Source organism: Castor canadensis, chromosome 12 (assembly GCF_047511655.1).
Source record: "Castor canadensis chromosome 12, mCasCan1.hap1v2, whole genome shotgun sequence".
NCBI lineage: Eukaryota > Metazoa > Chordata > Mammalia > Rodentia > Castoridae > Castor > Castor canadensis.
Genome location: NC_133397.1, coordinates 37864932 through 37918525, shown reverse-complemented (window position 1 = coordinate 37918525; position 53594 = coordinate 37864932). Strand labels below are relative to the sequence as shown.

The 53594-nt window shown below is 40.6% G+C and overlaps 1 long non-coding RNA gene and 1 other non-coding gene across 2 annotated transcripts; both read right to left on the bottom strand.

Annotated features, from left to right (window-relative positions):
* Window positions 1–26415: 26415 nt before the first annotated feature.
* On the bottom strand, window positions 26416–49789 carry LOC141415029 (uncharacterized). The gene is made up of 4 exons (XR_012440050.1): window positions 49667–49789; window positions 49158–49280; window positions 28666–28750; window positions 26416–26535 (listed from the first exon to the last, which is right to left on the bottom strand). It is a non-coding gene; the product is annotated as an uncharacterized lncRNA (long non-coding RNA).
* On the bottom strand, window positions 26978–27184 carry LOC141415143 (small nucleolar RNA U3). The gene has a single exon (XR_012440158.1). It is a non-coding gene; the product is annotated as a small nucleolar RNA U3 (small nucleolar RNA).
* Window positions 49790–53594: the final 3805 nt, after the last annotated feature.

Genomic DNA, 53594 nt, shown 5'->3' with positions numbered 1-53594 from the left:
CTCCCCACCAGGTTGGCCTAAACTTTGATCCTCTTACTTAGCCTCCCTCATAGCTGGGAAGATAGGCAAGGGGTCACCATGCCCAGTTTTTTGTTGTTGTTGAGATGGGCTCTCCCTAACTTTTGCCTGGGCTGGCTTGGAAGGGAGATCCTTGAACTCTCCCCCTCCCAAGTGGCTGGGATGTCAGGCATGAGGCACTGTTCCCAGCTGTTTGTGTGTTTTCCTAACCAGGGTCCAGGAGTTTAATGTACTGCTTTTGGTTATTATGTCTCATTACATATTTTTAATCTAAAATAATCTCCCTCCTTTTAAAGAAACTGGCAGAGCTGGGGGTATAGCTCAGTCGCAGAGCACTCACCTAGAATGTATGAGGACCTAAATTTGATCCCCAGCACCAAAATAAAAATGATGATGATAGAAACAGTTTTAATAATAGTAAATAACTCTATAGGAAGGACATTTTTCAGTTTCTTTTTCACAAAAAGTGAACTTCCCATTCTGAAGTTCTATGAGACTTTGAAATTCAACCTAATTATCAGTTGATATGGTGCCAAATAAAATCATCACTTGAGGGTAAAGAGAAAAGTTGGTATTTACAGGATAATAAATGGATTTCAGCAATCACTGGGTACAGCTCCTTGGGTAAGCTTTTTAGCTACCATCAGGCTATTTTCTGCTACAGAAGAACTAGGCCATACCTACTTTGTAGATCAAGTAAGCAGGGATTATTTTTTGAGACAGTTTTGTGAATATCTACCATAAAGTAGAAACTTCATAAATACTAGTTTCTTTCCCCTAAGTCTTTACTTATTTATGTATTTTTGTCTAATAATGGGGTACTTTCCAGATTGGTAAGCTTCCCAGGTTTAACCCATGTTTAACTCTGAATATTTGCTCCCAAGTCACTTGTGAAACATTGCTGGATGCAGTGGTTATCGCCTGTAACCCCAGCCACTCGAGAGGCAGCAATCAGGAAGATTATGGTTCAAGGACATCCCTGGCAAAATGTTTGCAAGGCCCCATCTCAACTAATAAGCCTGACACGGTGACATGAATCTGTCATCCCAGTTATGTGGGAAGCATAAATAGGAGAATTTCCATCCAGGCTGGCTGGTCTAGGCAAAAATGTGAGACCCTATTGGAAAAATAATTAAAGCAAAAAGGGCTGGGGGCATGGCTCAGGTGGTAGAGGGCCTGCCTAACAAGCATGAGGCCCTGAGTTCAAAACCTCAGTACTGCCAAAAAAAAAAAAGGATTGTGAAACATAGTATAGTGCCCAAACTTCAGTTTTACATTACTTTTTGCCTTACTTTGCTTTGTGTTTTGAAAGTTTCTGTGCACTTCCATTTTGAGTTTATTACATTAAAATAATTTCCAAAAAGCAATTCAAACACAATTTAAGGGTTGGGGGTATAGCTCATTGTGTGCCTAGCATGTGTAAGGCCCTGGGTTCAATATCCAGCAATGGCTTCCTCCCCTCCCCCCACACCAAAAAAGAGAAAACCATTAATGTTTTAAATTAACATTTTAATTTAAATATTTCAGTTTTCCTGAGATTCTGTTTCTGCTAGTATTATATCATTTGGGGGTGGTTAGTTGTTTTATGCTGGGAATTGAGCCCAGGACCTTGAACCTGCTGTTAGACTGAAAGAGGTGCAGAGTACATAGGGAGGAGACCTCTCAAATCCCAGCACAGGGTTTATTCTGGAAGAAATCCTGTGGACAGGGTCCCCAGCAAGAGAGCTGGAGCCCACTGCCACTTACAGACTGCGGGTAGACTTAGAAGGTTGGTGGAGAAGTTCCAGGAAGGTCACTGGTAGGAATAGTCTCATGACCCTCTGACTCCTGAGATAATGACTTACAGGTGGATCATTTCTTCTTGGCCAGGTGGGGAGTTTCTAGTAAATGGCTACAAGTGGATGTTTATTTTTCCTTATGGCCGAGTGGAGAGTTTCCAGTAAGCCACCTTCAAGTGGGAGGGGGTCCAGTTCTAACATGGCTACTCTTTTGTTCACCCTAACACTAACATCTATAGTATCAGTTCTTCAAACTATGACTTTTCTCTTTTTCCAGTACTGGGGTTTGAACTCAGGGCCTCGTGCTTGCTAGGCAGGCCCTCTACCACTTGAGTTATGCCACTAGTCTGCAAACTATGACATTTTAAAAATAATAAAAATACAATTTCAAATCACTTGCATGTAGGTATGGACACAATTTTAATAGAACTTTCTTGTTTATTTACTTTTGCTGCTCTGGGGATTAAACCCAAGGCTTCACATATGCTAGGAAAGGGCTCTACCACTGAGTTACATCCCCACCTTAATAGAACTACTTTTAAAATTGAAAAAGAGCAGGGTGCCAGTGGCTCACACCTATAATCCTAGCTACTCAGGAGGCAGAGATCAGGAGGATTTTGGTTCCAAGTCAGCCCAGGCAAATAGTTCGTTGAGACCCTATCTCAAAAATACCCAATACAAAGCAAGGCTGGTGGAGTGGTTCAAGTGGTAGAGTGCCCACCTAGAAAGTGTGAGGCCTTGAGTTCAAATCCCAGTATTGCCAAAAAAAAAAAAAAATTGAAGAGATACACTTTGGATGAGCTTTACTATCTTGTTGGTTCTCTCATTAATGAGTAAGTATTCACTAATATTTGGTATATGTTAATTCCCAGAAGAAATTAGAGATGCATAATAAATAACATTTTAATTTTCTGAAAAAATAATTAAAAGCTAATTATCTTTGAAGTGAAGTGAACTGAAAAGATCAAATAAGACACAAAGATTAAAAGAAAATGATCTTTTTCGGAGCACCATTTTAAAAGACATGCAAAATGAATAGGATGAGTTGTGAAAACTCTTAGATTTCAATTTTATTCATTGGATCACTTTAAGGTTACATTTGACACAATAAATAATTATGGAGTGGGGGAGGAGGTACTTCTATCTTTTAAAGTATGATTTGCATTGTATGATTTTGGAACACAATTGGTTTTCAGCAATAAAATAATTTTCAAACTATATTGTGGCAATCATCTATCCACAAAGGACAACCACTTGGTGATATTTTTTGCAGTCCTGGTGCTTGAACTCAGGGCTTTCACCTTGAGCCTCTCCACCAGCCTTATTTTTGTGAAGGGTTTTTTGAGATAGGGTCTTGTGAACTATTTGCTCAGGCTGGCTTCGAACCTCAATCCTCCTAATCTCTGCCTCCTGAATAGCTAGGATTAAGACGTGAGCCACTGGCGCCCAGCTCTACTTGGTGATTTTGTTAGCACATAGTTCACACAGTTTATGACAACATAAAGCTAAATAAAGATCATTATTCATAATTAGAGTGAATTCTAGAATTATAATAATTTCTTAATAATAAGTCATAAAAGAATACGTACTTTTATTTCTTTCTCCTGGCTACATTTTTGTGTGTTTTAAAATATTATGCACAACTACTGTAATAATTTTCTCGAGAACTATTTGCCTGAGGAAGGCCTCAAACTGTGACCCTCCTGATCTCTGCCTCCTGAGTAGCTAGGATTACAGGCATGGGCCACCGGGCACCTGGCTCTTGAATTTCAATTTCTTCATGAACAGCATTTGTTCATATTTAGATGATTACATTACGGTTTGCTTGCTATTAATCACCATTATGCAGGGTAACATAGAAGAGCCAACGTGAGATATTGGACATGACTGTTAAGATTTGTTTCAAAATACTTCACCATGTAGGACAAATAGCTGATTGGCCCCAGGGAACTCTAATCTCCCAACACCAAGCTGATACTAGTGAAAGCAGAAACTTCTATAAAATTATAGAGAAGAACAACTGCAGTGTGTTTTTTTGTTATTCCCCAGCATTACAACAGGACTCAAAACTAACTAGAACAGTAATCGGAACAAGAGAACCGTTTTTGTTTTTTGCACTGCTGGGGGCAAGGGCCTTGGGTATGCTAAGTAAGTGCTCTAGCACTGACCAGGAGCTATTTCTTTTTTTTAATCGAATTTCCTCCCTATTGGCAACTTGAGCCTTCTCCAGTCTCCTAGTTTTACTCACTGTGGAATCCTCTCTCTCTCTCTCTCTCTCTCTCTTTCTCTCTCTCTCATGTCTGCCTGTTGCAGCCTTAAGGATTTCACTCTCTCTGTCCCAAACTACAGTAGGAAAGTAGGAATGTTTCTGTGCATGCAATTTGATACTTAATTATACACTGGTTAGCTGGGCACCTGTTGCTCATACCTGTAATCCTAGCTACTCAGAAGGCAAAGATCAAGAGGATTACAGTTTGAAGCCAGACTGGTCAAATTGTTCTCAAGACCCTATCTCAAAAAAAACCCATCACCAAAAAGGGCTGGTGGAATGGCTCAAAGTGTCAGCCCTGAGTTCACTGTTATACACTGTTTTATGCTAGTCTTTTTTTTTTCCCCCTCCAGTCCTGGGGTTTGAACTCAAGGCTTCACACTTGCCAGGAAGGAGCTCTACACTTGAGCCATGCCTCCAGTCCCATGGGCTAGTCTTTCATTGTTTTAGGGACACTCTGTATTCTCTTCTCAACTTACTGCAGTCCCAGACCTAGGATCATGTGTAATATTTCTGGCTTTGTCTTTATGTTAAACATGGCAGGCACTGTCATATCTTTTTGATTATTTATAGGAAAATTCAAAAAGAGCACTTGGTTTTATTCAACTGTGGCCAGAACTCAAGACAAATGACTTCTTGTCTGAGTGGAGTAGAAAGGACTCTCACTGGACAGTTCTTTTGGTTACAGTGAACACAAATCCACATGTTGGTTTAGCTAGATGGGCATCTATAATCAGCATACAGGAGGATTTCACAGAACCCAACTGCAGATTGGTGATTAAGACCGAATGGGACCACAACCGGGAATCCGAGAGTCAGAGTGCAGTCACTATCTCTTTTCTTGGTCACTCTGCCCAGGAGCTTCTATCTCACTATGTGGATATAGGTGAGGTTCCCTTGTCTCTGCTCCAGCATCAGCCTCCCATGACCTAGGATCCATGGGGAACCCATCCTGCCTTCATGTCCCATTTCCAAACTGGCTGATAAAAGGTTAGATCTTAATCTCTGACTCCATGCGCTGGATCCTGAATTGCAAGGATCACGTGGTTGGACATCCATCCTGAGCAGGGTGTGGAAACAACTCTCAGAAAAAAAAAAAAAAAAAAAAGACACAGCCTTCTTTACCTCAGTTATTTTTCAGATAGGGTTTGGCATTTTTGGCCAGGCAGACCTCTGGCCAAGATCCTCTTATCTTTGCCTCTCACATAGCTATGATTACAGATACCCTTGACCATGTCTGGCTGGTTAGTTGAAGTGGGGTCTCACTAAGGCTTTTATATATTAACTAATTTTTTTGCAGTCCTGGGGTTTGAACTCAGGGCCTTACACTTGTTAGAAAGGTGCTCTGCACTTGAGCCACTACACTAGCCTTTCTTCCTCCCTTCCTCTTTCCCTCTTTCTTTCTCTTTCTTTCTTTTCTTCCTTCCTTCCTTTCTTGTGATGCTGGGGATTGAACCCATCATAACCCACTTTCTCTAAAAAACAGTACTTGCCTGGTGGGCAGTACCTCCAATGGATAGCTTATTATAAATGACACTTTACTTCTGGTCATTTGACCAGGCCAGGATGGGCACTCTTCTTAAGCCAGGTGAAACTGGTTTTCTCCTGGAATATTTGATTTGAGGCCAAGAACATGCCTATCAGGCTGGACCATTCTTTTGAGAGGAAAGACTGTCCACACAGGACTGTTTTAGGGACACAGTTCCCCATGCTGTGCCCAGGGAAGGAGAGAGAGTCAATCTGTTGTAAGAGAAGAATGAAGCAGATGAGAGTGAAAAAAGGAAGCAAGCTCTAGATCCTTCAGGCTAGGTCCTTTCTGTTTCATAAAGCCCTCTACTCTCCTGCCTTGAGATCTATTAGACATCCTCACAGTCTTTTTTGCTTAAATTAGCTTGTGTTGGTTTCTACTTGCAACCAAAATAGTGGCAACTGAGTAACTGAGACATCCAGATTAAAAGTATGACAGAGCCTTCTTATACTTGCCCATTGAGACAAGTCACTTGTAAGATGCCAATAGTTCATTGCCATGAGAAGCTTCGAAATTTATCTCGTGGATGTGCATATCTGTGGCTATACAGGACATCTGCTGGGGACTCATGCAGATTAAATGGGATGGGAGGCCTCCATTTTCTGAATCTCACTTGGAAGTTAGATGGTTTCTTAAGAGAGAACAATTTATGAAGGAAAATTGGCCTCGAAATATGTTACAATTTTCAAAGCACACTTATATTCTTTTGTTGGACCTTCGTAATAATTCTACTTCCTAAATGAAGAAACAGGCTCAGAAAGATCACATGATTTATTCAGTGTCATTCCCCACCTCTTTCTCAAAGGAAATCACCTTCTTATTACTTTATTTTTTTTCAGTGTTGCAGCTTGAACTGAGGGCCTCATGCTTGCTAGACAGGCACTCTACCACTTGAGCCATGACTCCAGCCCCCTATTTTCTTAACTTTTGATACCACAATTTGCCATAAATTTGCCTATTTTCAAACTTTATGTAAATGGAATAATAGGCATGTCTGTGTTCAACTTCTTTTACTCATGTGAGTCTTCCATGTTTTTGTAGCAGTGGTATATTCATTTCTCTTTCTGTATACTATTCCCTTTATGAGTATATCACAATTTATGCATCCATTCTGTTATCTATAGACATTTGGATTGTTTTCAGCTTGGGGCTACAGTGAATGGTATTTCTATGAGCATTCATAGAGCACCACAGATGTGCTCTACTGTGTAAATACCTAGGAATGAAATTACTGGTGGGGGGATCAAAGCAGGAGAATCAGGATCTCAGAGCTGCATAACAAACCCTGTCTCAAACAAACAAAAATTCAGGGTTTTTTTGTTTTGTTTTGTTTTGTTGTTGCAGTGTTGGGAATAAAATCTAGGGCTCACACATACTTGGCAAGTGCTCTACCACTGAGCTACACTCCCAGCCTGAAAGTTCAGATTTAATAACTACTGCTAGGCAGTTTTCTTTCACAATTTTATCAATTTACACTTTTACCCACTGATACAGAATTCCAGCTGCTCAATAATCTTATCAATATTTGCTGCTTTCTGTTCTTAACTTTATCTGTTCTAATGAGTGTGTCGTGGGTATTTCATCATGGTTTTGTGTTTCCCTGGTAACTAATGCATTTGAACACATTTTTATTTTTATTGGTCATTTGGATGTCATAGTTTATGAGGGACTTGATCAAGACTTTACCCATTTTTGATTAAGAAAATGTGGTATCTATACACAATGGAATTTTATGCAGCCATGAAGAAGAATGAAATGTTATCATTCGCTGGTAAATGGATGGAATTGGAGAACATCATTCTGAGTGAGGTTAGCCTGGCCCAAAAGACCAAAAATCGTATGTTATCCCTCATATGTGGACATTAGATCAAGGGCAAACACAACAATGGGATTGGACTATGAGCACATGATAAAAGCAAGAGCACACAAGGGAGGGGTGAGGATAGGTAAGACACCTAAAAAATTAGCTAGCATTTGTTGCCCTTAACGCAGAGAAACTAAAGCAGATACCTTAAAAGCAACTGAGGCCAATAGGAAAAGGGGACCAGGAACTACAGAAAAGGTTAGATCACAAAGAATTAACCTAGAAGGTAACACACACGCACAGGAAATCAATGTGAGTCAACTCCCTGTATAGCTATCCTTATCTCAACCAGCAAAAACCCTTGTTCCTTCCTATTATTGCTTATACTCTCTCTACAACAAAATTAGAAATAAGGGCAAAATAGTTTCTGCTGGGTATTGAGTGGGGGGAGAGGGAGGGGGAGGAGTGGGTGGTAAGGGAGGGGGTGGGGGCAGGGGGGAGAAATGACCCAAGCCTTATATGCACATATGAATAATAAAAGAAAAAAAAAAAGATGTCCTATGTTACTATTATAGATAAGGCATTGTACAAACACTAGAGTGGAAGACAGACTATAAGTCATGAAAGAAATGTATAAAATGCAATCAAAATATAATTGGTTTCCAAGGAGGAATCACTAATATTTTATCAAGGGATTTTAAAGAGTTGATTTATGTGGTATTAAAATTATTAAGGGAGGGTATTTTGTCAGGTAATGAAGGGGAGAAGGGGTGGTCTGATTAAGTGAACTGCCTGGAAGCGAGGGGGTTGGGGGGAAGAGGGAGGGGATGGGGGCAGGGGGGGAGAAATGGCCCAAACAATGTATGCACATATGAATAAATGAATAAAAAAATTTTTTTAATTAAAAAAAAAAGACTTTACCCATTTTTTTAATTGATTTGAGGGAATTTCTGTATGTATTCTAAATATAATCTTGAGGCAGGAGAATAGGGAAGCAGAGTTTGGTCGGACTGGTCAGACTGACCAGATAAAATGTCATAAAAGTCCCACCTAGGACATGCCCCCTTCAGGAGACATCTGGTTGGGAATGTCCTTGGAACCTGTTTTTGTGGTTAACTCAGTAGCCACTGCATCATGATAAAAGAGGATGTTTGTGCAGAAGGGAAAGTCCCGGAGCTAGCACATGCACTGAGGGCTGGGGAACTTGTTCTCAGATGACCTTTTGAGACACCCCCCTACTTAAAGCTTCATACATATGGACTGCATCTCATGCATGTAATTATGACAGAATGCATTATGGGTAGAAACATGCAGTCAAGAATAAGTCTGTAACATCCTTCTGACAATCAAAGCTGTCAATCATAAGAAAGATGCCCCTCTCAGTACCCTTTCAGCCCCTGCTTTTGCCTTAAATTACAACACTGACAGAGAATTGGGACCTTCAGCTTCTTCACTCAGGTCTACTCCCATCTATGGGAGTATATTCCACTTTCAATAAATCTGTGCTTTGCTTGCTACTTCTGTGCTTTTTGTCCAAATATTTGTCCAATTTGCCAAGACCTGAAATATTCACAGCTGAGAAGTGCCCAGCCATCTCCCAAGAAGGTATCAATCCCTTTGTAACATACATTATATCTTATCCCCCTCTGTAGTTAACATTTTCAGTCTTCTTCTTCTTCTTCTTCTTCTTCTTCTTCTTCTTCTGCAGTAGTGGGGTTTGAACTCAGGGCCTACACCTTGAGCCACTCCACCAGCCCTTTTTTGTGAGGGGTTTTCTTGAGATAGGGTCTTACAAACTATTGGCCTGGGTTGGCTTCGAGTCACAATCTTCCTGATCTCTGCCTCCTGAGTTGCTAGGATTACAGGTGTGAGCCACCGTGCCCACCTATTTTTTAAATGCATAATGATTTCCATTATTTGGGATAAAATCCAGTGAAACAAGATTCTCAAATGACACTACTCTGTCTCTGTTTTGACTGGGCCCCAAAAGCTGAAATCAATTCAATGGATAACCAATACTTCCAGTCTCTCGGAGCTTGCTAAGAGCACACCAACCCTTCTGGCTTTTATGAAGCCAAAATTGACCATGAAATATAAGGAGGTGGAGGTAGAAAAGACTGAGAGAGTTAGGATTTCTTTGGAAAGTGCTTTCTCCTCTCCCTTCTTATACAGAGGGCAAGGAGGAGGGTGCTTACTCTCCTCTCTTCAAACCAAATGGGAGGTGCCTCAAGGAGACCTTCCAGAATTTCCCCCCTGGAGTTTCTAGAAGGACTTGTGTCTGATTCTTGCCAAGTATGAACACTGGGACTATGACTGAAGGTTCACCTGCTCAGTCCTGGACAAAAGAGACTGTGTCCCAGGGAACAAAGTGGAATCTACACAAAGTGTTGGCCATCTGGAGAGGAATCTTGTGGTAAAGAACCACCCAATACCCAGGATGAGAGAGCCATCAAAGTGGACAGCCAGAGAAGTACTGATTTATAGAGAGCTACTGTCAGGTTAGATGGAAGGAGAAGGGTACCTTCTGAGAAAACGTCTTGGGAGTCAAAGTCAGCTTTAAACATTCTCCACACCCAGAAGCCAATGATGCTAGATGGCACAGTACCAGACATACAACAAGACTGCTTCCCATTTCCTCTGATTCTCTTTTCTTTTGACACACACAGGCAAGCTCAGAATCAGCATTCAACAGTGGGAGAAGATGGGGTTGTTGAGCCTGAGGCCACTTCAGGCTTCTAGGCCTAGAGACCCAAGCTGGGAAGTGAAACTGCTTGGCTCAGAACACATTTGGAATTTTGAAACTGCCCTCAACAAGACTGCAGTTGTGTGAGTAGAAGCTGAACTGGACTGTTCTACAAATTCTTTCCTCAGCTATTTCTGTTCTGATGCTTGATCCATCTACTGAATCTTCTATTTCAGTGATTAAATTTTTTATTTCTAGAAATTCTGTTTGGCTCTTTATCATATTTTGAAATCAATTTATAGTCTTGTTCCTTGTTCATATTTTAAGCCTGTTTCCATTTATTTAACTATATTAAATCTAGTATTTTTTTATTTTTTCTGGAGATCAAGTCCAGAGTCTTCCACATGGTAGGCAAGTGCTCTACCACTGAGCTACATCCCCACCCATAAACATAGTAATTTTATGTAGGGTCTAATATTTACAGTATCTTAGGTCTTTGCAGATCTGATTCTGTTTTGTTCCTGTTAGTTCTTGCTCTGAGTCCTTTTATTTCCTTATGTTGTTATATTTATTATTATTGTTATTAGTTGAATTGTTGGCCTTGGCCATATATCAGTGGGATTTCTTTGAGGTCCTTGTTGAAACTGTGGTCTTCCTAGGGGTGTGGCTCAAGTGGTAGAGCACTTGCCTAGTAAGTGCAAGACCCTGAGTTCAATTCCCAATACAACACATACACATAAAAATAGACACACACACAAAAACCTGTGGTCCTCTTGCCTGTTGCCAAAGGAACTACCAACCCAGCATTACTTCAAGATATATGATCATTTGAGGTTTCAGACCCCACAGGCAGCATGCTTTTGAACTGAATATCAACTTGGAGGCCAGCTTTGTGATAACAAATGTTCAGAGGAGATTTTTCTATCTTACTCTCTTTACTCAGGGTCAAGTTCAAGACAGGCAAGAGTTCTTGCTGTTTACTTCTGAGTGATAAGTTTACTTCTCTTTGGGGTCTTTGGCAGTTCCAACTTTATGGGGATCCTCTAGTAGGCTCTCTACTTTGGTGGGCCCTAGATGTTGTTTCCTATCCCCCAAACTCTGTGTAGTCATCAAAGCAAAAGGTCACTATAGTTCTTCAAAAACCTCTTAGGATTCCTGTTTTCACTTCATTTTAATCCTCAGTAGGTTTCCTTGAAATATGGCATCGCAAGACATTAACAAATGTTTTTTCAATAACTTATTCCAAGTAAAACCCCAAGTGGGAGTTCACCAGACTTCTTATGGTCTTCTGGCTGCTCATTAAACTTACAGCACTTTTCTCCCCGGTGTGACTGCTTCTAGAAATCTGGGCTCCACCCCTTCTTGTTTGGAGAGTCCAGAGGACTTTTGGCTATCTGGGAAAAAGTGGATAGAATGTGTGAGTTTTCACACACACAGAGATGTTGAACTGAAGCTGGTGATGACCAGTAAGCTTACTTTTATACTTACACATCACTGAGCTCAGCCTCTTACAGCTGCTTGCACACTCGTCACAATTAGGTGACTAGACATAGGTGTTGGAAGCTTTTCTAAAGGAGTGTTACAAAAGTAGTGGAAAAACTTTGTGTGTGTATGTGTGTGTGAGTGTGTGTGTGTGTGTTTTACTGGGATGGAACCCAAGACTTGCACAGATTAGGTAAGCACTCTACTACTGAGCTTACCTAGTATACACAAGGCCCTGGGTTCAATCCCCAACCCCACAAGAAACTTTAGGAAAATTTAAAAAATCTGCAACACTTCTGAATCATGCTGGGAATTTACAATAAACAATGAACATATGGGGAGTAATTACATTGCAATGAGTCTACGGGAATCTCCTTGCTTGTGTTAGTTTCTAACAAACTTATGTTAGAAACGTTTGTTTTGTTTTTAGTAAGTGTGATACAATTCAATACTTTTGTGTGTGTGTATGTGTGTGTGTGTGTGTGTGTGAGTGGTAGCGCTAGGGGTTGAACCCAAGGCTTTGCACATATTAGGAAAGCACTCTTTCATTGGGTTACACTCCTCAGCCCAAATTCAATAAAAATTTAAAAAAAAAGTCACCAAAATTTACTTATTAGTGATGGATTAAAAACCCTCAGGCACATACCCCTTTCCTCTATGAAGAAGAAAACACTGCTGGCTCACTTTGCTGTAGAATCCAATAACTCACTTTCCAATTTTAGAGAGGGCCAGCCTTAACAATAACTTCTAAATAACTATTAAATGCTGAAGATAGTCACAGAGTGAAAGGAAAAGAATGCTTTGGATATACTGTTCAATGAAGCCAAAGATATGTTTGGGATTTACAAGAAGATTTAAGGATTTAAGAGATCAGGAGGATCGTGGGTTCAAAGCATGATCCCAGGCAAATAGTCTGTGAGACCCTAGCTTATAAAAAAGGACTGATGGGGTGGCTCAAGTGGTAGAGCACCTGCCCAGCAAGTGTGTCCTAAGGACCAGACCTGTGCTTTTCTCTCCTAGCCTTTCAAAATTTTGTTCTCAGACCTCTTCTGCTGTTTGCTTTTTTTCTTTTTTTTTCAGCACTCTCATCTGCTCTGCTTTCTTTAACCAAAAATTCAATGCAAATGCCTTCTACAGTCTCTGTCCCTGGGTGCTTCTCTTGCCAGTCACTACAAGTGCAGTTTCCACTGCCTCTGGAACTGCACTGGGGTATCCAGCTCACATCTCAAAGGCAAAACAAAGTCTGTGCTGGCCTGAAGAGAGATCAACCCAATCTCTACCTCTCAAGTAGGTAGGCTTACATGTGCTAGCTACAGCCTGGTTTAAACACTTTCTTTTTGTTTGTTTTGTTATTTTGAGTCAGGGTCTCCATATGATTCTCCTGCCTCAGTCTCCCAACTGCTGAGATTACAGGTGTCAACATCCCTGGCTAACCACTTTCTTAGGGATCAAAAACATGTCCTTTTGAGAATAATCTAGTTAGACCTTGATTAACTAATATGAGTTCCATTGTCAGACTTGAAATAATAGCTAACATTTTGTGAGTGCTGTGTGTCAAATATACCAGACATGTCATTTTTGAGATGAGGAAACTCAGGAGCAGGAACGTTTCTGAGAACATTTAAACTGAGGAAAGTTCAGTGCCATTTCCCATTGACAAGGTGAATTGCTGAGATTCGAGGCAAGGGTTGAACTCCAGAGTGCACATGATTTGACCACACTGTACTGCTTTTCTGTTATTAAAGAAAACAGAAGTTGGGTGCCAGTGGCTCACACCTGTAACTCTATCTACTTAAGAGGCAGAGATCAGGAGGATTGTGGTTTGAGGCCAGCCCAGACAAATAGCTCTCAAGACCCTATCTTGAAAAAAACCGTCACAAAAAAAGGGCTCAAGGTGTAGGCCCTGAGTTCAAACCTCAGTACTAAAAAAGAAAGAAAGAAGAAAGAAAGAATTAATATAACATGAATGAAAGCTACCTGGCATTAATATCCCAGCTGCCAGAAAAGCTCGGCCCATAGTTGTATTGGGGAAACATAATCAAAAACAAAATCTCCTCCCAACCCAGAAAGCCTCTGACCAAAGGTAAAAGAGATAGAAAAACAATTCTATTATTGAATAAGCATGAAGTCAGAATGTAACACACAATACAGACAACTCACTGAGGGAAATCTGACTCTTAACCACCCCACCCTTTTTTGGGACTGAGGTTTGAACTCAAGCAGGCACTCTACTGCTTGAGCCAAGCCTCCAGAACATTTTGCTCTGGTTATTTTGGACATGGGTTCTGCAATCGTCCTGATCTCAGCTTCCCACGTAGCTAGGATTACCATGAGCCACTGGCACCTGGCTGAATCTGAACTTTTTTCCTCTCTTTTCTCTTTTTTGGTGGTACTAGGGTTTGAACTCAGGCCTCAAGCTTGCTAGGCAGGCACTCTACCACTTGAGCCACTTCACCAGCCCCTTTTAGATATTTTGAGATAGGGTCTCATGAAGTATCTGCCCGGGCTACCTTTGAACTGTGATCCTCCTGATCTCTACCTCCTGAATAGCTAGGATTACAGGCATGAGCCACCAGTACCCAGCTGAATCTAACCTGGGTAGTGGTTTTTAGCTAGTGATTTCTACTTAAGTGGTTTATAGCTAAGTAGATTTTGCAGTTTGGAGTCAGGTGACAAAGCGGGCATAGACCAGCATCCCCAGGGAAGTGCTGGAGGGGATGAGTGGGGTGGAGAGTTATTCTTGATAATTACATTTCAAAGAGATAGCTCCCAGGTTCTTAGCAAACATTCCTGAGTTGTGAGACTGACCAGAGGCTTATTTATCTATTAAGAAGATTTACATCCTCTTGAAAAGCAACAAAAAAGAAAACCTGGAGGAAAAGGACGAAATGGAGGGAAAGTTTCTCCTCTTATTTTTAACAGAGAGAAAGTTGGTATCTGCTGATCAGTCATTTTCAGACTTAATTTCCTACACTATTTTTCCATCCATTTATATATATTTAATGTTAGGGCTGAGGTTGTAGCTTAGTGGTAGAGAGCTTGCCAGACCCTGGGTTTGATTCATATATATATATATGAATCATATATATGCATACATACATATATGTATGTATATATATACATACATATTTAACGATGCTATGATTTCAATGTGTCTCCCAAAGTTCCAACTAAGTTGGAAGCTTAGTTTAGTCCCCAGTGTTACAGTGTGCGGGGAAGAAACTACTTTTCTGAGTCAGCGTAAAGTCCTGGCTGGCTTAAATTTTTTTTTTTTTTTTTTGGTGGGGCTAGGGTTTGAACCCAGGACTTCAAGATCGCAAAGCAGGTACTCTACCATTTGAGCCACACCTCCAGTGCATTTTTCTGTGGTTACTTTGGAGATGGGGGTCTCAAGAACTATTTGCCCAGGCTGGCTTTGAAGTGTGATCCTCCTGAGCTCAGCCTCCCAAGTAGCTCGGATTACAGGCGTGAGCCACCAGAGCCCGACTTGGCCTGGAATTTGCTGCATAGCCCAGTCTGATCTTAAGTTCATGATCTTCCTGCCTCAGCCTGCAGAGTTCTGGGATTATGGGAGGTGTATACCACAATGCCAGCACCAGATGTGGTGCCCTTAAGAGATTATTAGGTCATGAGGGCTCTGCACTTTATCTCTTAAAGGTCCTACTTCATCCAACATTGCCACACCCAGGTCTAGGCTCCCAACACATGAACCCTTGGGAGACAAACTCAAGCTATATTCAAGCCATGGAGAAGTCTAGGACAGAGACTTGGGTAATGAGTAAGAATAACCTTGTAAATTAACCTCAGAGGTTATTTGGTATTGCAGTTTTAGAGGTCTCATTTGAACAATCTTAAGAGTTTTCCAGATTCCTGGATCAAAATGCAAATATTACTAGCTTGGAACTCACTTTAAGGCCTTAACTTTTTTGCTATCAGCTATTAGTTATTAGCAAAAGGGCCCCACATGGTGAGGGGCAGGATAAGGGAGCTGTGGCAAACCCAGCAATTTTATAGGAAAAAATAGCCACCCTAAAAAAAGAGATAAATTTTAATTATCTCTGTTTTGTTAAAGACCCAATTTAAGAGACAGTATTTCCAAGGCTAGCCCTAGGCCAATTTTTATGGGAATGAAACTTGCTTTCTGCACTCTTCAGAGCTCCTGTGTTGATTTTCCCCTTCCTTCAAAGCCTCCACAGCTTTACTTCTTCTCCCAGGCCTGCAATCTTAGCTGACGCTCCTTTGCAGGGTTATGTAAGACCTGCATTCTCCCACCTTCCTGCTTTTATTTTCCCTTACATTACAATTTACCCATCCTTGCTCAGAGATCTGATAATTCAGAGACTAAATGCAGCTTTAAATTAGGTCAAGACCTAATTTCATTCATCTTTAGCAGACAGGGTCTTACTACGTTGCCCAGACTGTAATGGAACCTCTATGTAGCCCAGGATGGCCTGAAACTCTCCATCTTCCTGCCTCAGCTTCCTGAGTACTGGGATTACAGTCATGAGCCACCATGCCTGACTAAAAGGGTGATTTTTAAGTAGATGCTGGTATACTAAAATACTAATGAAAGATTCTAGTTTTATAGTATTTCCTTATTGATAGTCGATAATTTAGGGGGGAGATATTTTTATTGGGAAGATGAGCCTTCTGTCTTAGTCTATTTTGTATTGCCATAACAGAATATCACAGATTTAGGAATTTATAAAGAAAAGGATTTCATTTGGCCTACAGGCCAAGAGCATCATGCTGACATCTGAAGGCCTTCAGCCTACATCACCCCACGATGAAGGGGTGATGAAGGTAGAAGGGCAAGAGAGAGTGAGAAAACAAGGAAACAAAGTCACTTTATAACAAATCCACTTGTTAGCTGGGCAGCTAGGTAGGCATGAGCAGGAACAAGGAAATTCCCCAAGCTACCAGATTCCTTTTCTCTTCCTCCTCCTCCTCCTCCTCCTCCTCCTCCTCCTCCTCCTCCTCCTCCTCCTCCTTCCACTTTTGTGATGCTGGGGTTTGAACTGACGGCTTTGACTTTGCTACACAGGTGTGCTTTACCTCTTGAGCCAAGCTTCTAGCCCCCACATTCCATTCTAAAACCCAAGACGGCCCACATCCCAGGCTAACAATTAAGATAATGACCCTATATCCTTATGGAGTCCACTTCCCATATCAAGGTTGCAGGAAGGAAGGCAAAGATGATCAAATTGGAAAGGCAAAGCGAATCAAATGCACAGGCGTAAGCCTTCCCACTCTTGGGCAGACTCTGCATAGTGGCCAAACCATCTAGGGAGGACCACAAGGACGGGAAGGGCCCTGATTTCACACTACCTTTTAACCCTACCCTATTGGATTGAAACCCAGAGGCCTGACAGCTTCCACTCAATCAATCTTTATTTACCTAAACTGCCCACCTCCCCCACTGAGGTGTACTGTCCCAGTTTAGGCAACCTGTCCTTGCCCAATCTGCAACCCTCACCCTTTGAGATGTAATTCTACTTCTTAATAAAGCATTCTTTGCTATCTTCCTACTCTTTGTGGTTCTTTTGCTGCACCTGGGGCAGCATCCTAATCTACAACCCAAAACTGAGGAACACCTGGAACACCCCATACTCCTGTAACACTCTCACAGTACAAGTACCCCATGATGAAAACAATAATACATTCATGAAGGCGGAGCCTCATGACCCCACCATCCAACAAACAAAAACAACAACAGCAATAGCTGTTGCATGAGCTATTGTTTTCAACATACCTCTATTCCTCATGTCTCCTTTCAGAAGAATTATAAACTGCATTTATGTATAAGACCATCCCTGATTATTCTGGGGCTTGAGATGACTTTTTCTGGGTCATTGCCTAAATGTGGATATAAGGGAGAAAAAAGTTTTCTCTGCACTTTTAGTTCCTTTCCTTGGGATATACAAATTACATTGACAAAAGACAGACTAATATAGGAGACAGGACCCACACATTTTATTTTATGAACATGGAGTTTCATAGAAAAGAAGTCAAAACCCAAAGAACTGATTAGACCGGGGGCTTATATACCAGTTTAACAAAGGCCAATAAATTGTGGAGATGTGACTAGACAAAGGAAAAAGGGGTTAGGAACATAGGGAGGAAAATTGTTGAAAGTTGACTAGGAAATGTGTAGTAGATAAGGTTATTTAAAGTTTTTTATGCAGACTCACGTAATTTCTAGAGTCGTTCTCCTCTCCTGGTATGGGGAAGCAGAACATTTTTACAAATGAAAATTATGCCCTCCCTTTCTCATATGTATGATATAGCCATATATTAGAGGAAGTGAGGTAGGAATAATAAGGCAGGCTTTGCTCTAGAAATTGCTCTAGTATTGCTCTTGAAATTGCTTGATCAAGTACTCTCTGTTAACCTGACTCCACTGTTCACTTTCCATTTAGCCATAATATTATTGTAAATTTATTACAACAAAAAAATCATTATTTTGAATACGGGCTTGCTTGTACTTAACCAGAATTTGACTTATAACACTCTCAGTTAAAGGAACTTAAGTAGGTGTGCTGACTATACACTCAAGTATACTTAGCTAGAATTTGACCCATAATACTGTCAGTGTTGTCGTATTTCACAGAATGTCCTAGATACACTGTGATCTTATTTTTAATAACTAAATAAGCTAATCCCCATAAAGCTAGACTAGTGCTTCACTGTGATGTAGTACAAGGAAGAATTAGAATGTTCTCAGTAAGCAACTGCAATAAGCTACCTGCTGAGTCACTGAGCCAATCTATTTTTAATCCAATGAGCAAAACTTCTATTTGGTGTGACCTTATCTGAATGATGTCTTCTGCAGAGCTTATAAAAACTGCAACCATTCCAAAGAATTGAAGAATTGTTTCTTTTTATTACTCTGGCAAAATAATTACATTGCTTATTCAGCTAGACATAAATCTTTTATTTTAACTGGAGATCAAATAAGTATTACCTTAATAAAGACAGGTAGCCAAGTTGTTAAAACAAAACAAAATGGGGGGAAAAGCTTATTAAAAGTAACTTTTCATTTTTATTCAAGTTTTTATCTTTAGAGTAGTAATACTAGAAACATATTCCTCATGGTGAAAATTATATTTTTATTTTACATATAATTCCAGAAAAATGAAACAGTCTAAGGTCACCACATGACACTGCTTTTGATCATGTCAAATTAGATCAACAAATGCTTTTGTTTTTGCTGGAAAATGTCCCATCAAAATTGTGAAACTTGCTGGTTTAACCAGAAAAAAGAGAACCAGTAGTATTTGTAAAACCACAATTAAATGAAAAAAAAAATCTTGTAACTGGGTACCATCTGTTAGTGATTTCCTTTTTAATTTCCTTAAGAAAAGAAATAATTTGATAATAGTTGTTTGAAGAGGTTGAAAGGTGCTGATGTCCTGTGTTACTTGTCTCTTGGTAAGAAAATCATGCACATCAGGGACAAAGCCACATTGTAACATAAGAGGATTTGGTCCTTTCTGCCTGCCTGCCTTCGTTTCTTTTTTCCCTCTGTACTGGGGTTTGAACTCAGGATCTCAAGCTTGCTTACTAGGCAGATAACCTACCACTTGAGCCATGCCCTCAGGCCAAGGATTTTGATTTTACTGGGTCTATAAGTTTTTGATCATGGATAAGATTGTCTTTTTTTTTTTTTTTTTGGTGCTGAGGATCAAACTCAGGGCCTCCACATGCTAGGGAAGGATTCTATCACTGAGCTACATCCTAGTCAAGTAATGAATTTCCCTTTCAGACTTTAGCAATACTTTTTCTTCCAGTACTGGGGTTTGAACTCAAGGCCTACACCTTGAGCCGCTCTGCCATTCCTTTTTGTGATGAATTTTTTTGAGATAGGGTCTTATGAACTATTTGCCTGGGCTGGTCTTGAACTCGATCCTCCTGATCTCTGCCTTCTGAGTAGCTGGGATTACAGGCATGAGCCGCAAGTGCCCGGCTTCAGCAAATACATCTAGCTGAGAGACACATCTTTGTGGTAATAACCTTTGACTGATGGTTCTAGAGACCTCATTTCCACTTTTTGGTCATACCTACTACCAAAGTCTTTAGATTTCCCCACAATTTTCTGAGGGTCAAGGATGTTCTTTAAAATATGCAATAATTTTTCAGGAAGCTTGAGAATTCTAAGGTAGTTAGGACTAACAATGGGAAATCTATCTTTGGGTTTCTTTCACCTTTCAGATTCATAGTTTTTATTTGTGTGGTCAATACAAAATTCAAAATGACATTGAAAATTACACTTTCTGGGGAGAGGGAGGGGGCGGAGTGGGTGGTAAGGGAGGGGGTGGGGGCAGGGGGGAGAAATGACCCAAGCCTTGTATGCACATATGAATAATAAAAGAAAAAAAAAAAAGAAAATTACACTTTATTTCATTGCAGACACTGTAAGTTACCTACCGCATGTCTGCCCCTCTCTTCTTCCTTCTTTATGGAAACCTGATATGTTCTGAGTGGCAGAGTACCCAATTAAAAATATTTGCTCCCCTTGTTCCCTTTGAAGCTAACCATGCCCATGCAATCCAGTTTGGTAGATAAAACCTAAGTGAAGATGTATTGGATGGAGTTTCCATGGGAGCTACTGTTTTCTGGGGTTAGATGAAGCTGGTTTAGGACTATTGTCCTTCTCATTTTGTTTTCCCATTCATCTGCCTGAAACATGGATTCGATGCCTCCAGGTAGAGCGAGCTTCTTGCAATTGAAAACCACAAAAAGGACTGGGGATATTGGAAAGCCCTGAGTTCAAACCACTATGCCTAAAAAAAAGCCACAAAGAAAAGACAGTGGGATAGGATTGAAGGAGAATCAGACGTCCGCGAACAGAGGCGCAGCCCCAGTACTTCTGTGATTGACAGATAAAATGCATGTTACTCAGTTAAATTTGTGCATGGGATGTACTTAACACTAAAATTTTATTCATTGTTTATCTGAAATTCAAATTTAACTGGATATCCTGTATTTTTATTTGCAACCCTATCTGCTTCTAGATTTGTTGACATTTGAACAAATTAAAAATCTACTGGAAGCCAGGCATAGTAGTACCCCTCTGTAATTCCAGCACTGGGGAGGGTCAGACAAGAGGATCACAAGTTCAAGGCCAGCCTAGTGAGGCCCTGTCTCAAAACAACAACTAAAACCCCAACAACAATAATATCTTATTTGGTGTAGTCACGTTTCTGTTACATGCAGCTGCTGAAGTCAACCTCTGACACACTTTTTAAAAATAGCTGTTTGTTTTAAATCAACTTAGATTTTTTTTCTTAGAGTCCTGACTTTTAGATAAATATTTGTAATTATAAACTATGGAATACCTTCTCTCTTAGAAAATGCAATCCAGATACAGGTTGGAATGACAGTATTTGTTCAACCAGTGGCTGGCTCTTGAAACTCAATAGCCTTATAAACAGAATTCATATTTATTTGTCCATGTGACTCATCAAATAAGCGCACAAAGATTTGAGGCAATGATTTGAACACCAGAAAGTTACATACATGAAAGTAAATGAGTATATTCAAAGGGAGAGATTTTTTTCTTTTTTCTTTTTTTTTGCAGTACCGGGGCTTGAACTCAGGCCTACACCCTGAGCCACTCCACCAGTCCTATTTTTGTGAAGGGCTTTTTGAGATAGGGTCTCTTGGAACTATTTGCCCAAGCTGGCTTTGAACCATGATCCTCCTGATTTCTGTCTCCAGAGTAGTTAGGATTACAGGTGTGAGCCACCAACACCCAGCTTATCAAAGGGAAAGATTTTTTAAAAGAAAAACTGATACAGTTCTAGAATTACTTACATTCTTTTACTATACTTACACCAAATGACTCCAACCATTGACAGCAAACTGACTATTCCAATTGAATATCCTGTACTTATCATTATGCATAAAAAACCTGAAGACGTGGAAAATAGTATGATTTCTGTTTTCAAAAAGTTATATGGCTGGGGACTTGGCTCAAGTGGTAGAGCGCCTGGCTAGCAAGTGTAAGGCCTTAAGTTCAAACCTCAGTACAGAAAAAAAAAAAATAGTTACAATCTTTTCAAGGATCTAAAACTTCCACAAAGCAACACTTAAAAGTAAAAACAAAGAGCATAGGGTAAAAAGATAGACTGCAGTTAAAATGGAATATACACAATTACCAAAACACATGATGCATAGAAAGGACTATTCAGATGGGAGAAGCTTCTGGAGATTACATGGAGAAGGTGGAACTTGAGACGAACTTGAGATCTGTCTGATTCATGTCGGCAAAACCACATAGCATCTCTGATGTAAGGTCAAGACTGAAAGGAACACCTGGCACTCATACCAAATGCTATGAGGATGGCATCATCTCCATGTTAATGGTGTCACCTGGAGTTGTGCAAGGGACAGCCCTGTCAATCATCCCCTAGCATACCAAGGCTTAGAGGTGTTTGATCTGCCTAAAGCTGTTTGTGAAAGTGTAATAAATATAAATCAGCAGTAAACCTGTCATTTCCCTGAGCATCCCAGCCGCCTACTCTGTTCCCTCTATCCAGGTTTTAAATCATTCCCCAAATTTCATGTACTAGTTACAGGTTTAAATTGTCTTCTGTAGCTATTTATAGCATTCTGCTTGTGTAAAATAAGTCTCCTCATTCATAAAATGAGGATGGTAATAATACCTTGTCCTACTTATCTAAAAATAGGTTTCTATCTGCAAAATGGGGCTAATAATACCTGCCCTATTGATTTCACAGGGCTGTTTTGAGCACCTGACGTGATACTGTGCAAAAGCAGGTTGACACTCAAAGCATGATGCAAGTGAGAGATATTACTATAGTTGTCTGGCCAGCATCGCAAACAAAGCTTTTGTGAGAAAAGCAGCACACTGTCCACTACAATGTTTGACCAGGAATGGGTGTGATATTACACTAGCCTTGTAGGTCTATCAAAATGTTTGTGTCACTATTTTTATGAGTAGCTATTTTAAAATGAGTTTTAGATAGCTATTTTAAAATATGATCGCAACTGATGCAATTACACTTATAAGCCTGTCCATAAATGATGCACTGTTTAAAATAAGAAGGTGAATTCTATTTCTACTGCTGTTCTGCCAGCTTTTCTGTAGGTTCCTGTTTCTCTCCACAAAGGTGACATTGTTCAAAGCAGAATTGTAGCTAGAGTACTTTCCTTTTGGAGACTTTGTTCTCACCTCTTAGGCTGACTCCAGTTGGAATGCATTCAGTATGATCCCTGCAGCTTTCTCCTCACAAGTGAAAGGGACATCTTAGCACTGTTCTGCAGGATGAAATACAGTCTGCAGCAGGAACCAGAACCCTAGTTCTTGTCCCAGCTTGGTGTGACTTTAAGCCAGTACTGTCTTCCCTCTGGAGGCTTACTTAACCCCATAAAATGATTCTAAATATGAAAAAAAAAAAAACCTGGAACCAGGTGCCAGTGGCTCATGTCTGTAATCCTAGCTACTCAGGAGGCAGAGATCACAGGAAAATCATGGTTCCAAGCCAGCTTTGACAAATAGTTCACCGGACCTCATCTTGAAAATACCTAACAGAAAAAAAAGCTGGTGGAGTGGCCAAGTGGTAGAGCGTCGGCCTTGAGCAAGCATGAGGTCCTGAGTTCTAACCCCAGTACCACACACACACACACACACACACACACACACACAAAAACAGGTAGGGGTGGGAGTTTTAGGGATAGAATCCAGGGCTTCACACATGCCAGGAAAACTGTCTACCACTGAAATACACTCCTAGACCTTATAGTTACCATCTTTTATAAAGTGATTTTTTACAGCTTTGTTGAGATACAATTCACACACTGTACAATTTGCCTGTTTAAAGTATACAATTCAAAAATTTAAAATATATTCACAGCCAAGCACCAGTGACTCATGCCTGTAATTCTAGCTACTTGGGAGGCTGAGATCTAGAGGACTGTGATTCACAGACAGCCCAGGCAACAGTTCCCAAGACCCCATCTCCAGAATAACCAAAGCAAAATGGACTGGAGGTATGGCTCAAGTGGTAGAGCACCTGCTTTGCAAAATGAAGCCCTGAGTTCAAACTACAATACTGCCAAAAAAAATACTTTAAAAAAATATATACATATCTATGGATTCATAGATATGTATAACCATCACTACTGCCAGTTTTAGAATATTTCAATCATCTCATGAAGAAATCTCTGGAGGCTGGAAGCAGGGCTTAAGTGGTAAGGCACCTGCCTAGCAAGGTGAGAACACAGCAAGAAGGCAGCCATTTGTAAGCCAGAGAGAGGCAGTGGGAGAAACCAAACATGCCAGACACCTTGAACTCCTATTCAAGTAAGAAAATGTGTTTCTGTCATTTAAGACATTTAGTGGTGTTTTGTTTGGCGGCCCTAGTAAAATAATACAGAGACTTAAAAGTGTATTTCTTCCTCACAAAGAGTTCACGGAGGGTAGGCGAAGCTACTCTCTGCATTTAGTGATTCAGGCTCCAACTCTTGTAAACCTGCCATCTCAGTAAGTGGTGCTGGCACCAGTCTCAGATCAGGTGGGGCACTCATGTCACTTCTACTCATGGTCTATGGGGAAGGACAAATCACAAGGCCCCAACTTGACAACAAAGGAAGCTGGGAGTACAGAAAGCTTATGGGATATTGAGTAAATATTACTGTCTGTGTCGCAAAGCTAAGTTATGTTAAAACAAATCAGCGTTGTTCCCCCAATCATCCAGACTGTCTCTTAATAAGGATAGTAACAGATCTATTTATCTCTTTGTAAAAAGCAGGATTTTATTAGTATTTAATTAAAAGCAAATGGCAATTCTTTCCATTGTTTAAAAAAATACATGCTGATTTCTTTCTTTGTATTACTTTTAGTTCTCTTGAGATCTCTTTGATGGTTTTACTTACATCATTGAGCATGTATGACTATGGTTTATTAAAATATAATTTCCAATGAAAATAAACCCTTGACCACCCTGAGGGGAATGTTAGAAAAAACTGCTTGAATTTATATTTTTTCCAGAGCACTTTTTAAAAGAAAAACTCTAACCCCAACTCTTCAGATTATAGCTCCAGGCCCTCCCTCAATAACCACCCCCCTTCCTTCCTTCCTCCTTCCTTCTTTTCTTTCTTTTCTTTCTTTCTTCTTCTTTCTTTCCTTTCCTTTTCTTTCTTTCTTTCTTTCTTTCTTTCTTTCTTTCTTTCTTCTTTCTTTCTTTCTTTCTTTCTTCTTTCTTTCTTTCTTTCTTTCTTTCTCTTTCTTTCTTTCTTCTTTCTTTCTTTCTTTCTTTCTCTTTCTTTCTTTCTTTCTTCTTTCTTTCTTTCTTTCTTCTTTCTTTCTTCTTTCTTTCTTTCTTTCTTCTTTCTTTCTTTCTCTTTCTTTCTTTCTTTCTTCTTTCTTTCTTTCTTCTTTCTTTCTCTTTCTTTCTTTCTTTCTTTCTTCTTTCTTTCTTTCTTTCTTTCTTCTTTCTTTCTTTCTTTCTTCTTTCTTTCTTTCTTTCTTTCTTTCTTCTTTCTTTCTTTCTTTCTTTCTTTCTTTCTTCCTTTCTTCCTTCCTTCCTTTCTTCCTTTCTTTCTTTCTTTCTTTCTTTCTTTCTTTCTTTCTTTCTTTCTTTCTTTCTTTCTTTCTTTCTTTCTTTCTTTCTTTCTTTCTTTCTTTCTTTCTTTCTTTCTTTCTTTTCTTTCTTCTCTTCCTTTCTGCCTTGCTGTCTTTCTCTCTTTCTCTCTCTCATTGTTTGTTTTTTTGAGACAGATCTCAGCATGTAGCTAAAGCTAGCCTGCTTCAGCCTCCCCACACCATGCCCAGCTCACAATCATTTTACTTCTCTGAAAACAAGGGCTGGGGAAGGGTTGTCCTTAGTAAAACTATTTTTGATTTAAAACAAATTAGTAAATATTTACTGGAACACCATGCCATTTGTGTTTAATCACTTGTCCCAAAGAGTCTGAAATAGTCCTGATTTTAGCAGATCATAGATGATCATTGTAACTTTTATCCTTAACTCTCTACCTGGAAGAGTCTTTCTCTTGAATAGTTCATATTAATCTCATGTGCTGAGGAAAAAATTGAAAGCAACATACATTTCTAGTAGTAAGGGAGTAGCTAAGCAAGTTATAAAATACTGACAATATGTGGCCAGACACAGAACAATATTATGTATATTGACTAGTTCTAGTGTGCTGTGATTTTTATAACTATTGCCTTATTTAATTCAGACCATCATCCTGAGAAATAGGTTAAACTATAATGCCCAATTTACAGATGAAAGAACTGGGGTTTAAAGAAGCACCTTGCCTTAGTTCAAGCAGTCAGAAAGCAGTACTGACCTGGGCTGATTCATTAGTCGTGTCTTAACCACTTTGCTGTTATCACCTACAGATACAGGAAGTCACGTAAAGTTTTAAAAACAAGTTCATAAAAAGCACTAGATTTGTATGATACCACCAAGCAAGCTCAAGCATGTATCTACTCAAAAAGATTAAAAATACCATTTTTTCACAAAAAAATTTGGGGAGAAAGAAGAAAACATAAAACTGGAAAAAAAAATCTGTTATTCTATTATCCTAAACCAACAAGTTACTTAATACTTGGGTATGTTTGTTTCCTCTATATCTTTTTTCCCCATGTAACTTTTTCACACCCAGTTTTACCTCCTGCATTGTTTTTACTTCTTATGACTTAAGCCTCTCGCTATTAAAAACTCAAAGACAGCTGGAGGTTTTGTAAGTTAGTCTTAGTTTGTATTTGTTAGGATTAACTTCAGCTGTGAATGACAGCAAGCCCCCCCCCCACCCCCAAGCAACAGTAGATTAAAGTTTATTTGTCCCTGAAATAAGCGCAAGCAAGTCAGGGCTTTTGTGGGGTGCTGTGGGATCTTTGTGGATCAAGCTCCCTGGGTTTTGTCACTTCATCATCCTGAGCATCCAGCTTCTGCACTGTGTCCTCAAACGGCTTCTCTATTCACAGTCATTGAGTCCAGCCTAGAAGCAGAAAGAAGAACTGGAAAATTTTCACATTATCTTCATATCCCATTAGCCAGAGCTAAGAAGTATGGTCACATGGAACTGTGAAGAAGTTGGAAGTGTATACTGACATCCACATGGCTTTGTACTTGGCTTAAAACTAGGGGTTCTCCTACTATGTAAAATAAGAGAAAAGTGGAATCTGGAGGACAAATAGTCTCCTTGTAGTGGTTCTGTTGTTGTTTCGATTTTTTTATTATTATTCTTTTTGAGACAGGGTTTTGTATGCAGCCTAGGTTGGCCTTAAATTCACCATCTTCCCACCTCAACTTCCCAAGTGCTGAGATTATAGATGTGAACTACCTACCATGCCTAGCTGCAAGGTTTGTGTTTATTAGTTTTTAAATAAAAATTTATAAAGCTGGCTTATTAGGGTTTTTAAATTATTATTTAGAAGGAAACCACTCAGATGACGTCCTCACCCTCTTGCTCCTCTGAAGAAGAACAATCATCAATGGCAAATGGCAGCAGCAACACAGCAGCACCAATAGCCAGCTTCACACTCAGGTGAGAATGTTATGTCTCCTCGTGGTTTTTGGCACTCTACACGATCAGAGAAACTTCTCTAGTACTCAACTATAGAAATGATCCCTGAAAATACAGTCTTCGTTTGTAGTGCTCAGTACTCTGTAAGCTTTTCAAAACTCTCTTGAATTAGTATACTATACTTTTTCTAGTATATTGTAGGAAAATAGAAGGGAAATTCCTCTTTTATTCCCAATATATAATAAAACAATTGACATATAACAGAAACTCAGTGTCAACCCAAGTTCCTTTATTGTATAATGGAGAGCAAAGGATTTTTTCCAGTACCAGCTACGTTTTACACACTCTATTTTATTATACACTATTTCCCTCTATGAGAGCATATTATTATTCCCTTTGTCCATGTGTAGAAAGTCTTTTCTGACTTGTTAATGAGGAAGCAGACTCAGAGAAATTTTTAAAAACTGTTCAAATCACATAGTCAGTACTTGGCAGAGCTGAGATTTGAGCCGAGGACTGTCCAGTACCCAGCTCTGTCCATCTTTCCCACTGCCCAGGGCATCTGTGCTCAGGACATCATAAGGAGGAAATGATGTGTTTCATCTATGCAAGTGGACTCTATTAGTGATAGCTGTTTTGGAATCTTTGATACTTTGCTGGCACCACCCACTGTCTATTAGGGAAAAGCAAAATTCCATGAGTTTAAGACCCTTTTTAAGTTTTCCTCTTGTATCAAATTGTTTTCTTACTAAGATCTGAAAATTATGCATTTATTTATTTCTTCACACATTCACAAATACTTATTAGGGACTACTATATTCCCAGCCAGCTGCCAGACTCTGGGGACAGAGATGACACAAATGTGCCTCCCCCTCATTTGTAAGCAGTTTACCTGGGGTGTGTGTGGGGTAACAGACAAGATCAACAGTAACCAATAGCAAGACTGCAATCAAGGCAATGCAAAGACTTGGTCCTCTGCCAGCCTAGGGGAGTCAGGAAAGGCTTGCCTGCCCTGGGTGACACTTAAGGAGGATTTAGACTACTGGAGAAGCCCAGTCCAAGCCCAGCCAGGCAAAGAAGTGCTTGTGTGTGGAGCATACAGCCCAAAGAACGAAGTAGGGAGAAGTGGTATTTTTTCCTTACCCATCACAAAGTTCAAGGCCTATTTGGTGTCTCCATGACTTGGAGGGTAGGACATCCTTCTCCTCTGGGTGTAGGGGAGGACCCCTCTGGAGCAAGGTCTTACAACTTATTTTCAGGGGAGGTAACCTAGGTTTCATGACCCACTTCAGGGAAGAAGGGGTGAGCTGGGGCTCACATGTGCTAAGCACACACTCTCCCATGGAGTTATACCCTCATCTATTTTCTAGTCTCTGTGGCCTGCTTCTGCTGTTTCCTCAAATGCTAAGGTGTCACTTGTACTTGGAGGTAGCAATGTCCTCAGTGCTGTCCAAGGGATGAAGAAGAATATGGGACATTGAAGTAATTTAGAAATGCTATCCTCCCCCCCCCAAAAAAAAAGACTACTGACAACTATCAAACTTCCATGTTGCCTGAGAATTGCCCCAGTACTTGTTAATGACACAAATGTCTGGCTCTTACCCCCATGGTTTCTGATCCTGTGGACCTCAGACAGTGCTCAGGAATCTGCAGTTTGAATAAGTGGTGATTCTCTTGAGGACTACACCTTGAAAACCATTGAAGGAGAAAAGAAGTGAGTGAAGACAGAACACAAAGAAGACAGAAGACAAGAAGGAATGGTCACAACCAATCTGGCTCAGGCGTTTGAAGTACTGCACACGTGATGATAGGATTTTTTTTTTCTCCAAAAGATTTCACATATTTATTACTAGTGCAATCTACTAGTGCAGGGCATCGAAACAAAGAGAAAAATCATATTCCCAATAAAATATGTCCAACAGTCCTGGCAGCGGGGACATTTTCAGCTTGACAGGGTAGATGACAGTGACCTTTGTACAGCACAAATATGTGCAGCATTTCATTTGCAGTTCCTACTAGACCAGCTTAGCTCTCCTCCAATGTCTCCTCTTGGAGTTGTGTGTGATTTTAATCCCAGTTTTTATCCAAATCATTTGGGGGAGTGGGACAATTATTTCTTTGTGTCTTGACCAAAAAAACACTAGGTTCTGAAAGTCTTGTGAGGAGACATGGCAAGGGACAGAGTCAAGCACAAAACGCTACAATGGTAGAGAAAGGGAGAAAGTGATATGGAGGGTTTCAATCAAAACAAAACAGCTAATGACATGATAGGTACATGTTTTAGAAGAGTCATTTCAAGCTCAGCTTACAGGGCAGGAAGGCTGCGAAGACTTTTTTTTTTTTTTTGGTGGTGGTATGGGGTTTGAACTCAGGACTTTGCACTTGCTAGGCACTTGTTTGCAACCCGAGGCTGAGAACCTTGACCAAGGCAGCAGGGATAAACATAGAGGCATGAGAATGACTTTGAAAGATACTTTAGAGAAAGAAGATCCTGGATCTGCTTTCTGCTTGAATGTGGTGGTGCTGGAGAAGGTTGAGTAAGAGGAGTGTAAGATATTCTCTGAATTACTACAACACTGGGGAAGGGAAGAGATGATCAGTCTAAAACCTAGAAGTCAATTGTACTGATACAAAAGCAGTTGAAAAAGAATAAAAATAAGAAGACAATTGTAGATACACAAGAGGGAGGGAAATCAGTAAAAATACTACTAGTAAATTTAATTTTTTAACTGACATTTAAAAAAGAAAGAAAAGAAAACCACATTTGCTTTAGTTTTGAAACTTGTCAGTTTAAGTCTCTATTTGCGTGTGTGTTTGTGTGTGGTTTCGGCAGTAATGGGGTTTGAACTCAGGACCTCACACTTGCTAAGCAGGCGCTCCTATCACTTGAACCACTCTACTAGCTCAAGTCACTGTTAAATGTCATGACAATGTCCCAAATCAGACACTCTAGCATTTGCTTGGAACATTGATCCCAAGCAAAACTTTTCTGTTTCAAGTATTGTCTGACTATTCGTACACTGCAGGGTGCCACAAAAGGGGGAAAGTCTCCCTTTGGTACCTATGGGGGAAGAAAGAAGAAATAAATTCTTGGTCCTGGAGCAGACCCTCAGATTCCTTCTTTTAGAACTGTTTGAGTGCATTGCCAGCATGCTGCAGACAGTCTACAGACCTATAATATGTACAGGCCATGCTTAACTCTTCAGTTACTTGCATTGCTAGCTCATGCATAAAAGGGAAAGAGTAAAATCCACTGTTAGAAATAGATGTGCAGACTGGGGGTGTAGCTCTCATACAGCCCGTCCTTAGCATGCATAAGACCCTGAGTTCAGTCTCCAGCACACACACACATACGATATTCAGGAGTTTCTCAGAAATAAAGGATATTGCATCTGGAGGCTAAGAGAGGAACATTGATTTTTCAGGCCCTGCCGTAGTCACAGCCTCATCAGCAAACAGGGCTGGGGAGAAATGATGGTATAGAGTAACAACTGGCACTAAGAATAAAACAGACTCCTAACTAGAAGGGAAGGGTCTCAATTATACCTTCATGAGCCCGACTAGTCAGTCTGGCTTGCCCATACATAGTGATCGCACCCTGATCAGCCTGGCACTCGGAGAAAATCTTTAACTTAGATCTTAGTAACTGAGTATTGGCCCTGGCTCTTATTTATGGAGGGAAAATGACAGCTATTTGTTCCTCCTCAAGAATGTTTCATTTGTGTTCACTGTTAGAAAATTCTTGAAAGTCTGGGTTGCATACCACCTGCTTTTATACACTCATACTCTTGGAAACAGAGACTGTTAAAACCTAATGCTTACTTTCAGGACCTTACCATCTAGGGAGATAAAAACAAGTTAGACGCACACAGTGCCAGGCAATGTACGACATCTGACTTCAGAATTTCATTTTATTATTTGTTTGTTTGTTTGTGCAGTATGGGGGATGGAACTCACGACCTCTCGTGTGCTAAACAAGTTCTCTGCCACTGAGCCCCTGACTCAAGAATTGTAAAAAACAAACAAACAACTAAGTCTTTTAGAAGCAGAAAGGAGGAAAAGTTCACTCTTAGGTGAGTAATTCATGGATAATTAGTACTTGACTTGAATTGTACAACCTCTGTGTTATGATATGGATAATGAAGTGTTTCCAAAAGCTCATGTATTGAAAGCTTGCTCCCCGATACAATGTTCACAGATGAGACTTTTGGAAAATGATTGGATCGTGGAGGATTTGACCTAATCAATGGATTAATTCATTGATGGATTCATAATTTGATGGCATTATCGGTAGGTGCTAGGAGCTCAGTGATGAGACCTCATTGGAGGAAGTAGGTCACCCTTGAAGGGTATATTTTATCCCTAGTCTCTCCCTCTCTCTTTCTCTCTTCTTCCAGTCACCATAATGGAAACAACTTTGCTTCACCATGCCCTTCCGCCATGATACTCTGTTTGTCACAGGCCCACAGCAATAGAGTCAGCAGATCATAGCCTGAAACTGTGAACCAAAATAAATCTTCCTTCCTAGCTGGGCACAGTGGTATATACCTGTCATCCCAAGCTATGAGGGAGTTCTGAGGTCAAGAGTATGGTGGTTCCAGGACAGTTGGGGCAGAGACCCCATCTGAATAAAAAAAAAAGCTGGGTGTGTTGGCTCATACCTGTCATCTCAGTTATGGTGGGAGGCATAAATTCAGCCAGCAGGGATGAAAAGCAAGATCCCTCTTCCAAAATAACCAGAACAAAAAGGCTGGAAGTATAGTTGAAGTGGTAGAGCACCTGTCTAGCAAATGGGAAGTCCTGAGTTCGAACTCCAGTTCAAACTCCCCCCACCAAAAAATCTTTCTGTCTTTTAAATTGTTGTGTTTATGTCAAGTATTTTGTCACAGTTTATGTGACAAAACATGCTCTGCTTAAGTTGAGTTCAGTTATCTGTTTATATTATTTTCTACTGATATATGACTAATCACTACAAACTTAGCCGATCAAAACACTGTTTATGGGATTGAGGACATGGCTTAAGTGGTAGAGCACTTGCCTAGCAAGTGTGAGGCCCTGAGTTAATCCCCCGTATAGCAATAAACAAATAAATAAATAAAATAGGAAATAAATTATGAGCTAAGGCTCATAGTTCTGTGGGTCAGAATTTGGGTAGGCTTAACTGGTCTTTCTGCTTAGAGTCTTACAAGGTTGAAACCAACTTGTTTGGAAGATCTCAGAAAGAACGTGCTTCCAGATTCATTCAGGCTCTTGGTAGAATCTAGTTTCTTGAGACTGATGTCCCATTGGCTGGCTGTCATTCAGAGAACACTCTCTGCTCCTAGAAGCCATCTACATGCCTTATCACACTGTCTCCTCCATCTTCAAAGTCAACAGTAGCCCCCTGAAGCCTCCTTACACTTCAAATCTGTTTGTCATTCTCTTTTGTTATAAGCCAGAGAAGAACCTCTTCTTTTAGAGGACATCTGAAGTTCATCTAACCTGGGATTATAATTATATCTACAAAGTTTCTTCATAGCGTTGCCTAGATTCCCATTTGATTGGAATGCAGGGGACAGGAAACTTGGTGGCTATCTTTAGAATTCTGCCAACCGTGTAGTTGTTCTGTGGTCCTATCTCACGGTATTTGTCAATCAGTTTATCAATTAAATAATGATTATCTGCTGGCTATTTACCAATCACAATCATGCTAACTGGAATCTTCTTTTTAGCCTGCAAATTGTTTCTGGTGCCCCAAAACTTGAAGTCTTACCCCAGAATTAAAAAAAAAAAAAAAAAAAGTCAAGGGCTGGCAGAGTGGCTCAAGTGGTAGAGCACCTGCCTAGTAAGTGTGAAGCCAGTGTTCAAATATTTTCAATAAATGATTACATGTAACATATTTAAATTAGTGTTTCAATGAAGACACTTAGCAGAATTACTTGCAGAGCTTTTTAAGCTATTTCACTCATACTTTATGACTTTGGTCAAATCCTTTTTTCTCCAAAAGCAGGTCATACCTATATTTTTCCCCCATGTAATCCATTTGACAATAGTACCATTGAGCTATATCATTTCTATTTCAGCCCTAATTATATGTGTATTTATCGTTTTTTTAGTAGTAGTGTCATAAAAATATTATCTCAAAGTATTTAGCATAGGAAAGATATTGAAAAGTACTTGTTTATGTGATTAAATTGCTCTGACTGGAAAAAAAGCTGACATATTCAGATGAGTGTCTGCTGTTAATACTACCTATCTCATAGATCCTTAATTTAACAAAAATTAAGCAGAGCATGTTTAAGGCCCTGGATTCCACTGCCAGCACTGAAAAAACAACTAATTAAGGTTTTATTAAATAAGTAATATATACTTTCCTGGTTGTGAACCATTTATGGGAGGGGTTCTCTCTGAAACTTTTAAGAAGGGTTTCAGGCTAGTGGAGTGGCTCAAGAGTAGGGCACCTGGCTAGCAAGTGTGAGGCCCTGAGTTCAAGCCCTAGTATAGCAAAAAATAAAAATAAATAAATAAAAAGGGGGGGTTTCCCTCTGGTCCAGTGTTGATATTACCAAGCAAATGTTTTAGAGCTAAGAGGCATTTTTATCAGTAGCTTTTTAATTTTGATTTTTCTGTGACTATCCATTTTATCCTTTCTCTTTCTCTTGGTTCATCTGATGGAGACAGTAGCAGCTTACTAAAATCTCCCTTGTTCACAGCAATTCAGTTGTGACTAGAAGCAGTTGCCCACCTTGGAACTAAATTTCCCAGCAGCTCCTGTGTGACTCTGTGACTAATTTTTGCCAACAAATTATAAGGAGAAATGAAGTGAGTCAATCCTGAGTGTAGCCCTCTAGGAAAGTGTTCGCATCCTTGCCCTTTCATTCCTCTAATGGAGGCAGAGACACCTTAAAGCCCTGAGGAAGCAGAATCTCAGGTAAAGGAGCCTGTGCCCATGTGTCTCTGTGTGGCAAGAGCTGTCCTGGTTGAATCTTCATCCCGGTTCACGAGCAATAAACTTCTATTGGTTTGCGCCATTGTTCTTCAGAGTCCATTTGTTTTAGCATGTTAGTTTCTTGTAGCTAGGACAGTTCATTTTCATATTCATTCAAGCTTTCAGCAGATCTGTAGTGTGATTACCCCGGCATATACTTACTTAGAATAATCCAAAGGAGGGGATGAGACCTAAGTGATCACCCAGGAAAATGCTACTGAGCTCTGATTCTGAAGAATAGCTATTTTTCATCTCTGTGAGAAGAAATAACTCTAAGGAACTACTTAGAGTCACTGAAAACAGAACTTCTAGTTAACAATAGTCCTGAGATAATCTGGTTTGGGTTTAATCATCTTGTGGCTTATGGTCAAGGAGCCTTGCTGGATGGCCCAACTTGGTCTTATCAGAAAAAAAGTAGAAAATAACTCTATTCTACTTAGCGCCATAACAGGCCTACTTACCTGTCAGTCTCCTGTGGTTTGAATTCTCTCAGGTGTTACATCTTCCAGGAAGGCTTTCCTGACCACTACCCTCCCCCCACCAATGGCTGAGTAAGATGACCCTGTAATAAATAAACCCAGGATTCTTTGTAAATTTCTGTCATTGTTCTTACTACATGAACCTTCTGCCTCCTGGCTTCCTCCATGACAGTTTGTGAACCCCCTGAGCAGGGACACTGTCTTATTCACCTTTTGGTCCCTCTGCCTAGCACAGTACCTGGCATATAGCTGATATTTCATAAATGATGTCTGAATGAATGAAAGAATGAAAAAAACCTCACAGGATGGTATTCCTTTGTTTTATGCCCATAGGAAACAACCTCAAAATAGTCATTTTTGCCATGATTTCCAAGCCCACTCAAAATCTTTTTTTTCATATTTTTGTACCATGCCTCATTATTTTCTGTTGGTTGAGACTTTGGTCAACGAAGCCTATTTGCTTTTTTAAGATATTTCTTTGAAAAAGTTCCTCTTGTTATTAGTGTTAATATTTATCCTTTATTACATTGGAGACACTGTGCCAAGAGATAGAACTGAGGAGTGAAGAGAGACCTGGACCAGAAGTCAGGGAACCTCCAGTCTCTATTTCTGGAAGCTTTAGTCAAATACCACCACCAAAAAAAAACCAAAACAAACAAAAAAAAAACCTGCTGTAACAGACCAGTGAATGAAAGAAAAAGCCAAGATTTAGAGTCATTCTGAAGACTAGAATGCTACCTAGAAAATGCTACCTAGAAAAAAAAAGAAAATTATTGTTCTTATGGAGGTACTGGGTTTGAACTCAGGGCTTTAGGGCTTACAAGGCAGGCACTCTACCACTTGAGTCACTCTACCAGCCCATTGAGTTTTTTTGGTTTTTTTGTTTGTTTGTTTGTTTGTTAGGTTTTGTCCATCTGTCTTAATTCTTTTATTTTTATTTTTATTTCTTTTATTCATATGTGCATGCAATGTTTGGGTCATTTCTCCCCTCTTCCCTCTGCCTCCTCCCTCTCCCCCCCAACCCCCTTGCTACAAGGCAGAAACTATTTTGCCCTTATCTCTAATTTTGTTGAAGAGAGAGTATAAGCAATAATAGGAAGGACCAAAGGTTTTTGCTAGTTGAGATAAGGATAGCTATACAGGGAGTTGACTTGCATTGCTTTCCTGTACCTGTGTGTTACCTTCTAAATTAATTCTTCTCGAACTAACCTTTTCTCTAGCTCCTGGCCCCCTTCTCCTATTGGCCTCTGTCGCTTTAAAGTATCTACATTAGTTTCTCTGCATTGAGGGCAACAAATGCTGTCTAGTTTTTTGGATGTCTTACCTATCCTCATATCTCCCTTGTGTGCTCTCACTTTATCATGTGTTCAAAGTCCATCTTGTTGTGTTTGCTCTTGATCTAATGTCCGCATATGAGGGAGAACATACGATTTTTGGTCTTTTGGGCCAGGCTAACCTCACTTAGAATTATGTTCTCCAGTTCCATCCATTTACTTGTGAATGATAACATTTCATTCTTTTTCATGGCTGCATAAAATTCCATTGTGTATAAATACATTTTCTTAATCCATTCATCAGTAGTGGGGCATCTTGGTTGTTTCCATAACTTGGCTATTGTGAATAGTGCTGCAATAAACATGGGTGTGCAGGTGCCTCTGGAGTAACCTGTGTCCAGTTTTTTGGGTATATCCCCAAGAGTGGTATTGCTGGATCAAATGGTAGATCGACGTCTAGCTTTTTAAGTAGCCTCCAAATTTTTTTCCACCAACAGTGTAAGAGGGTTCCTTTTTCCCCGCATCCTTGCCAACACCTGTTGGTGGTGGTGTTGCTGATGATGGCTATTCTAACAAGGGTGAGGTGGACTCTTAGCGTGGTTTTAATTTGCATTTCCTTTATTGCTAGAGATGGTGAGCATTTTTTCATGTGCTTTTTGGCCATTTGAATTTCTTCTTTTGAGAAAGTTCTGTTTAGTTCACTTGCCCATTTCTTTATTGGTTCATTAGTTTTGGGAGAATTTAGTTTTTTAAGTTCCCTATATATTCTGGTTATCAGTCCTTTGTATAGACTTATATATTAAGCCCTGGACTTATCTTGTAAATTGAACCCCCCCCTTTTTTTTTTTTGCAATAAAGTCTTGCCATGTAGCTCAGGCTGTCCTTGAACTTGCTATGTAGCCCAGGCTATATTCTCCGTTGTCCTGTCTGTACTACACAGGTAGCTGGGATTACAGATGTGTATTGCTATACCCATCTAATATTTATTTATTTTTTATTGTACTGGGGGTACATTGTGACATTTACACAAGTTCTTACAGTATATCATAGTTGAATTCACCCTCCTCCATTATTCTCCTCTATCTCTTTTTCCCCCAACCCGTTTGATTTCTTTTAAAAGTTCTTAAATTTTATTTCTTCTTTTGAGAAATTGGTTCATTAATTTTGGGAGAATTTAGTTTTTGAGTTCCCTATACATTCTGGTTATCAGTTCTTTCTCTGATGTGTAGCTGGCAAATATTTTCTCCCACTCTGTGGGTGATCTCTTCAGTTTAGAGACCATTTCTTTTGTTGAGCAGAAGCTTTTTAGTTTTATGAAGTCCCATTTATCTAAGCTGTCTCTTAGTTGCTGTGCTGCTGGGGTTCCATTGAGAAAGTCTTTGCCTATACCTATTAGTTCCAAAGTATTTTCTACTCTTTCCTGTACCAACTTTAGAGTTTGGGGTCTGATATTAAGATCCTTGATCCATTTTGAGTTAATACTGGTATAGGGTTATAAACATGGATCTAGTTTCAGTTTTTTGCAGACTGCTAACCAGTTTTCCCAGCAGTTTTTGTTGAAGAGGCTGTCTTTTCTCCATCGTATATTTTTAGCACCTTTGTCAAAGACAAGTTGGTTACATTTGTGTGGCTTCATATCTGGGTCCTCTATTCTGTTCCACTGGTCTTCATGTCTGTTTTTGTGCCAGTACCATGCTGTTTTTATTGCTATTGCTTTGTAATATAGTTTGAAGTCAGGTATTGTGATACCTCCAGCATTGTTCTTTTGATTGAGTATTGCCTTGGCTATTCGTGGCCTCTTATGTTTCCATATAAATTTAACGGTAGATTTTTCAATCTCTTTGATGAATGTCATTGGGATTTTGATGGGAATTGCATTAAACATGTAGATTTTTTTGGGAGTATAGACATTTTTACTATGTTGATTCTACCAATCCATGCACATGGAGATCTCTCCACTTTCTATAGTCTTCCTCAATCTCTTTCTTCAGAAGTTTATAGATTTCCTTGTAGAGGTTGTTCACATCCTTTGTTAAGTTTACACCTAGGTATTTGATTTTTTTTGAGGCTATTGTAAATGGTATTATTTTCATATATTCTTTATCAGTTTGTTCATTATTAGTGTATAGAAATGCTAATGATTTTTCTATGTTGATTTTATATCCTGCTACCTTGCTATAGCTTTTGATGGTGTCTAGGAGCTTTTGAGTAGAGTTTTTTGGGTCTTTAAGGTATAGGATCATGTCGTCTGCAAATAGGGATATTTTGACAGTTTCTTTATCTATTTGTATTCCTTGTATTCCTTCTTGCCTAATTGCTCTGGCTAGGAATTCCAGTACTATGTTGAATAGGAGTGGAGATAGTGGGCGTCCTTGTCTCATTCCTGATTTTAGAGGGAATGGTTTCAGTTTTTCACCATTAAGTATAATGCTGGCTGTAGGTTTGTCATATATAGCTTTTATAATGTTGAGGTACTTTTCCTTCTATTCCTAGTTTTCTTAGAGTTTTTATCATGAAATGATGTTGGATCTTATCAAAGGCTTTTCCTGCATCTATTGAGATGATCAGGTAGTTTTTTTCTTTGCTTCTGTTAAGGTGGTTTATTATGTTTATTGATTTTCATATGTTGAACCACCCCTGCGTTCCTGGGATGAAGCCTACTTGGTCGTGGTGAATGATGTTTTTGATGTGTTGTTGAATTCGGTTTGCCTTTATTTTATTGAGGATTTTTGCATCAATGTTCATTAAGGAAATTGGCCTATAGTTCTCCTTTTTGGAGGTGTCTTTGCCTGGTTTTGGGATAAGTGTAATACTCAGCCCATTGAGTTTTAAACCAAATTGAAGCAGAGCTTGGTGTGTGGCCTCTAAAAAAGCAGAGTTTGAAAACCTAGATACCTTTCACCTGGAAAGGACTGTGGCTCTATATAAAATAATTGTCCTGTGGTTTTATTTATAAATGACATGATCTTTGGTCCATTCTAATCTGTCAAATAGTGAATGATACTGTGCATTAGTTATGAGTCTAATGAAATTCTCTTCTGTTGACACAGTATTTTATACTGACATTTACAGAGGCAGTGTAGTACTGGAATCACCATCATGGACTTTGGAGTAAGATAGAACCAGATTCAAATCCTGACACTCCCATGAACTAGCTATAGTGACTTTAGCAAATTGCACATCTCTTTAGGTCTGTATCCTTGCTGTAAATGGGGATGAATCCAACTGCCTGTGCTGCTGGGAGTTGAAAGGATGAAATGAGGCATTGTACATAGAGCATTTGGCATTATGTCTGCAAGTGTTGTATTCTCCATGAAGATTAGCTATGATGGATTTCACATTTGTTATTTCATTTAATCCTCAAGATATGAGTGTTATTGTCATTATTTACAGAAAAAAATTGAGACTCAAAGAATGAAGTGACATACCAAAGTTTAGCCAGTGAGGGCAGACCAGTGCTCTTTCCACCACCCCATTTAGAGTTGAAGTGAGAGAAGGAACCAAGATAAATTCAGGGAGGAGAACATGGAAGGGAAGGGAAGGAGAAAGGAAAGAGGAAGGGAAGGAGAAGGGGAAAGGGAAAAGGAAGGAGGAGGAGAAAGGAAAGGGAAAGGGGAAGGGGAAGGGAGAGGAAGGGGAGGGAAGGGTCCAGATGGAGAACCAAAGTGATCAAACCTGAAGACCACACAGGGAGGCCCTCCAGGCAATGTAGGAGTACAGAGGATTCCAGAGGTAGATTTTCCTAACCTATAATAGTGAGTGAGACTGAAACATTGTCTAAGCATGGCACAAGCCAGGATGTCACAGGGACCTCCTCATTTATGCAGTTCCCCAGTGTACAGCAGGCACCAGGCTTCTCCTATTTTGCCAGCTCAGCTTCTGTTCATAGTAGGTGCTTACTGAGCACTTGCTAAGCAACCAGGTTAATAAGGCTTCTTCCTGAATTTTCTTCCCACCATAATTTGGAAGATTTCTCTTTATCCTTCAAAGGATCAAGGAATCAAGGACATTGCTTATTCTTCACTCAAAATGAGGGGAAGAATTCTCCAAGTATTCAATTGTGTATAAAGTAATTGATCGATTCTGATAATGACTCCATTTACTGTACTTTAAACAGCAGCTCCAGCCTCCCTTCCTCACCCTTCCTCCTCGTCCCAACGCTGAAGTCACGATGTCTAATTTAGGCCACCGTCACAATGTCTACCCACAGCAAGCTGATGTCATCGAAAGCAAATACAGCCCCAGATTACTCTAAGACAAAGAGTCAGAGGCCCAGGAAAGAAAATTAAGAGCTGTATTCACTCCTCCCTGCACTCTCTGCTCTGTCCCTTGCTTATTGTCCTAATGTATTGAGATCTGACTCTTTCTCGGAGGTTCAGAATCATGATGCAATGACACAGACTAAAATTCCCTCATTTCTAGGGTACATTTCAGTATGTTTTGTTTTGTTTATCTGGGGGTGTTGTTTATTTGTTTTCGTGGTGCTGAGGATCAGAGTCAGGGCCTCCCATGAGCTAGGCAGGGGCTGTACCACACCCCATCCCTCAGCATATCTTTAAAGTACAAGAGGGTGGGGGAGGGTGGCAGGGGGGAGAAATGACCCAAGCAATGTATGCACATATGAATAAATGAATTATAGAAAAATAAATAAATACAAATAAAAAAATAAAGTACAAGAGGAAATGTAGCTGTTAGTTTCTTTCCCTCCAGCAGATTTCTGTGTATTGGGGTTGTTATCATTTAGAGAAAATTACAGAAAGAAAGGACCAGCAGGGTTAAATAGTCAAGGAACAGTCTGTCCTCATTACTTGCATGAAACCCCCACTGTATCACTGTATCACAAGGACAGCATGTTAAATCAATGGAGACTTGAACTGTTAATTTCCAAAAAGGAAGGAAGAGATGATTGAACTAAAATAGTTTCTGTCACTTCTCTGCCCACAGGGAATGGAAATCCCTTTAGCTTTGGGTCTTTTTACAATTAGATAAGTTCCAGGAAGATCAAGAACGACTTTATAAAATTTCCTGATTTGGGGGGAAGAAAATGCTCTGCTGACAGAAAGCTTTTGATTTTGTAAAGAACTGCTTTACATGTAAGGTGGCAAGAGGTATAAGTATATGCACAGGGGATACAGAGGTCAGGAACATGGAGACGTCTTGCCTTTTGTTAGTTTTTTTTTATTTCAGCTGCTCTCCATCCTATGCCTTTGCACTGACAGACGATGGGAGGAGATGTCATTTATATTTATACTTCTTCCTGATTCATGGCCATCTTTTTTTTATCACCTGCTAGACTAGGGCATTGCATAGATCAATGACTTTGATCATGTTTGCATGATCAGATTTGCAGATCTAGTGAGGACCAGGGTGATAAAATAAAGGACAGATTTTACTAAAAGTCACTTCATAATCTTCATTAATGCCACTTCTTGGAAGGTCTACTTGGAATTCTAAGTGTCCTAATTCTGATTACCTTTTAGGAGAACACATAGTGATAGAATGCCTGCCTATCAAGCATAAGGCCCCAAGTTCAACCCCATATCCGTGGAAACAAAACAAAACAAAACAAAAACAGATATACAGTCTATAGAAATTTACTGCATAGAAAAACAGATATACAGTCCATAGAAATTTACTGCATAGAAAACTGCAATTTTTCAAATAATTGTCAGCTGGTTTTTTTTCTTCTTTTCTTTTCAGTTAGGGGGATTGAACTCAGGGCCTCACATACCTTAGGCAAGTGCCCTACCACTAATTTACACTCCCATCTGTCTAATTTTTCCATAGTTAGTTCCTCTCTTGCTTTTTTCCATTGTAGTTTGGCTGGGGATTTATTTTTTATCTTAATAAAATTCCTTAAATTTTTAGAGTGGTCTTAAGCTCAAAGCTGCTGTCTTTTTGAGCTTTTCTCCAGGAGAAGCAAAAACAGCTCTTTCCCTGGTGTCTCCTTGTGCCATTGGAATGGACATGAGGGAGAAGAAGGTGTCCCTCCACCCTGTCACCTCCCAAAGGACATCCCACTACCCTAGGAGCAGCTGGTCTCCTCTAGGAAGGGATGGGGAGAGCAGACTGAAATTTTGAGATCAGGACAAATGCCATGTCCATCTCAGCCTTATTTTTCTACTGTCTTTCCCTGCCACTTAAACTATGGATGGGCCAGCCTTATGCTAAACTAGTCTTCACCAAGGCAAGAAAGAGTAACAGTCATCTCCCATCGTCCTTCCCCTCAGTTATGCTTAGCTAGAGCTTTATCCAAAAAGCTTGGGACAGGGAAGTGTTTCGAATTTTAGATTTTGATTTTCAGATTTTGGAATATTTGCATATGTTAATGTGAGATCTTGGTGATAAAACCCAAGACTAAACACAAAATTCTTTTACATTTTGAATAACCTTTTACATATAGCCTGAAAATAATTTATACAATATTTTTAGCACACCTGTGTTTTGACTTGACCTGTCATATGAAGTCTGCTGTGGAATTTTCTATCAAGGCATCATGTCAGTGCTTTCAGATTTGGGAATGTTTCAGATTTTAAATCTTTGAATTGGGGATGCTCACCACGTACCCACATGGCAAGGAGGTACTTCCCTTCTGCCTCTGTGCTGGACTGCCTCTACTCTAGAGTGATTCTCAACTGTCACTACACCAGAATTCTCTGAAGAGCATATAAACATCAGAGCACTTGAAATCAAGCCTCTGTAGATGGGCTCCAGTGAGGGTGTTTCCAGAGCTTCAGAGTGAGGGGGAAAATGTGCTTCGTACTGCCCCACACCAGCTTAGAGCACTTGGCAAACCTATTCTTTGTCAGGGCCTGAGACTTCAGGAAGGGTTCTGTCACAGCTAAGTGCTGTGCACCGTCTCACTTAGACTGCCTACATTCACATTCTGTCTTGCTTGTCATGCTCCTCTTCAGTCAGTATTTTATGGATGTACAACTCTTCCAGAACCACACTCTGCTGCTTCTAATCCCTGCATTGTTGCTGCTATTCAGAATCTCTCCCTACTGTACAACACCCTCAAACAGAACCCTTGGTATCATCCCTGTCTAGGCTTTCTTTTCCCTGGGCCATAAGATCTTGGGATACGTGGTTCTTGAATAGACTACCTGTAGGGATAGCTTCTGGAATTGAGTTAGTTCCTTCCATCTCGTATCCTATACCCTAAGTGGGCAGGGCCCTGCCTGTTCATTTTCCTTCCCCTTTAGCCCCATTTAGGCTGTGGCCTGATGTAGCATGCCTGACTTCACAGCTCACAGAACAGGATGGCAGGCCCCATGGCTATGTCAAGGCTAAGGCTGAAGCTGAGGAAGCCCTGGGGTGGGAGGTAGAAGGCTTCTCTGTTAATCCATGGAGCTGGGGAAGAGAAAATACAGCAGAGGCTGACTGGATGGAACAATGGAGCACCAGAATTCCCTCCCAAGGGAGACTGACCATGAAATTCCTTAAATTAGAAGTCTTTTAAAAATGTGTTAGGGATCCTGTTGCTTTGGTTGGTTTTGGGTGTGGTTCTTTCTAACAGAAGATCGGTGGAGTTTTTCTAGACCTATAATTCTACTTGTGATGAGGTAGAATTAAAGCTGAAATGTGAGTTCATCAACTGCCTAGTTGGTGAATAATAGAGTTTAAATCTCCTCAAAAAAAAGTTAAATATGAAATCACATTAAAATTCATAGCCATCTGCCTACAATGATGTAACTTGAAAATTGAGCACAATTAATTTTTAATCCAAGGTCAGTTTTCCCAGTGCCACCTGTCCCTCTTCTCACGCCTCCCCCATCAGGCAGTCAGTGTGAGCACAGAGAACTTGAGACCATTTTAAATATTAACACAAACCACTCATCCCTGGGAAGATGAATCCAAACACACACGCCTTCTCTTCTTCCTCCTATGATGACTAGTATTCATTGCTCATATGTATTTCTAAATGTAGTTCTGGCTAAAAATAAATTCTGTAAACTCGGAACGTGGGTGTGTCTGCCAGCACAAAACCCCCTTTGTTCTGTGTTGAGAAGTGAATGGAGACACAGAGGCAGAAAGCTAGAGCTGAACTTGAGGACCGATACTGCGGCAGTGTCTCAGCCTTCGCAGGTGCTTCTGTCTTTCTGCAAGAAGCAGGAGTCATTGATTTGGGGGAGGATCTGGATGCTTGGAATCCCTTCCTTTCTCCACTTGGATGGGAAGCAATTCCCAGGCTAAGCCCACTTATAGCCCAGGACCTGACATGATCAAACTCCTCCAAAAGCAGGCAGACCACAACTGCATCAGCTGAGTTGGGGCACTGCCATTAGCACCTTGAGTGTCCAGTGCAGTCCAGGAAAGGAGCTCTTCTGGTACAGATGCTCTGTTGACTGCACATGTTTTCATTTGTAAGTTTTATTTATTTACTTATCTTTTATTTATTTGGTTTTTTTTTTTGAGACAAGATTTTGATAGAGATAGCCCAGGCTGGCCTGGACTCTGAATTCTCCTGCCCTAGCTTCCCAAGTGATGGGATTATAGACTTGCATCACCAGGCTGGGCTTATTGTTCATTTTTAAGAGGTGGGGTCTCCCTCTGTCACTGAGGCTGACCCCAAACTCATATGCCCTAGCAATCTTCCTGCCTCAGCCTCCTGAGTAGCTGGACTACAGGTGCAGGCCATCACAGCTGAATGGACTAGCTGTTTAACTGGAGATGAAATCTCTGGTGGAAGAATGACCCATTTTGGGAAAATAAAACCCATCATGGGAAATGGGCTATGCCTCTAGGCTAGAGTCTCTTTTCAGTGAGTTGAAAGGTAGAAGGTATTCATGGGCTGAAAACTCAGAATGTCAGCTAAATTTGGCCTCTGCAAATAGAAATTAGGTCACAAGTACAATATTTTTGATCAAAGGTGACAGCAAAGGAAGAAATTAAAAGTAGTCACTAATGGAAAAACAAGGCAGTTATTATAAGGATAAATAAAAAATAACAAATTTAATCATAGCACACTACAAATATGTACTTTGTTTACATATGTAAACATGAAATATTGATTTAACCAAAAATTATAAATTAGGTAGGAAGAATTGGAGAGGGAAAAGAGGGGAATGGCTGAATAGTGCTAAATTCTTATTTATCTTAACATTAACAAAGTTTATGGGTTTGACTCCCAGCCCTGCAAAAAAAAAAAAAAAAAGGAAAGCGGGAATAGTACATGCATATTATTTAAAATGTGACAATGTATAAATTCCATAAGAAACAAAAAGATGGGGGTGGGGGGAAGAGAGAGGAATGAGGAATGAAACTGTCCAATGTCGTTAATCTTTTTTTTTTTTTTTTTTGCCTTTTCTTTTTAAGATGAGGTCTCACTATGCAGTGCAAACTCACAATCCTTTGGCCTTAGCCTCCCAGGTGCAGGATTACAGGTGTGTACCACTGCACCTGGCTTCATTAGTCTTTTACTTCTATTATTGCACTTCTAAAATTATGTGCTTGTATTCATTAAAACACTTTTAAAAAGATCTTTCTCAAGAACAAGATGGAACAGAAGGTCTTTACATTTAAAAGTGTATAGAAAAGGCAAAATTAACTTCAATTTCCAAATACATTGGCTAATATAGGAAGGAGTAAGAACTAAGAATAGGACGTAAGAATTCTATAGTTGATTTAAGCACAGTTTGATAACAGATAAGTTTAATAACAAGAGTACTTAATTTGTACCTTGGTCTTGCATGATTTAAAAACTTCTTGTTGCTTACATATCATAATATTTATAATATAATGAATCAAAACCTCTTCAGTAGAGGGGCACTTTGGGGACAGAAACATGCTAAGTTGATGATGTTCTATGTACCTGCTTTTTTCCTTTTTTTTTTTTTTTCAGTATTGGGGATGGAACCCAGGGCTTCTTACGTACTAGGCAAGTGCTCTATCACTTAGCCATGCCCCTAGCTACCTACCTCTTTAATTGTCCCCACAGGACAATTCACAAGTGAGCCTATGCATCCATAAGCAGACAACACTGCATTCATTCAGTGCCAGCTGCCTGAAAAGCAAGTGTGGAGAGCAGGCAGAATGAGTCATCTGCCTTACATCTTGGGACTATGACTTGTCATGTATTCAATGCATTTCTTTGTTCTTAGTACTCTTTCAGAAATACTAAATGTAAAGGAGTCTACACAGATATGTGTTTGGGTGGCAGGTAACACCTTTTAAGAAAATATGCTGTCATCTTGAATGGTTGACTAGTGCAAATTAAAAACTCTTCCCCTTTAACACAGGGTTTCTCACCTTGGCACTATCAATATTTTGGGTCAGATTCCTCTTTGATGTATAGGGATAGCAGCACCCCATCCTCTACACTAGATTCTCGTAGCACCTGTTCCCACTCCCTCAGTTGAGACAACCAAAAATGTCTTCAGACATTGACAAATGTCCAAGGCAGAGTGGGGAAAGGAAGCACAAAAACTCTTCCCAATTAAGAACCACTCCTCAACACATTATTTTTCTTGATGCCCAACTGCTGCTCAAAATGAGTGAATTCTCAACAGAGTGCCGGTGGCTCCTGCCTATAATCCCAGCTACTTGGCAGGCTGAACTCAGGAGGATAGAGGGTCAATGCCAGCCTGGACATATAGTTCTTGAGACCCCCATCTCCAAAAATTAACCAGAGCAAAATGGACTGGCGGTTTGGTTCAACTGGTAAAGTGCCTGTTTTGCAAGTGCAAAGCCCTGAGTTCAAACTCCAATCCTACAGGGGGAAAAAAAAAAATGAGTGAATTTCCTCTTGAAAGAACTGCCTTATACCTAGAGTTCACTTGCTCTGGCTCATCAAATATGTAGACTTAGTCTATCTCACTAACTCTGCAGCAAAGAACATCTAAACAGTGATTAAAATTTATTACACCACTCTGCATCTGATAACTGAGACATGTTAAGTGAGAAGGTTCTCCCTACAGTATAATTAGGCTATGTAAATTACCTAAGTATTTGAAAATCTGGAATAAAACTGAAAATGAGAAGAATCCCATCACGACATTCTGACATGCTAGTTAGATAGTTCCTCAGGAAGGAGAATCTTCCTTCTAACCTCTTCATAATCTCTGCCTCAAAGGAACTTGTCTTAGCTTTCAAGAAACAGACTAATTCCATAAGGGGTTTGAGCAGGCAGGGAGAAATCCCTGGCCACAGTGAGGACTGAGCCTCAGACATAAATAGCTGCTTCATCATCAAAGCCTCCTGCCCGAGAGAAGGCTTTCATGAGAACTCAGCTCATTGTGTGAAAATTCAGATGACTGAACTATAATTAGCTCGATTAGTCAACATTTTAATTCATAGGATTCTGGCTTTGATGTGTTCCTTTCTCACAGAATCAAAGCTAATAATTCTAGAATCATAATTGGGAACTGAGTGCCAGCTTGAAACACGGGGAGCTCCTCACCTCTTTGGCAAACCCTGCTTCCAAGACTGCTGCTTCCTGGACACAAATGCTTAGGTACCTGGTCCAGGCACCTTGTCCTTGTCCTTTAGCTCCTTGTGCCATAGGATATTTCTCTCTGTGAGGCGAGATGCTTAGTATTTAAGTTCTAAATTTTCAGTGGTTGGTATTAAACTTTAATATCAGTACCTGCAAAGCCTAAGCACAGAATAGGTGCTCAATAAATGTTTGGATGTTGCTAAACTCTGGAGCAGATCATTGGCTGGTTACCTATTCCATAGCTATCTTCCCCACTTCGGGAATAAAACTTGATTGAAACAACCCATTTTTCTTTCTTTTGTTTTGGTGGTACTGGGATTTGAACTCATTAGGTAGGTGCTCTACCACCTGAGCCACTCCATCAGTCCTTTTTTGTGTAGGGTCTCATGAACTATTTGCCCAGGTTGGCCTTGAACCATGATCCTCTTGATCTCTGCCTCCTTAGTAGCTAGGATTACAGGTGTGAACCACCAGCACCCAGCTGAAACAACCAGTTTTAGAGTCTGTATTCTTCTTGGTCAAACATGAACACATGAGAAGTCCTGGTTAATGAGGATCAATGGGGGTTCTCTAAAAGATTCTTTGCTTAGAAAGGCAGACACAGATACAGCTTTCTGCTATTGGATGTTGTTGTGTTTCCACATGCCACCTAGAACTGTGCTCACCATCTTGAAGCCATGAGAACACTATCTGGGGACAAAGAGGACAGACTGAGGATGTAGAGCAGAGAGATGGAAAAATATGGGACCTCCATGGCATTGTAAAGTTATAGGCCAGAGAACCCTAAAGTTACTCCAGAATTCTTGCTAAATATATTACTTGTTTGTTAAGCCTTTCTCAGTTTTTGGGTTTCTGTTTCTCATAGGTGAAATCATTCTAATTGATTAAAGTGATTAATGAGATCTTTTGGTATAGGAGGGATTTAGTTGAAAGGACACCCTAAGTGCGTTCTGTATTATAAAGGTTACTGTTTACTGAAGACCTGTCACGTGTACCAAGACCATAGTAGCATTGACTTTAATTCTCACAATAACTCCATAAAATGGTATTTGTTATTTGCATTTTATAGGTGGGAAAATTAATGCTCTGAGAGCCTAAATCACCCAGTTATTATATAGTGCAATACAGACTCAAACCCAGGTCTTCTCTGACTCCACATTGTTCTCTACATTCTGCCTATCATTGCCTTTCCAAAGACACTATGGAAGAGATGAAGAGAAGTGCAAAGAAGAAGACAGCAGATGGTCCCCAACTTATGATGGTTTGACCTATGATCTCTCAACTTTACAATGGTTCCAAATAATGCAACCAGTAGAAACCACACTTCAAATTTTAAAATTTTGATCTTTTCTTAGGCTAGTGAGATATAGTGTGATTCATTCTCTCTCTCTCTCTCCACCCCCTCCCTTTTCTTGGTGGTATTGGGATCAAACTCAGGGCCTCAAACATACTTTGCCACACCCCTGACCCAAAAGTGTAGCCCAGGCCAGCCTTGAACATGAGTTCCTCCTACTTTATCCCCTTCAACTTGGTGCTTAGCAGCATGTGCCACAGCTGGCTGTCCCTCTCCCTCTATTTTTGCAGTACTGGGGTTTGAACTCAGGGCCTTCACTTTGAGCCACTCCACCTGACCTTTTTTGTGAAGGGTTGTTTTGAGATAGGATCTCACGAACTATTTGCCCAGGCTGGCTTCGAACCATGATCCTCCTGATCTCTGCCTCCTGAGTAGCTGGGATTACAGGCATGAACCATAGGTGCCCAGTTTGTCCCTCTCTCTTGATGCCAGATGGTGGCAGTGAGCTCCCAGACTGTCTCATGATCACTAGTGCAAACTACCAGTAGCACACAGTATGCTGTGTTGCTAAACTGGGATGTTTGGTAGATTAGGTGAATTAAGTGCATTATTTTCAGTTTACAATGGATTTATCAGAACATACCTCTAACATAACTCGAGTTGCATCTGTAGTTGGTGATGGTATGGGCCCACCTATTGAAACTGCCTGGTGGGTAATGAAACCAAATCCTCCTCCAAAGCAGCCATAAGAGGTCCTGGATGGTTTCTAAACAACAAGAAGGAACAGGGAACATTTTGACTTTGAGGCTTCTAAAAATCTTGCCATTACTGTAGGTTTCGTAAAGGCCAAAGACCAACACTAGCTTCTTACTAGGATTTTCCTCAGCAATCCTCACAGAGAAATCCTAATTCTCACACTCATAACAGTCTTTTGTTTTGTTTTTTTGACAGCACTAGGGATTGAATTTAGGGTCTCATGCTAGGCAGGTGCTCTACCACTTGAGCCATTCAGACAGCCCCATTCTTAAGATCAAAAAGAGCTCTGCTTCCTGGGTTTGCCCATCTCTTCCCTGCTCCCTCCTTATCCTGACACTTCTCCCCAATACACAAAACATGGTATCCACTAAAGACAGGGAAGAATAGTACAGATACCCTTCTGACTCCGGGCTCCGGCCCCATTCTCATCCTGGTTCTCCAAGAGAAGACCAATTCTGGTGAAAGCAGAGAATGTGTTGAAGGATATGGATGAGGAGGGGCGGGGGTGCCTCTCAGGGCACTGCCTCTCCTTGTGTGACCTTGGGTAGGGAAATTAATGAATCCCATTCTCTCCCTGCTCCCATTTCTTCCCTTGTAAACAGAACAATAAGGGGCCATTGACCATAAAACCCTGCAAATGAATGTCAGCATCTGGCTGCCATGAGCATTTGGGGCTGCTGAGTGAGACAGACCAGTGACCGTCCTGGTGCTGGCGCCACTGTTCCCCCTGCAGACCCCCCACTTCTGTCACCCAAAGACAGAAGTTTCTTCACATTTCCTGAGACACAGTGAAGAACCGACAAATAAACTAATCTCTTCGTACTATCCACTCCAGGATCTCACTGCATGACATGCTGACAAGCCCAGAACAGTGGAAAGACATCCATAAGAATCCATGAGATTCTGGGTTTGTGAAATCTACAGAATTCAAAGAAGGGTGATATGTCAACACAAATGGTGCCCTACCCAGCCAAAGGAGGCTGAGAGGTCCAGACCCATAGGAAGGCGACCATTGATGAGACAGTGTGCCATGCATCAGTGACAGGGAGAAGAGTGGTTTGGGGAAGAAAAGACTAAAATGATAACAACTCATGTTGAGCAAATAGGAGAGAGGCGTCTACCTTTTAAGAACTTTAGCTGTGAAGAGGATCAGAGGACTGGAAGAGGATGAGCAATCAAAGGAGAATTTAAGAGATGTTAGCACACCTTTAGATGCTGATGAGAATATTCCTGTAGAAAGGGAAAAACTGACAATGCTGCAGATATTTCTAAAAGGGGGCCTTTGAGAAGGGTAGGTGGGGGGAGGAGAGGGATACTTCATTCTCCTAGTGTGAGGTATTTGTGTATACGTGTGTGTGCCGGGAATCACACCCAGGGTCTGTTAGGCAAGTGCTCTACCACTGAGCTACATCCTCAGTCCCCAGTGTGAGCTCTTTATACAACTTGCCTTAATCTGCTCTTCTGACAAGACATCAGTTCCATAGGTCCCCTAGTGGCTGTCTAGTCCTGGATGGAGCCAAGCAGTATGGAAGGATTCCATGCTCTGAGCCTTCTTACCTTTCCATGCTGTTCCAGGAGCCAAGCCGTGATTATCTGCACCAGGTTGATTTCCCAAGGGCTCTCTGATTCCCCAAGATTTGCTCCTCCATTTTCAAAGTCAAAAACTTTATGCCTGAGCTCCCTCAACAATATAGGCCAGAATATGGGCCAGGCACTGCATTGCATTTGTTCTTTTCTTTTTTTCTTTGCTGGTACTGGGGGCTGAACTCAGGGCTTCATGCTTGCTAGGCAGGTACTTTACTACTTGAGCCACTCTGCCAGCCGCAGGCACTGCATTCATCAGCACCATCCCACCTTATAGATGAGGAAATTGAGGCAAGAAAATGTTAAATGGCTACCAGAGGCAACATACCTGGTAAGCAGAGGACCTGGGATTTGAATCCATGCAATATGGCTCTGGACCTCATCTCTTTAACCTCCCCCACATTCTGCTTCCTCCCGTTAGCTCATCTCAGAGAAGGACACAGATCCTTCAGACCAACAGAAGCACTTGTGGCCTGTCTTGACTCAGAATACCATAAATTTGAGGCATAACCTAATTCTGCAAACACACACATACACACACAATGTCCTGAAGCCCATGAAATAAGAGGTCATCCTAACCCATCATGACTAGTCCTGTACCCACAAGAAACACTGCCCACACAGGGAGCCAGGCCTCTGAACTCCTGCTTTTCTGTCTTCTTATTTATATCAAGTTAGACCTGAGCAGGAAACAGATGGCACACTCAAATTGGGTAATTTGAAGAGAGTTGAATAAAGGGCCCATTTTCAAAGGTACAGGCAGGATGCAGGGAAACCACACGGTCATGCAATAAGTAACAGCTACTTGACCACCCCTAGGTCTGCAGGGGTGAGAGGAGGTGTGGTCACCCGAGCCTACAGAGTGTGTCCAGCATGTTTAGGGCCACCTGACAGGACTTTGATCTTGAACCACAGAGGCAGCTAGCTGGAAGGCGACTCCTCAAGTCTCCCTCACCCTTCTCCTCTTCTGATCTCTTGCCTAGGATTCCCACTGAGTAAACCCAACCAGAAGCCAACGAGTAATGCAGCCCACTGATAGAGTTTGTGGCATAGAGCAGGGTAGAGCAGGACAGAGGGTGGCCCTAGAAGGGCAAACAGAAGTATCCAGTAGACTAGCAACTTACTATTTAGAGTGATGAGGAAGACTGGGCTGTGGAGCCAAGTTGCCTGGGTTCAAGTGCCAGTTCTGCTTCTTACTTACCATGTGACAGTAAGCAAGTTTCTTAACCTCTGCATGCATTGATTCCTTATCTGTGACATGGAGAAAATAATTCCTACCTTGAAGTTGTAGTGAGCATTGGTTTTTAACTTATCTTATTTATGTATAGCATGGGTAAAGCAGGTAGCAGGTACTCAGTAAGTGCTAGGTCCTCTCTCCTCTTCTTTTCCTATCTCCTTCAGGTAGATGTGTGGGGATGTGCTTACTTTGTGACGTGACTGTATACACTCGATAGATATTGTTTGATTGGTGGTTGAAGGGCCCTTTCATTCCTTGGAGGCCCCAGAATATCTGGTAAAAGTGACCCTTCCAGTCCATCCTTGGAGCCTGCAACAGGCATAGTGGTTTAGAAAGTTCTTGCTGGGCTGTTGACATGGTTCTTCTTTCATGGCTGCGTTCAAGGTTACTAGAATGCTTGCTTTATGCTTTATTAAGCTGTACACTTGTTTCATATTCTTGTTCATATTTGTGTTGTGTGTTTTTTCGGGGGATGAGGAGATACTTGCACAAGACCTTGGACAAGCCAAGAACACACGGTACCACTGAGGTACACCTCCAGCCCCAATTAAATATGTTAAAAATATTTTTTAAATGTCATATAGCTACTAAAAATTAAAAACTTTTCATTGTTTGCTTTCTCTCCATTTGCTCTTCCCTGTGCTGGGGATGAATCTGAATTATCACCAGGTTCTCTCTCTTTTTTTTTTTTCTATGGGACTGGGGTTTGAACGCAGGGCTTCACACTTGCAAAGCAGGCACTCTACTGCTTGAGCCATACTTGCAGTCCGTTTTGCTCTGGTTATTTTGAAGATGGGGATCTCATGAACTATTTGCCTGGACTGGTCTCAAACCATGGTCCTCCCAATTTCAGACTCCCAAGTAGCTAGGATTACAGACATGTGCCACCAGTGCCTGGCTTATCACCAGGTTCTTAACAACAGGCATTTGAAAAGATATTTTGCTGGTGATGAGTAGACCAGAGGTCAGTTATTTCTTACTATTCATAGATGCAAGAAACCCAAGCAGAGTCTAGATACTTCTTCTGAAGCTACACCTGGGACAGTTATGGGGGATGCCCTAGATGCCCATGTTTTCTTTTCAGAGTTCTGTGTTTCTTGTTGACTGGCTTTAAACCCCTGCCCTTCACTGGACAACAGTTCTGACCTCTGAGCAAGAGGCTTCTTCTCTTCCCCCCTCCCCCCCAGGCTCCCTCAGGCTCTTTCCAGCTCCTGAGAGCCTGTAGTATGGGGCTCTTTTTCCCTGCCAGCAGCTCTACCATTGTTTCCAGGACCTCTCCCCAACACCACTCTTAAGCAGACACCAAAGCAAAGTGGGTTTTCCAAGCCATTTACCCAGCATTCTCTCTTTCTACTGTAATGTCTCTCTCAACCCTTCTTCTGTGCTTACGAAAGGAACAAAAACCTCCCATGTCTATATACTCCACTAGGCTCAAAGTTCTACAGTGACAGGAATCGTGTCTTTTCATGTTCTTATAAGCTATATTGCCTTACCAAGGAGTTG